Source organism: Bos taurus, chromosome X (genome assembly GCF_002263795.3).
Source record: "Bos taurus isolate L1 Dominette 01449 registration number 42190680 breed Hereford chromosome X, ARS-UCD2.0, whole genome shotgun sequence".
Classification (NCBI taxonomy): Eukaryota; Metazoa; Chordata; class Mammalia; order Artiodactyla; family Bovidae; genus Bos; species Bos taurus.
Window position 1 is genome coordinate 18,247,812 of NC_037357.1, and position 72,089 is coordinate 18,319,900.

At 42.1% G+C, this 72,089-nt stretch overlaps 1 protein-coding gene and 1 non-coding gene across 3 annotated transcripts; both read right to left on the bottom strand.

Annotated features, from left to right (window-relative positions):
* Window positions 1–11,159: 11,159 nt before the first annotated feature.
* On the bottom strand, window positions 11,160–47,824 carry PLAC1 (placenta enriched 1). 2 transcript variants are annotated; one of them, XM_024988285.2, is made up of 3 exons: window positions 47,685–47,824; window positions 45,523–45,594; window positions 11,160–11,897 (listed from the first exon to the last, which is right to left on the bottom strand). In XM_024988285.2, the coding sequence occupies exon 3, from the start codon at window positions 11,837–11,839 to the stop codon at window positions 11,300–11,302; it is 540 nt and encodes a 179-aa protein (XP_024844053.1). In that variant the 5' UTR covers window positions 11,840–11,897; window positions 45,523–45,594; window positions 47,685–47,824; the 3' UTR covers window positions 11,160–11,299. The 2 variants fall into 2 exon arrangements, with proteins under 2 accessions (XP_024844053.1, NP_001070525.1); NM_001077057.2 differs by lacking the exon at window positions 45,523–45,594 and having other exon boundaries at window positions 11,187–11,897; window positions 47,685–47,787.
* TRNAE-UUC (transfer RNA glutamic acid (anticodon UUC)) lies at window positions 26,126–26,199 on the bottom strand. Its single transcript has one exon. It is a non-coding gene; the product is annotated as a tRNA-Glu (tRNA).
* Window positions 47,825–72,089: the final 24,265 nt, after the last annotated feature.

The window sequence follows — 72,089 nt, forward strand, 5'->3', positions numbered from 1 at the left end:
AAGTTTGTCGGGCTGTCAGACGTGACTGAACAAGCTTCTAAATCCTCAGATAGATCATTTATAAAGCTCCAGTGTCCTTGGGGTGAAAGACTTTTCTGGGCTTTTAAGGCTCGGCTTCGTGGGTAAATTTGCTTGGGTTGATCTAACTGCGCGCAAGCGTGCATTCCCCTCCTTGGATTAGCAGAAGGGCAGAAGATTCCAGCACTATTAGATAAAAGTGGAGTTTGTGGCACGTCCTCCAAAGGGGGGGGGAGGGAAGCAAGTTTCCTTTATTAAACTCTTCTTGCTACATCAGCAAATTAGAGAGCCAGTTGAATATTGATGAATGCTTTGAGGGTGAGTAATATGGCTACAGGCCGCAGAAAGTGAGGGCAGGCAAGCTAAGTATTTACTCAAGTGAACAATCTTCGAGTATTTTTCAAATATGATGTCTTAAGGATTTCCTTAGGTTTTCTTAGGGCCTCTGAAACAAACCCTGATTCTGCAAATGGCTTCTCATTTTAGTAGGCCCTTCCCAACCTCACAAAACAGAAGTTGCCCCAAGAGTCGCTTAGAAACGCAGCCTGGCATTAAAACCCAGCCGCAGCCCTCCAAACCCCGGTGTCAAGGAGGGAACTTCTCGCTGGGCAACCCGAGAACCCCCAAATGAAGTGGACACCATTCACTATTTGTTTTTGTTTTTTTGTCGTTTCTGAAATTCAGCTTCAAAGCAGGTATTTTCAGGAAAATAGCACATATTTTTTTCCTCCCTGAAACGTTCAGAAATTACCTTGATAAGAAATAATTCTAGTCAGCCGTGGGAGGAGAGTTTAAAAAAAAGCTTTGAAGGCTCTGAAGGTGCAGCTGAGGAAAATAAATTAGCCCTCGAGTGGAGAAATTCAGCAAGGAAGTAACCCATAACAAGGTATTTAGAAGAATTTTTGGAAAGTGTTTTCTGAGAAGCAATTGCAAATAAATCTTTGGAATTAGATACTAGGAAAAGGAGTTGAATTGAAACTCTTTTTTACACTGTAAACAAAATGTCTAGAACTTAGCATTTTCATTTTAACTAGAAGTGTCTTTTATGATTATGTTTTTCATGAAGGCCTTGAGTTAGGGAAACAAGATTTTCCTTATGTTGTAAATATCCAGAAGTCTTCAGAGAGATAAAATCAGGATAGAGTTACAGATTTAACAGAAAGAAAACAACTGGAATTGTGTTATGAAGCTTCTACTGTGTTATTTGTAAAAGCTTTTTTTTTTTTTCAGGGTTCAAGAAAAGGCTAGCAGTGAGCAGAAATAATAGACTCATGCCTGCCCTACTGTCAGATTTAGCAAAAAATATAGTGCACCTTAGTAATTTTTATTTTATTTTGAGAAATTGGTTATGATAAAAAATAACTGCTTGCAAAACTTAGAACTTTGAGGGGGGGTGGGAAATGTCAAATCTTAACTTCTCCCAACCCCATGATCTCACCAGGAGAAAGAATAAATTAGTAAATTTTTCCTTTCTGTCAAGGAGGAGCTTAGTAAGTCCTTGATGGCTGTTGCTTTTGATTTCGAAGTCTCTTTTCAAAGATGCGGAATCACTGCCTTCAATGCTGCTGGGATTTCTTCTTTAAACAGGGCATGTTTTTCTTGTTGGGTGTGCACTATTATTGTCTTAATTATTCCTGGATTTTGGCCCATGAAATCAAAGACTCTCTCAGATGACAGAAATGATCGGATCTTTGCACAAAGGAAGGCCACAGTGGAGGGGTGGAGGGTGACCTCAGTCTCTACACTGTGCTGGCCCTACAGGGTCCTCATCCTGTAAGCCAGCTGGACTCTCCTTTGCACCAGAGTGAGCTCACAGCACAGTATAATGATAGGGGCATGGAGATGAAAGCCCACCTCCTGGACAAGATTTGGTCACTTGCTTTCACCGTAAACATTATGATCAATTTCTAATCTTACACTTCTAGCACTTTCCTTGAGCCTTATTACCCTATTATACAGAAGAAATAAAAACAAAAACTCAGTATAGAGCAACGTCAACACATCAAATGCTATTGGATTCAGGGAGGCTGAAGTGCATTTGGACAGTTGGTTACTCCTTTTATATCAAAAAAAATTTTTTTAAGCTCCAAATTGGCCAGCACCAAAGAGGTGCTGTCAAAAGCACAGAGCTCCCCAAGTTGGAACGACTTCACTTTTAGGATCGTGCTACTCCTGGGAGAAAATAATATCTCGCTGGGCAGAGATAGGAGGAGGGGACAGGAAAGTGAACAGTGCTAAGGGATGCTATCTGTTTAAAACCAAGATGTGTTTTCCAAACCATGAAATACTTGTTGAAATAGGAAAGGAAGGAAAGTCAGTGTGTATAACTGAAGCATAATATTAAAGCTATTAATGCCAGAATATCCAGAACTTCTTCTTGTGTCCATAACATAGCTGTTTGCATTAAAAAAATATTTAAAAGACTTAATATGTAGAGTTTCTAGGACTGGTGAGACATGTCGTTTCTTTTACCTCCTGTCTTTTAAAATAATTCTTGGGTTTAAAATCAGGTGGGATTCCACAGTAGCTAATGATCAGGGTGAGCTCCATCCATTGGCAGGAAATGGAGCTAGAGATCTGGGTCCAGTTTTCCATTTTAACATGTGCCCTAAACCCAGGGCTTCAGCAGCTTCCTTAGCTCAGAGTCCCCAAGGAATGCTTAGGCCTCAGGCAAGGAAAGAGGAGGGAGGCAGAGAGTAGGGGCAAGGACAAAAATGAGAAAGGAGGAAGGTGAAAGAAGGAAAAGAAAATCAAGTCCTTCCCCTCATTCCTTCTCTGTCTTCTAATGCAAACCCTTAACTTGCCACCCTTAGGTCACCAAGGTAACCTTCTCAGGCTCCCGGCTCATCCCCCAGCTTAGTTTGGCCCCTCTCACCCTAGTTCCCTAAGTTCAACTCTAAAAACACAATTCTGATCATATTGATCCTTAGCACTAAAAAATCATACAGCGAAAAGTATAGTCCTTGAATGTGGCCTTCAAGACCCTCTCCAACCTGGCTCTGATCTGCCCCTCTGGTTGTACCCCTTCACCCTCCAACCACAGCTTCTTTTTTATCCTTCCACGCAGGAGATTTTTGCTCTTCTCATTTCCTCATCCCTCAAGGCTCAGCCCAAATGCCATCTCCTCCCTGAAGACTTCTCAGATGATCTCAGGTTGGGGTTAACTGCCTCTGGCCTGTTCCATCACAGCACATTAATAAAGCTAGTCATTCTAAGTCTCTGCCTAGCAGATAGGAAGCCCCTAGAGAGTAAGGACATGCCCAGCTATGGATCTCTTCTCAGCACTTTGCACAATTACTCGTGTTAGTTGGTGTCCAACGCAGATTTTCAAATAAATGCTACCTGAGAAGGGAAAAGACATGGAGGGAGTGAGGAGAAGTCAGGTCGTGTCGGTGGTGAAGCTTGTGGCCAATATCCTCAAGAGTTGGCTTAGGTGCCCTTTGGTGCCCTTGGTGCCAAGGGTTGTCTAACCCAAAGCCAACATGGTTGCTTAACAAGTTGGTCTGAGATTGGCATTTGAAACTCATCCCCTTTAATACTATGGAATTAGTTTATTTTAAATTAGCTACTCAGTACTAGAAACCCTCTCCTGAAAAACTACCTCCATCATTTGATTTATTTTTATTTTTTATTTTTTTGTCTGTGTGGCACAGTGTATGGGATCTTAGTTCCCTGACTGGGGATCAAACCCGTGTCCCCTGCATTGGAAATATGGAGTCTTAACCCCTGGCCCACCAGGGTAGTCCCCCACCATCATTTCATACTTTTAAGTTTCAAGCCGATTTTTGAAGGGAAGGTGCAATTTAAATGCAATGAGGAAAACAGTATGTTCAGGGACCTGCAGATAGAGAAGAGTTAAAAGGAGAGAGACACAGCAAGACAGAGGCTATCTTTTGTGGAATTAGCTGTTGATTGAACTGGACAAATAAGGTCTGCCCCTCCAGGACAAATAGATTAGAGGGGTGTGGAAGTAGGCAGAGGCGTCTTGATTTAATTATGGGACTGTGAGGAGTCTTTGAAGGGCCTTGAGTGTGATGTAATGAAAATTGTTTGCAATAGATTCACTGGGCTTACCTGGTAACTCTACAAACTAAAACTGTGATAAACCGAGGTTGATCGGAACCATTGGAATATCTTCTTCTTCATGCACACAGGAGTGAGTTTTCTTACTGGAGAAGAGAACAGATGGAAAAATACTGCTTCACATATGCCTACACAGCAGCTTTTCTCCTTCTCTCCCTACCCCTCTTTCTTCCCTTTTCTCTATTTCTCAGACAACTGCATAGGCCCCCACCAAAATATACCCACCCCCCTGCCCCTGACTAGACTTGACTGGCCTTTAAGGATAATCAATTTCTTGTGACATTAGTCATAAAAATATGTTTTAAAATACCAGTAAATATCAGGCAGAAAAATTCACCAAAAGAATACAGAAATTTAACCTCATGTGCTGATTTGATGGAACAGAGGAACGGAAACACACCTTCTGGACTGAGGCTAATCGTTTTGGAGTGATGGCAGAGCTTCAAACTGGAGAATGTTTTTTTTTCATGGGCAGCTTAAAAAATTGTCATTAAATATTTTCAAGAAGTTAAAACAACACTGAAAGCAACTTGGGCAACTTAAATATTCATTGTAGTTGCTGTAACCAAATATCCCAACATATATGAGCTTAGGTGCTTCAATATAATCAGAAAAGTGTGATTTCTCTATAGCTTGGTAGAGCAAAAATTAAGCAGATGAAATATGAAATGAACATGAGAATTAATTTGTAGCTTGGATCATACAAGCCAGATTTTTGAAGAGATAATTTTATTTTGATTGCAGACTGTAAATTATTATAGGGAGTTAGTGTAGGAATGATATTGAGGCTTACTTTTGGGTCAATTTGTTCCCAACTTGACCCTCTGTTGGTAGAGGGGAGGGCTGAGGTTTCTCTAACCCCAAAGAAACCAGTCTCACTGTGGCTTTAGGACTTGGCTTTAGGACTTATTTCTCCTCTCCTCACACTGGCTTTCTTTCAGTATGTTGTCATGTAAATGCAGTTTAGAAAACAGAATAAATATTCTATGGGCATTACTTGGAAAATAAACTTTTAAAGATGTGTATGTATTTAAGTTGTAGTGTTACAACTCAAAAGAATTCTTGCTAGAAAGAAATACGTATTTGGCTAAAAGTCAAAAATTTTGAAGTAACTTTAAAAGGTGAATAATTTACATTAGCCTGGTGTTTATATAATAGGGTGTGTGTGACAAAGTTAAAATAACATTGAAAATAACTTGAGTCATTTAAATATTCCTCCTGGTAACTGTAGAATATAAGTGCTTTTGAAGGGGGGAGTGGTAAGTTTTTAGACAGCTGGCAGGGATTTTTTGTGTGTGTTCCTTTACATTTGAAAACTGGTATTAGCATTTAATTCTCTGACTCAGAGCAATTCCCCCTTGCCTGTCAGAGAACATCTAAAAATGAAGGCTGACAGCCAGGCAGGGAAGGGCAAGCCTGTCGTTTCACTTCCGGGAACTTGTTTATGAAGCCTCCTGCAATCCCCCACCTGCTCAGGCCCTGTGAGCCCCTCTCGGTTCCTGCTGTTTAATAATTCTGGGAGCTCCTCTGATTTCATTGCATTACCCTTCAGATAAGTTACAGAAACTTCATCAATGGCCAAGCCAGATGGTTGTGGATTGGATAGGAACAAAGCAAAAAAAAAGAAAGAAAGTAGTAATGGGAAGAGTGATGGGAAGCATTGTGTTAGTATTTATATACATACATACATACATAAATCAATGAGCAAAGTCCCCTGCCTCTCAATTTTGAAGCTGGCTAATGCCTTATATATATATATATATATATATATATATATATATATATATAGTGTGTGTGTGTGTGTGTGTGTGTGGCTCAGTCGCTCATTGTGTCCCACTTTTTGCGACCCCATGGACTGTAGCTTTCCAGGTTCCTCTGTCCATGGAATTTTCCAGGCAAGAATACTGGAGTGGGTTGACATTTCCTTCTCCAGGGATATATAAAAAATATGTGCATACACATATATATGACTCAGATTCCCCCATCTCCCCACTCCCACTGAGCTGCATTAGGAAATCGTTGGTCTGATCTGAACTAGCATCATCATTTATGTTATTTGATTTACCGTTTACACTTTTCCCCTTTGGCTTTAAATGTCTTCAGCAATGTCGTCTTAGAAAAATAAATAGAAGCTTCCTCTGGAATACTTTTCACCAATCAGTCGGACTTGTAATTTGCAGCTGGTAGGACTTATTTTCCCCAGAGAAGGAAAACAGAACCGACAGAGGCAAGGGTACAGCAGTGACTTATCATGTATTTTTCTACCCAAGCTGTGTCCTGCCATTGATTGTAAATTGATTGTATATACACAGATAAATTGAAGAATGTCTCATTTGTGGAGTTAAGGTCATCACTGGGATGGTCCCCAGTGATCCCGCCTCCTGGTGCTCCCACCTTTGTGTAGTCCCCTCCCCTCATGTAGGGGCTGGACCTCCAGAGTCACTTCCCCAACAAATAGAACATGGCGGAAGTGGCGAGATGTCACTTCTGACACTGGGTTACAAAAAGCCTGTGGCTTCCGATTTGGACTCTGTCCCTCCTCTCCTTCCCTCCCCCTTCTCCCACTTCCTATCTTTGTTGTCATTATCATCTTCCATACCATGAGAACACTCGGGCAGCCTATGGAGAGGCTCACAGAGAGGAAATGAGGCCTCCTGCCAACAGCCTCTTGAGTGAGCTTGGAAGTGGAATCTCCAACCCCAGTGGCATCTTGAAATGACAATTTGATGGCATCTCCTCGGAGATCTTGAGCCAGAGGCACTTGGCTACATTGTGCCCAGGTTCTTGATCCGCAGAAACCATGAGAGAATAACTAGTTGTTGTTCTGGGGTAACTTTTTTTTTTTTTTTTGGGCTGCACCAAATATCCTGTGGGATCTTAGTTCCCTGACCAGGGATTGAGCCCCCTGGGCCACCAGGGAAGTCTTGTTTTGGGGTAATTTGTTATTCAGCAAGGGCTTCCCAAGTGGCACTAGTGGTAAAGAACCCATTTGCCAATGCAGGAGACATAGGAGACACGGGTTTGATCCCTGGATCGGGAAGATCCCCTGGAGGAGGAAATGGCAGCTCACTCCAGTATTCTGGCCTGAAGAATCCCATGGGCAGAGGAGTCTGGTGGTCTTCAGTCTGTAGAGTCGAAAGGAGTCAGACGTGACTGAAGCAACTTGGCATGCATGCACATTATTCAGCAATAGATAACTAATACAGAAAGTTTTATAATTGTATAATCAGTGTGTAAGTTTATAAGCTGAAATCTGATCAAACCATTTGTTTTCTTCTGAAAAAGTTGTAGAAAGTCGCAAGACTGAAAGCCCTCTCCTTATGTCTCTCTCTGTCTCTGTCTCCCTGTCCTCTCTTTCTCTCTTTTTTTGGGAATAAACAACTATAATTACACTTTAAGCAGTATATCATAGAGATCAACCGCAGGGATTGCAATACTAATTAGATTTAAAGAAAACAGAGAAAAAGAATTAAAAGATGTTACTTCATAAATTAGCCTTTCTTTAAACATTTGATCTTTGATGATGTATTTCTTTTTTTTGGATAGTGTATTTCTTATAAACATGGTGCGTGTGTATGTGTGTGTGTGTGTGTGTGTGTGAACATGCTGTGTTTAGTATAATGCTTGGTCAGACTTTCATTCTTGATGGAGGAATGGAGGGATGGGAGTATTGACATGCAGCTCCAAAATGGCCTATTAGTTAAAATTAGGGATAAAAGACTTTTTGCCCTTGACATTTATATATACTTTATACTATTTTTTAAAAATCTGGTTTGCTGTTTTATAATTAGTATTATAATACCCTGTTTTCAGGGTATAGGAATTAAAATTTAAATGTTACTTTGACTCTTCTTCTATCAGTGAAATATTTTTAAATATTTGACAAGCAATTATCATAACACATGGTTTCAAACATTTTTGGCTTTCCCAGAGAGTGAACAAGATGTGAAAATGCTCATTTCTTTTGAGGGCAATAAAGCATTTCTTATTATTATTACAAATATGGTTAAAACTATGTGGTAGATTTTTATAAATCATGTCACCTTAAAAGTGAAATGGACATTACCACAATAAAGGAAGAAAATGCCCTTTCAGAGTGGCATGCCAAAAGGTAAATAAACTAGCCAACTCAAAATGCGTTTTTTTCTTAAAGCATTTTTATCTTCCCACCTTTTGAATGGTTTCTATGCTTATGAACTTCCAGGCCCTTTCTCAGTAACAGTCACCAAACAGGCTTGAGCACCTACTGAATACCTTCACCAAGTACTACATAGGAGAAAAGCAACACAAACAAACAAACAAACAGGACAGGGTCTCCCATGCTCAAGAAGCACATGATCAAGCAGAAAAGATCAAACATGGAACTGAAATGGTTGAAGTTTGCTTTTACTGAGTAAAGACATGTCTGAGTCAACAAGTGCAGATTACTCTTGAATTCTGAAAAAAAATGATGCCTAGTTATACAGAGATTTTTACCCAGGTAAAATATGATTCTTGATACAATATTGCTTTGCATCTTTGTTCTTGCTATTTCCTTTGCCTAGAATGCCTTTGCCCTCCATCTTCATCTGATGAAATCCTCCCTCTCACTTAAGGCCTAGTTCAAATGCCCCCAATCCATGAGGCCTAGGCTTATTCCATCTTGCCTTATCTGTTGCACTGGAAAAACTAACCTACCCAAGTCTCTGGTCTAGAATCCCATGAGTCACACTTCTTTCATCTCTTGATCACTTCCCTTTGGTATCCTTTGTTGTCTTTCTCTCTGTCTTTTGTTTTGCAACTGTGCCTTGAAGATTGAATGTTGGGGAGTTTTCATTTTCTGATCCTAATCACCTAGATTCATGTCATCTTCCCAAGGCTTTATCTCCCAGTAATTACCTCTTATACCCTTTTCTTAAGCTCCAGTTCAAGGAAGCTCAATTTCTTGAACTAATTCCTGGACATGTTCCCTTGGATATCACTATCATCTCCAAGTCAACTTGTGCAACCTGGACTCATCTTCACCCGTATCCTCTACCCTCATTCCAGTTTCCTTACTTAAAGCCAGAACTGACCATGTCTTCTGAGCTTCTAGGGCTCTAAGTGATGACATCTTCTTTGATTCAATCTCCTTTTTCACCTATATCCTGTCAGACAGATCAGGGCTTAGCTCCAATCTCATGGCCTCCATGAAGCCTGTCTTCTCTGCTCCAGGGTCTGGAGTCTGTCACACTCCAAATTTGCCTGCACAGCTCACTTTCTTTCTTGATCAGGAATGGGGCTTCTATAGGCATAGGCTAAAATGAATGAAGTCTTATTGTTCTTCACTTGAAATCATTCTCATTTTCATCTCTTCCTACACTTTTACACCTTCCCCTATTTGTTCTTCTCATGCCCTGTCACCTAACTTACAGCCCTAACCCCCTAGGTGTCTTCCCATCACAGTGCACTTAACTGCCCTGTGCCAGTTCTTACGCTCCCGAAGGATGCCTCTTGTCCTACTTTGTGCTTAGCCAACTCCTCCTTATCTTCTAAGAATGAGATCACTGCCCATCTCAACCAGGAAATCTTCCTGGATCTTTCAACCCAACTGGAAGCCTCTCCTCTCTGGGAGGGAGTGTTAAGTGTAGGAGAGGAAAATGCATTTTGGAGCTAGTCCAACCTGGGTTTGAATCCCAGTGATGTTACGTATTAAGTGTCTAGCTTCAATTTCTCTGAGACTCAGGTTCCTCATCTAGAAAACAGAGAAAATAATTTTTATCTTGCAGAGCAGTTGTGAGGATTAGATAAGGTCATGTGTATAATGTATCAGGCATATGGTAACAGCTGTTATTAGCGAGTAGGTCTTGAGTGTCCTCCAAGGCTGATACATTGCACAGCCCCTGGGGGTGTCTCCACGAATACTGCCCCTTGAGGTGTCAAGTGCACAACTTGCCTGTGTAGTCCAGGTCTCCTATATCTAGTACTGACAGTTTGCTATGTTATTTATAAGTGTTTTAGTGTTTAATAATCCATAAGCTTCTGAAGAGAGGATGGGGAAGGGCAGTCCTCATTTTCTTGTACATAGCCTTGTTTATTGCTACTTTTCTACCCCATTTCTCACCACTGTCAACTGCCCTCTACCCCAACTACATCGGATTAAACTAATTGTAGTTTCTCTGATGGCTGCATCCCTGATCCTCAGGCCTCTGAACAGGCCCATTCTCTGGGCTAGAATAGCTTCTAGCTACCTAGGCTTGTTTACTTGTCTTCTCTTGATTAGACCATGTTAGTCTTATTCACCAATGCATGCTCAGCATCTAACATAATACCTGGAACATAGGATGAGGGTGCTAAATGTTTGTTGAATGAACACATTGTTTTCAGGGGTTGTTACCTAGTTTTCCTCAAGAAGGGACAGGAGATTTTTAAATGAACAGCTGTGTTTCTTTGATGGCCATGACTGCTATATACTGGGTATTTGTTCCCCCTGCCTAATTTGTATGCTGAAATCCTAACCCCCAATGTGATAGTATTAGGAGGTGGGGCCCTTGGAAGATAATTAGGTCATGAGAATTGAGTCTTCATGAATGGGATTAGTGCACTTATGAAAGAGACCCAGAGAACTCACTGTTGAATAAACTGATGTACCTTCCCTTTGCAAGTCTTTGAGAACCGTAATGGATAGCCAGGCTTGGCTGAAAAATTTCTGATCACATAAGCTGGGCAACTTTTCAGAGTACTATGAGTGTATGGCCTCAGGAGTATGCCTTCTAGTTGGTGGGATGTGAGTTGAGTGATTCCTAGAACCACTGGTGGTTTATAAACCACTAGTATGAATTCTGCCTTCCATGGACAAAAAGTGATACAGAAAAGTGATAGATCGAACTAAGAAGGAATGTGGCTAAATGCTGAGTTGGGTGGTGTAGTTTCAGGGACATGCGTAGACAGATGGAGGGATTCACTGGGGGCCCTTAAAGGAGAGAGAAGTCATCTTAGAGAAGGGATCAGGCACTCAGATTTGTAAAGCACTTAGAAGAGTGTCTGGCACATAGTAAAAGCTTTGTATGTGTTTATGAAATAAAAATGCCCAACTGATATTTCTATGCCAGCAGGATTTTATTTTTCCCTAAAAATATACAAAAAGAATTTTTTTTAAAAGCTTATTCATGAAATCACCATGAGTTGTTTTTCCTCAAAAACACACATAGGAGGGTCATAAGAGCTTCTATTTGTCTACTTAGTGACGTGGGGCTCGACTCTGCCCTCTTTCATTGTAGACACAAGACAGACAATAGCAGTTGGGCCTTTGGCTGGACTGTGACAAGGTGAACACTTCATAGCATGTCTCGCCATTCCGGGTTGTGACCCCTCCGTTGGGGGCTAAGTTCCTGGAGCAGGACGTCGTGAGCCATGGGGAACATAGCGGGGCAGTACATGACACTGGAATCACATACTTAGATGAGGTATGCTTGGAAATGTAGTATATCTCGGAGCTGTAGAGAACCATGTCCTGAGAGACAGCCTTGGCCCTGATACCACATTCTGTCACACGGTAGGTGAATTGGTAGGCATGTGGCTGAACATGGTTGGCAGGGCAACCCAGGCCCAAGTATAACTCATGGAAGTGGACATACACTTCGTTGTTCAACATGAAGGGGTGTACCGTGACCATGAACCAGTCTGTGGAGCACAGTACAGTCACTGGATTTTGTCCGGAACAGGCTGAAAACACAGAGGTGAGGATGATCAGCTCTCTTATCAGCTCGAAAACTTTCATTCTGGCAGCTTATCAGGTAACGACTCTCAGGAAACAGGAAGCTATCCCGTGAGGAGTTCTAGAGCACACAAAAACACAAAAGGCAAATCATCATATTTCTTATGGTAAGTTCAAACATGACCATTTGAAAAAAAAAAAAACAAAAGGCCAGGACTTCTTGGTGGTCCAGTGGTTAAGACTCCTTGCATCCACTGCAGGAGACACAGGTTCTATTCCTGGTCCAGGAACTAAGATCCCGTATGCCATGCAGTGCAGCCAAAAAAAAAAAAAGAGGCCATTCCTAAAGCATTGAAAAAAAATGTGAAGAGAGTAGAACTTAAACGTTCTCACTGAAAAGAAAAACAGTTAAACATGTGAGGTGAGGGACGTGTTTAATTAACTCAATAGGGGGAATTCTTTCACAACGTCAATGTATGTCAAATCAGCACATTGTACACTTTAAATCTCTTCCAATTTTATTTGTCTATTATACCTCAATAAAACTGAAAAAAAAAGAAGCAAAGGAAAATATCTTTGTGAAAGAGAACTGAATTTTTATTTCATTGTTGGAACTCATGGGTTTCTAGATAACTACAATGATTTCTTTAAACGACTTTACCATGTTGTTTGGGTATAAAACTCCCTCACATATACAATGAAAGTCTACACTGATTAGCAGTGGCATTCCTTTGTGTGCAACCCCAACAAAAAAGAAAACAAAATTGTTTTCATGCCAAACATTAAATAAGGTGACAGAAAATAACAGTTTAATTCAAGCTGACAGCACTTTCCTCCTGAAGGCCCCAATGTCCTCCCCTATACCGTACTAATGAACTCTTCTCTATTGCCTTCTTTTGGTTAGCAACAAATTTAATTAAATGAAAACCCAGCAAGAAATTGTGGTTTATTTCCGACAAACAAGTGGCTTATGTAAAGTGATCAAATGAATGCTTTGAAAATGCCAGCAGTGGCTATTGATTGTGAAAATTAATAAACATCTTTTACTCTTGTGATTATGTAACTATTACTCAGTTAATACCATTGTATCATGATTGGTCAACAGAAAAATAATATAACTCTATATCACCAAAAGTGGGATCTAATAGAAAAACCTATAGTCACTTTTTAAAGTCTGGATGCATGTCAGAATTATCTTGAAATTTTTTGAAAATACAAATGTTCAGGTATTGCTTTTTTCTTCAGAGCTCCAGATATGTTTCTAATCAGCAGCCATGTTTAAAAACAACTGGGCCATATGATGACCTTTTACTTTTATCTAGTTAGTTTCACTTTTTCTATTTCATATCCAGTACTCTCATTTCATTTAGTTTACATTCTCCAATTTCTGCATCTCTTCTTTTTTTTGATGTTCTTTCTCAAGCCTTTATCAAGTGTAGTAGAAAAAATTTTCTATACATATGTATAAGTATGTACAATATATATATTTTAGAAAACTTATGAATTCTTGCCTAACTAAAAAGATGATGACATCTTGATTCCACTTATTTGACTTAATATGAATAGAAGGCTAGATTTCTAATTAAAAAATAGATATGCAACAAGCAACAAACACTTATTGTAGAGCTTAGGCAACTATAGTCAATATCTTATAATAACCTATGATGGAAAATAATTTCAAAAATAATATATGTGTATTTGTATAACTGAATCACCTTGCTATGCACCTGAAACATTGCAAGTCAACTATACTTCAATAAAATATATATATATATATATATAACGGAGAAGGCAACGGCACCCCACTCCAGTACTCTTGCCTGGAAAATCCCATGGACGGAGGAGCCTGGTAGGCTGCAGTCCATAGGGTCGCTGGGAGTTGGACATGACTGAGCGACTTCACTTTCACTTTTTACTTTCATGCTTTGGAGAAGGAAATGGCAACCCACTCCAGTGTTCTTGCCTGGAGAATCCCAGGGACGGGGGAGTCTTGTGGGCTGCCGTCTCTAGGGTCGCACAGAGTTAGACACGACTGAAGTGACTTAGCAGCATATATATAAATAAAAATGCCAGCAGTAGCATCATAGGCCATTATAACCAACAGATTCCCTAATATATTCCTCAAGACACCTTATAAAATAGTGAAATTGCAGAAATAAAAACATTATGGTTTTTATTTGGACATTTCCCCATCCATATTACACATGAAAACTACCAAAAAGTCCTGTATTGAAAAAGCAAGTCATGGGTTTGCACTTTACACATTGATTGTCAAGGCATCTCTTAAGGTGTTCTTTGTGGCCATGGCTTGCACCTCATGGAGTCATATGCTTTGCTTGATATGCTTTTATTTTCACTGGTCTTTTAAATTTATTTTCTTTTCCAATAGGAAGCTTTGTAGCCATTTCCCAGTCCTATTGCCTTTACCTCCTAAAGAGTGACAGGCAGAGTAATAAAGAGCAAAACGGAGTCATGCTCAGAACAAGTGTCTAAAGCTCTGCTTCAGAAGGGGTACACATGAAGAAAGAAGGAAGGAACAGGAATATCATCACATTTTGTTCAACTCAGCTTTAATTTTAAAAGTGAAAATAGAATAAATCAAATAGAAAAGTGCCTAAAATTTCAAAGGAAATGTCTATGCAGGGTTTTACTTTTGCTCCTTGGTAAGTTAAGTAATCCTTGAGTAAATGAACTCATTTGATCTATTGAGTGTCTACTATGTGCCCAGCACTGTGCTAAATAGAAAGCATACCAAGACAGTTCTTTCTTCCCCTCTTTCTCAGTTGCAAAAATGCAGCTCTTTCTTTTCCTATGATGCTGATGAATTTGCTGTTTTCTTTAATGGCAGAGGAGCCCACTAGCCAGGTGCTGTGGCCTGGATGGGAAGTTTTGTTTTTATGTCAGCACTTGATCTGATTGGTGCCCCTGTCTTTCCCTCCCTTGTTACTGACTCCTCATTCTCTTGAGGATATTGAGGTGTAAAGAGAAGCCTAAGAGGTTTACCCGGCTCCTTCCTTTCCTCTTTGTTCTGAAATGTCTCTCTTAAGACTATTTTTTGGTTTGTTTTCCACAAAGCAAAAAAAGAAAAAAACGAACAAAAAAAAACAGCCGCAACAAACCGAAAACTCAACCCTCTTACCCCTCCAAAAAAGCAACCAAACAAAATACAATGGTGATGACCACAGCAACAACAAAAAGCAAGTAAATTCTGATGCCAGCTGCTCCTGGATAATGACTCAACAGCTAAATAAACAAGCTACTTGCTCCAGAATGATGTGCATTTGCTGAGGTTGCTTCTGGAAGCTGAGGTCATCACGCCATGACTGCTGCACTACTGTCTTGGCCTCAGGAAGACCACCTTGTCCTGAGCTCTTTAGGAGTATCCTTCTCTCTCTCTCTCTCCCTCTTTCCTCCTTCCTTTCCTCCTTCCTATGTCATCTCACAGTCTGGACCTATTTGCCCTGAACAAAAACCTTCCTTTTAAGTACTTTCTGGAATAGGCCAGGGAAACAATCCTTCCACTCCAGTTTTGTTGTTCAAACCCCCAAACTGAGACCAAGTTTAAGGCCATGTTCTCATCCAGAGAGTTAGCCATCCACTTCTTCCCCTTCCCTCGAGCATCTTTTCTATCTTCCCTTCTCCTCCTTCTCATGGTTAATCCAAAGAGAATTATAAAAAGCCCAGATTGTCTGAGAAACATTACAGTTGCCCCCCAACCAATCATTTTAGACTACCTCACTCTCACCCCCAACATTAACTTTTTGAATTACATTCACTGAATCAGTCTTGAAGGAAGGGGTTTAGTAAACATCACTGAGTTTGGGAGCTTATTGAGCATAGGACAGAATTTGTTTCCTCTGATTTTCTTGTAACCACAAGATTGCCACAAGATTGGAGCAATAAATGTGTGTGACAACATAGCTTGGGCTCAGATAAAACTGAAAAATGAAGTTAGTGGACCTGTGTTTAAGACTGCATTTCTAGGGACTTTCCTGGCGGTCCAGAGATTAAGACTCTGTGCCTCCAATGCAGGGGGTGCTGGTTCAATCTCTGGTTGGGGAACTAAGATCCCATAAACTGTGCATGACCAAAGGAAAAAAATGGCTGCCTCTCTAAGGTGAGAGAGAGGAGTTGGGACACCAGGAGAGAGCAGAAGGCACTTGCTAATGAACTTGCTAAGGCTTAGCTTAATGCCACTCTTGGGGAGTTGCTCCGTTTTGCTGAGCACAGGTCATCAGAACTGGGCAGCCTCCCTTCCCTAATGCCTGCAATTCCCAGGGAAGTTAGAGGGTGTGTGTGTGGGAGTGTGGGTGTGAGTTAAGGGAAGGTTATAACTCATTCACAACACAGTGTGAATTCATCAAGTCAGCAGCCTTTTCTAATATCCAGCTGAGATGTGCTGGTAGAATGGGATCTTGGACTTGACTGGGGAGGGAGAGGGTGGGCTTTGATTATAGGGTGAGGGGGAGCAGAGGAAAAAGAGGGCTGAAGGGCTAAAGATGCGAAGGGGGTGCAAGAAGAGAGGGCTGTGTGGAGTTGCCAAATTAGAGCTATTTTTAGCCATAGTTGGGTCTGTGCACAGCATCCCAGGAGCTAAGGGAGTTAAGATTTGGGGAAGAAATAACTGCAGAGGGGGGAACATTCACCCTGGCTTCTTGGAGGAGGTTGGACTGTTAGAAAAACTGCAAGATTATCCCTGTGACATCCCAGAATCTGAGCTTCCATGCATTTGTATAACCAAACAGGGCTCAGCTATTGGTACCTACAGTCCTGAACTGAGCTATAGAGAGGCCAGTAAATCCAGAGCTGCTAATGACACGTGGATGCAAAATGTTTGCTTTCCTTGCAGCTATAGAGTACAGTAGCTTTCTGTTTTTCTAAATGTGGTTTATGCATACACAGTTTCCATCAGTTCTTTTAAAAGAGTTTTCCTCCTTTCCCCTTTTAAAAAAATTCCCTAATAAGCCTAAATCTTAATACATCCTTTACATTATTTAAAAAAAAAACATGAAACGTTTCATTCTGGGAATATGAACTCTATTTCTTAATGTCTTACAAGAAAGAGATTGAATATTGGTCTAAACACAGAGCGTTTTTAATCTCATGGAAAAGAAGATATTTTTTAAGAGAGACAAAAGCTGAAGTCCAACTTAGTCTTGTGATGTTGGTGAGCAAATGGAGATGTGTAACACAAATCTCCTTGAAAGCAGACAGGATTTTTGCCTCCCCATCGCCTCTGATGTCGTTAAAGACACATATGAACTCTTTGCATGGGGAATGGGGAGGGGAATTAGCTAAACATTTCCACATCTGGTTTGAGAACAGTTTGGAAAAAGAATTCACTCCATAGGCTCCTGGAAGCTTTTGGGGTCGACAGTTATTTATTTTTAAAATTCAGTATGCTCATGACAGCAGAGTTATCGCTTGTATATTGTTTTCCCAGAATCTTGTTGTCAAAACAAAAGGAAACAGAGGGGAAAAGGAAACTCCAAAGCAGTATGCAATTATCTCAGGGAAATATAACTGTCAGGGCATTGATTTGCAGCAAAGTTTGTTCACGCTCTTGCAGCTGATTTGAAGAAAAATGAATCTGAGTTGGAATAAAAATCCTTCTAAAAAATAAAAACAGAAGAATCCTAGCACTCTGTGGACCCTTTAGCTTAGAAATTCAAATAGTCACATGTTGTTGACTTTGCCCAGCCAACTATGTCAAAGTTTGGGGGCCTTTTAAAATTGAGGCCTAGTTTTAAAGAATTACTTGGTTTGCTGCTCTCAAAGAAAGTGAGGATTGTTATTATATTAATGATGTTGAAGGCTCATTAAGGTGAGTTAGAAAATTAAATTACTGTTTTTGTAGAATTTACATTCATTCTAAAGAAATCTGGGCCCAGTTTCGTTTTTCAGCCTCATGAAACAAGCTGTTAAAGTAACCACACATTATTCATTGTTTGGTGAGGAATAAGAATTATGAACTGCTAATGCTTAACAATGTCCATTCTCTCAACCAAGGAAAACACCTTGACTCAACCCTAGGAAAGATTTCATTCAAATTAAACTAATCATTAAAAGTGGTTTTTTTCCCCTCTGATTCTAGAGGTGGAAACAGTGGAGGGAAAAAACTGTAGAAAAATTGGGAGATATAGAAAAAACAGAAAGTACTCTTTGATCTCAAAATAATCATTGTTAAATTTTTAGTTTCATACTTTTAGTTTTGAGGGGAGCAGAAAAGTCTATATACATATATATGATCCAAAGTCATTTCTGGAAAAAAAAAAAAAAGGCAAGGCTTTTTGAAAGCTGTTTTTAATTTTTGACATTGAATTTGAAGGCAATCAAAGCATTATTTTTGTTTGGGCCATCTGGTTTTGTTCTTATAATCTGTTAAGCTATCAAGCATAGTTTAAATGTCATGGTTCATCTCATGCACAAATAAAGGTTGCGAAATAAGTAAGAATCCAAGCTCCTTGTAAGAGAGAGAAGTTTTCTCTGGGTCATAAATTTGGTTACTAAAAGGTGAAGAGTCTGATGTGAAATCAAGTCATAATAAGGGTAAACCATACCCTGACTGAACATAAGCATTTCCAAATAAATATAGAAAGCTGTACTTTGGTGGAAATGGCAAATATCAGGTTATGGGAACCCGTTCCCTTTCATGAAGAGAAGCTGAGTTAGTTCAGTTTTTAGAGTTGAACGAAGGGATGTAGTTCATAATTTTCATAAAATGTAAGGAAAATCCCAAATGCGTGCCCTTAATCCAGTTCATGTGTTAATTTAATAATTTATTTGAGTTTGATTTTTCAGAAAATGACACCCTTTGCCACAAAGCCCCAGAGTCCCTTCTCATTTCAAAAGACAAGGTAAGTTTGTGTCTGGGCAGAGGTTGCAAGTCCACAGCAGCATGGCTGCCTTTTTAACCCATTAGTCATCTCTGGAAGGCTGCCCAAACCAGAGAAAGGCTCCTTCGCCCAAGATGACTTCCGGGTGTTACCATCAGAAGGCAGAGGACTGAATCAGATGCTCCTTCAAGGGCTTCACCACCTCTTTGATACACCTGTGTCAATAAACAAGGGCTCTAGGTGGCTTTCAAAAATGGTCAGGCACATTCCTCTCTCCCTTTCAAAATTGGGATTTTTGGGTACAGGTTTTCTTAAAGTGAGGTGCACGTCTACGGCCCCAGCTGAAGGATGGCTTAAGTCCAAATCAAACCACAGTTTACTTTACAGACTGTTTGGCTGATTTTTACCTGACTTGACTAATGTGTGGCTCTCCCAAATCCAAAGCTACCTTGTGTATGCCCCCACCCAGAATGTGGCCACTTGGTCCATAGGTGTACACCCTGACTGAGGCCATTCACCATCCCTTGACTCCCGAGAGGGAGAAAGGTTTTAGAAAAGGTTTCTTTGGTAGGAAAGCTGTTGCCCATTGTTAGGGAGCCTATAGCTTGGGAGGCTTGCCTGCATATTGGAATAGGTAGAGGCATTACCCTGAGGCCAGGACATTGTTGGAAAAGCAAATCCTTCTCTCCCTCTATCTTTCTCTCACACACATATACAGGCACACACAGATGGACAGATGGACGAATACACAGACACACACATTAAGAAGAAAGGAAAATCCAAATCTGTTTCCTGCTGTTGCCATGATCCTTACTATTTTTTCCCATCCCTTAATCCTTGGGCTGTAAATTCCTTAGGGAGCTGAGTCTTGATCTACTATAGTGTTTGGTACATGGTAAGTACTCAGTACATAGTTATTGAATAAAAGAATGAAGGAACCACCAGAAATTACCATTTTCCCCTGTGCCTCCTTATCCAACCCCTAAAGGCCTGAACCTTGTTACTGGCTAAATCTCTCCTCCACTCATTCCCCAAACTCCTCCTTGAAGTCCTGGGGCAACAGTGAAAATTTTCTTGGTAGAAAGTGTAGGGCCCACATCAAGAGTCCTGCCCACTAACCCACCTGCCTGTATACTGAGCTCACTGATGCCAAGGACTGTATGTCGGCCCAGGCCAAATGTACCCACTGCCCTCTCAATTAGCTCCTAAACAGCCACTCGAAACGGAGCCAGCACTCCATGCAGTAACTCCCCAACCCAGGTCACTATCCTCCTTCCTGCTATCAAGCAACCAAGCACAACAAGTGTCAGCATGCCTAGATGCAATGGGAGATTCACAGGCTACCCCCACTCTGATGGTATGAGATAAGTGAATGAAGTCAACCTCTACACAGAAGATAGGTACAACTTTCTCTGGTTTGGCTTTACATGGGAGGAGAGAAGAAATTCTTAAGACCACCCAGACCAAGTCAGGCAACTGAGAGACACAGTATCATCAGAACCGAAAGTCCCAGGTCCACAAGGTACTGAAGAGTGCTGGGTGCCTAGAAGGGGCTTCCTGGAACCACTGGGTTGACTGAAGCCAGTGGACACAGATCTCCTAAGTTGCCCGTGGATGGATTCCCTTAGCTACAAGGAGGAACCAAAACATGGACTGGATGTCTGTTCCTGCTCAGAGCTCATCTACGTGTCCACTGTCAGTTCTGAGCACAGAGGTGGAAATCAAAATGCACCAGAGGTTCCTGAAAAATCAGAGGCAAGATGGATTAAGTCTCCCCTGGTGCAAGCTGACCCTTGGCTCACTCTGGGCCAGACTTGCTCAATCCACTCCACCAACTCCAGACTGAGAGAGATCCAGGCCAACTCCAGGTTTTGTTTCGTGCCCCCAGCCTGAGTGCTCCCCTAGAATGCTTTGAAGTTGACCCCATCTCTGCATATGCTATTGTATTTCCCTGGTAGATATCACTCTCCATCTCTGCCATCTGCAACTTTTCTATAACAAAAATTTGACTTTTGCTATGATAGGTCCTTATCCCCGCAATGTCAAAATACTTAAGGCAGAGTGTTGGCTTGGTACCTTCTCTATGCAATTAGTCTTTTGTTAAAATAGATACATGATACGTTGAACCTGTGTTCATCATCTGTCTATTATAATGTATATATATTTAAAAGTAAATATATAGAATATAAATAATGTTAGGCTAACCTATTACATTATTATATCTGGTAATATATACATATGTGATATATAATACTATTAAAATATATATTAACAACAAAAAGAGGAGGGCCTCTACTCCTGAAAATCTATCTTCCCCTTAACTAAGAACAAAGGCCTCTTTTCTAAAATATTTCTCAAGGGCCAAGCTGTTGAACTTACATCATTTAGCTATAAATGTATATGTGTGTATATATATATACACATATACATGTGGAATTATGTCCCCTCATAAACATATGTTGAAGTCCTCACCCTTGATACCCCAGAATGTAACCTTATTTGGAAATAGGGTCTTTACAGAGATAATGAAATTAAGAGATCATTAGGGCGGGCTTTAATCCAATGACTGATGCTCTTACTAAAAGGGGAAATTTGGACACAGAGGGAAGATGATGTGAAGTCACAGGGAGAAGACAGCCATGTGACTGGAGCGATCATTTACAAGCCAAAGAAGGCTTAGGATTTTCATCAAACATCAGAAACTAGAAGAGGCAATGAAGGATCATCTCCTAGAGCCATCAGAGAGAGAGCATGGCCCTGATGACATTTTGATCTTGGACTTCTAGCTTCCAGAACTGTGAGAGAATATATTTTTATTGTTTTAAGCCTCCCAGTTTGGGCTACTTTGTACAGCAGCCTTCAGTTCAGTTCAGTTCAGTCGCTCAGTCGTATCCAACTCTTTGCGACCCCATGAATCGCAGCACTCCAGGCCTCCCTGTCCATCACCAACTCCCGGAGTTCACTCAGACTCACGTCCATCGAGTCGGTGATGCCATCCAGCCATCTCATTCTCTGTCGTCCCCTTCTCCTCCTGCCCCCAATCCCTCCCAGCATCAGTCTTTTCCAATGAGTCAACTCTTCGCATGAGGTGGCCAAAGTAATGGAGTTTCAGCTTCAGCATCATTCCTTCCAAAGAACACCCAGGACTGATCTCCTTTAGAATGGACTGTTTGGATCTCTTTGCAGTCCAAGGGACTCTCAAGAGTCTTCAGCAGCCTTAGGAAACTAATAAACATATTTTTCCAACAAATTGAACAGACACACATGCCTCCTTCCTGAGATAAGAGTTTGAAAGGATGAACGTTCTGACTCTTTGTCTTGTTACAACATTAAATTCCACTTGGGATTAGGAAGATGATAACTAACCAGGAATGGAGACAGGAAGTTAGAAATAAAGTAGCCTGTCTAAAGGTACTGTCTAAAGCTGCTGATGGTACTGGATGCCTGCAAGAGAGTGGAAGGAGGGAGGGAGATTTTAGTGTAATATCAGGAAGGCTTTTTCTAACTTTAAAAGTTGGCCAAAAATGCACAGAGAAGTCTGTTGTAGAACTAAGCTTCCTTGGTTCTCTGCAGGCCTTCCGGTAGAGTCTGGGTGGTCACTTAGGATGGCTGGAAAGGGAATTCCTGTCCTGTGTGGGAGGCTAGACTACAGTGTCTTGAAGGCTCTATCACCAAATGCCGCGTGTGTGTTCCCATGTGTGTGTTTGTAATATATGATCATAATTCATAATGTGTTCTTAATCATGTATCATAATGTGGTCATAATTAGTGCATATATTATGAAGATAGGCAGGAGAGAACACACACACACACACACACGAGTATGCAGTTATTTATATACATCTTCCTGATATATACAGGACTACACAATACAGCCTCACAGGGACCTGAGTCTTTAGCCAGGTTTTTGTTGTGACTGGCCCTTGCTGATATTGGTGGCAGTGACAAGGATAAGGTGCCAGGAGAGAAGGGAGGGTCAGTCACAATGTAGCCATCAGAATGGGGCTTGCTGTCCAGCTCTAAATGACGGGGGGCTGACTTGGCCCTTTCAAGCAGCATAACCTCTGAAAGTCTCACACTGGGGGTTCTCTTTACAAACTTCTGCACTGAATGGAAGGGTTGGGGCTCTGCTCCTTGGAACCAGCATCATAGCTATAGGACAAGTGCTCAAAAGTCTAAATATTCTCTATTTAACCTAGAAAGGAGTGGGGGGAAACCTCCCCCCACCTTTTGGTGCTTCTTTGCAATGTTCTAAGCAAGTACAGAATCCTAGGATTTTTGGAAGTTTGCTTCAATATATATGAGTCACATATGGCAATAAATCTCTGCTTTTTTCTTTAATTTGGCTATCTTTTCTGTGTATAGAGACACCCCTCCCATAGAGCGTGTTCTCTCGTTATCTCCGTTGATCCTTGCAGCAATCCTGTAAGGTCCTCAAAGGCAAACATCACATGTTAAAACTGTGGAAATGGGGGCCCAGAAGGGTGGAGACTCTAGGCCTTGGGCCTTCCCAGGAGCCTGCCCGGTTTCTCTCCGCCTTTACACCAGATACAAAATTGGAAGATACTACAGTGAGCAAATCATTGTGGCAAGGAAGGGAAAGTCCTGCAGTGACTTGACCTATGGACCACTGCTTCAAGATACGTGGTGAATTCTGCGTCAGTGCTGGCGGCCGCGTTGTTTAGGAGAGGGAGAAGAAATGACTCTCAAACTCAGCCAAGGGAGCAGAGCAAACAAAAGGAACAGAAGGCCTCTGGGAGCAACTTCCCACAGCTGCAAAAAGCTGAGAGAAGCTCTAAGAGGGCAAATGGCAGTGAGGGGCAGAGACCGAACTCTCCAGAACAGCTCGAGGTTTGAAAATGACAAGAGGAACAACAGAGTATTCACAGGCTGAAGATGGCAGACCTGTTAGACAGCGGCTGAAGGTGTCATTTGTGTTTCCACTGTCACTTTTTAAAGTTTTCTTTGTATTCCTTACTTATGGGAACAAAGAAACTGAGTCCACCCAAGGCTGTTCATTAGAGGCAGCTATCTGGTGGAGAAACTGAAATTCCTCTGAAGAAGGAAGGAAGGAAACAAACATTTACTGAGACACTGTGCTAAGGGGCTTTACTTGCAATATCTCACTGAATCCTCACAGCAACCCCGTGTGGGAGGTACTCTTAGTAATAGCCCCATTTTACAGAAGAAGTTGAGCATCAGATACATTAGGGAACTCACTAAAGACACAAAGCTAGTAAGTGGCAAAAACAGGATTGGAAGCATCTGCCATAAGCATGGAGCTCCCGGAGTTTTCTCTCTAGTATTTGCTGGTGCTAGGAAAGTAATACAGGGCACGTGTCTGATAAAGAGGACATCACAAAAAGAGGCATAGATTATTTATGGGGTGATGACAGATGGGAAGGTGAGGAAATTAATAGCTTTTCAAACAGAGGGAATCGAGAAAAAAAGCAATAAATGAGAGACAGAAATTCAGAAGTGCTCAGAGAAGATAATTCAAGGTCACTGATCACTCCTTGTAGTTTTGAATTCTTAAAACCAAGCTGTCATTCCTGATTTCAGTGGAACACATTTATTCCATGAGCTGCATGGTGACCCAGAGTATAATGCACCTTAGGACACGCTGTATATTCAGGCCTTCCCCATCTATTTTTGACAAAGGAAATGGGCAAAGCTTCTGTAAAAAGCCACCAAATATGGCAACCCCAACTCTGAAGAATGGCCTGCTAGATCAACCCTCAAGATCTCTATGACTGGAAAAAAGGTACCGCACTTTCTCAAACTCTTTCATTTGTTACAGAAGTGGGGAATCACATGGTCCTACTTCCACCCCGAGGACAGAGATTGTGTCTCTTTCTGATTTCATCATGTTTTTAAAAGGAATGCTGGGGTATGTTTACCAGGCCTGGATGTTTGTGAAGCTATGCGCAGGGCTTGGATGGGAGGGGGAAGGGAACAGACCGCTGAAAGGGACTTCACGTTGGCTCCATGTTCTAAATAACTTGCTGGGCAACCCTGGTGCCCTCATAAAAGTTGAGCTTCCAGAAACATTTTAGTACTCACTTTAAAAAAAATCCCATGTGGTGAACATTAAGAAAGCAGTGGGGCTGGGATGTTCTTGGTTCCTGGTCAAAGGCACTAGCTTGAGATGTTGGAGAAAGGAACTGACCTGGTTTCCCCTAATACTACCATCTGGCATTCTCTCAGACTCCTCATGAAGAATCCTACATTGTTTGAGCCATGCACTAGCTCACAATAAGAACTGAACAACTGTGGCCCCCAGCTGTTAGAAATCAAGACAGCGCTATTAAAACCAGCAGGGCCAACCCAGCAGAAGAGCCTGGCCATTTTGCATGGAAAGCGACCCTCTCCTAAACCCGGGGATTAGTGTGTTCACGTTGGGACAGTCACTGAAGCAGGTGCTCATTCTCTGGGTGGTTCAGAGTTATTTTTCTGACTGCCTAGAGGTAGAGGCTGAAATAGAGTAAGTCCTCAAAGGGCACGACCCCATCCAGGGGATTGGGAGATAAGGGAGATATTCCTTGTTCTTTGCTCCCTTGGAAAATGGAAAGACAAATTCTCGGCATAAAATGGCAGCTGCCCTGGTGTTTGTGCTACAAAACCAGAGGGAAGGAGCAGATTAAAGAAATAGGAAGGATTGTCCTTCTCAAGGGATATGGTCATTTGGGACACATCACTAAGAATGTATGTTTAAATTCTGAATCTCTAATTAAGCAACACTTTCGAAAGGGCCACCTTATCATTGTTTATAAAATAAACTGATTTTCAGGAAGGGGGATTTTCCCCTTCATTTGAGAGATTTTGCTGGTGAGTGATCATCAAACTAGGAGGCATTTTTTTAAAAAAATCAAGTTTTAAGTAGTATTTGTTATTTCTAAATATAAGAATTTATGGTTTTACTTTGTCTTCTGAAGATTCCATGAGCTTATCTATAAAGGTGACTAAAAATTTGGTGCTAGTAATGTTCTAGTTATGATTCCTCCTATATGGATACATGCTTGGGATGTCTAGGATGATTGGGTATTGGGAATAATAAGTGGTCTTGGGGAGGAGATGATAGAGGAGACAGTGACGTAGCTCACTTACAGGACAGAAATGGGTGAGATTTATATGGACGGGGAAAGGGTGAGAAGAAAGTCTGAGGAAAGACTCTTCAAAATAATATCATAGAGGGCTCAAGGCGAGATGATACTCTAGCAGCTAAGTGGCTTTGATGTGTCAGAGAAACCTGGTAAAAAGCTGTGCTCAGTTTTTACATGCTGAGTAACCCTGGGCTTTCTAAGTGTTGCTTTCCTCATTTGTAAAATAAGGATAGTAACAACAACAACAATACTTCCTAGGGTTGTTGTGAGGAGTGAATGAAACCAAGGAGTGTAAAAGTGCTTAGTACAGTTCCTGATATGTAAGTGCTCAATAAATGGGAGCTATTATTAAAAACCATTCCTTTTTTTTTTTTTTTTTTGGCCATGGCACAAGTTTTGTAGGATTTTAGTCTCCTGACTAGGGATCGAACCCAGGCCCACAGCAGTGAAAGTGCTGAGTCTTAACCACTGGACCACCAGGGAGTCCCATAAAATCATAATTCTTGAATACAAAAACTAAAGTAAACTAGGCAGAGAAACAGGGCTCATAGAACCTTTTAGAAGCTCCTAAACTACTTCCCTGGTGGCTCAGATGGTAAAGAATCTGCCTGTAATGTAGGAGATCTGGGTTCAGTCCCTAGGCCGGGAAGTTCCCCTGGAGAAGGAAATGCCAACCCACTCCAGTATTCCTGCCTGGAGAATTCCATGGACAGAGCAGCCTGGAAAGCTACAGTCCATGGGCTCTCAAAGAGTCGGGTACGACTGAGTGACTAATACTATATTTTCAAACTATTTTAATACTGATGTCTAAGCCACATTCTGAGTTTTTAAAATGCCTGGGCATTGGAAATAGACCTAAGCTTGAAATGGGGCTATGTTGCTTCCTAGCTGGGTGACCTTGGGAAAGTCACTTCCCCCTCCTGGCCTTAGTTTCCTCATAAAGAAACAGGCCCAGGTATAATAACTACCTCTTGGGTTGGAAGGTTGAATGAGGTAGGAGAGACGGCACAACCAGAGCCTGACACAGAGCAAATGCCTGATAAACGAGACCTATAGCCTGGGCTTGGGCAGACAGCCTGACTGCGGGTTTCCTTTCACCCCCACTTCCCTCCACCCCCTTGTGAGTCCCAGCTGGACTCTCATCAATCTGCAACTCTCCCCAGGGGGTTGCTGGAAATTCCTGGCAAGGATGTCTCCAACAGGGATGAATTTTGGATATTCCTCCATCCACCCCTGTTACCACTTGAATTATGGGGAGAGAGAGAAGGAGAGAAGACCCATTGAGAGGGAGAGGAGAAAACAAGCGTCTTCTGTACACTCCTGCCCTGGCGAGCCCAGGCTTATGCCTGAAATAGGTGTTCGGTAAATACTTGAGGAATGTATGTACAAATGAATGAAAAAAAAGAGGCGGTGGGCAGGCATCCGGGAAGGCAGAGACAGAAATTAGATTTGTGGCAACCTTTTCCTGATGATGTACCGCAACATCTCTCAGTTGCAGGGGCCTCCCCAGGCAGGGGACCAAGGCCAACCCTAATCTTCTCCTTCCTCAGGCACAGGTTACCGGCACATACTCATCACACCCCCTCCAAGACACCCAGACAGAAGTGCGGTGGTGGATCGAAGCTCTCCACTTGGGGTTCAGGGTACCTGAATCTCTCTGCTGTGTAAGAAAACAGCTTAATTTCCTTGCTCATCCAGGGATGTGCAGATAGAATCCCATACAGTATTGTGAGATCCCTTCTTGTCCTGAGGCTGAGCAGTTGAGGGGCCAGATGACTGATCTGCCAGCCACTTCGATTTCTCATACACAAGCAGTCTGACTACCAAGTTTTGCTGTGAACGATGTGCAAGTGAGTGAGGACACCTGTACATACAGGTGGGCCATCCGAGCATCGAACGTGCATGACAATCATGTAAGGCACCGAGGTGGAGGATTGTGCTTTTTACCGGCAATGTCTTAAAACCTCTGTGCCATAGTTTCTCAGTGCCTTTCATAAGCTCAACTTCTGTTCTGACATTTGTTTCAAAGAAAGTTTCCTTCCATAAAAATACCACTTAAGGACACACATGCAGGAATGTGCATTTGGCCTTTCCTGGGTGTGAAATATTTTATTTGATGTGCTGATTGTCAAACTACATTGCTGGAAAACTAATATACCCTTAATTGCCTGGGTGACAACCTCTCACTACAGAAGCAACAGTGATTTGATCCTGAATCCTTGATTCTCGACCTCTTGCTGCCCGGGACTCCCAGCCTCAATGTCACACCCAATCTCCTGTTGCCTACAAATTCTGCTAATGACACATAGAAACAGGCTCAACATCTTGAAAAGAAAAAAAACCCACCACCACCAAGGATCTGGAAAAAGAGTGTGAGGATTCCATCCTACGTGATTGAAAATTTTAAAAATATTTTAAAGAGAACCATTAAGCCAGGCCTTTCTAAGCCAGGAAACTTTTGATTGGTTCCACATTCACATCATCTCTGGCTCGATTTGGTTCTTGGGGTTTGACTCAGCAAGCTTTTGTATTATCTCATTCCACATATGCTGAGGGTGAGGGGTATCTCTAAGTTGCCCTTTTATAGTTACAAAAATATATATATATTAGTGAAAATCAGAGCTGACTTTCACTGTGGGCAATTCCAGCTAATGTGTCAGCACATGAGCTCTAGGCAGTGTGTGGAGAGGACCCCGAGGTAGGGGTAATTTTGGCCTGGTGGCAGCTGGCTGGGCAGCTGGGAGTGAGCAGCTGCAGGAGGGGACTGCTTCCACAGAGGGTAGATTTAAAGTTGGACTTCTGTGCAGAACTGTTCAAGTTGACCTGACCCTGGGTCAAATTCTATCCCTTGGTGTACGTTACCAGCTTATGCTTTGACGTGAGATGAACAGCGGTGGGGAAGTGAGCCAGGGCCATAACAAGGACCCTTGCCTACTTCTGGATTCACAGCATTACTGAGGAGATTTCAGGTCCTGAAGGTGGTAATTCTTAGGTGATCTTCTTCTCAACGTGATGTTTGGGTGGAGCTTCGCCAACAGGGTTCTCATTTAAAGTTTAGAATGTCCTTTCATAACTGTTGGAAACGAGGTTTGCATACATGGAGAGTATCTATGATTTGCCCACTTCTGTTTAAAAAAAAAAAAAAACAAAAACACCCTTTTTGACTGTAAATCCTGTGCTCTGTAAATAAGTTTTGGGTCCAAGAAGACCAACGACTCACATTTTCATACCCCACTGCCCACCCTGCTTCTGGAGCCCACAGCCACAGGAGGGGGAGGCATCTGCCTGGGAGGGGCCACAAATGGATCCAAACAGACATATTTAGTTAGTCAACGAGCTCATCATCTTCTGAATTTTAAAATTTACCATGAGCAAATGTAAGTGCAGGCTCCCTTTGAAAAAATGTACAGCATTTCCCTCAGAGCAACTCAGTAAGTGCAGGAAGGTGAGAACCACATTCCATCCAGGTGTGCGGGACTGAACACCTGTGAGTTTGGGAACAAAGTCTCAGCTGTTCAACCTGAGGGGCCACGACTGGAAAGGCAGAGTGCCTGGGCAAAGAGACACTGGCTGTCAGACCCCTTCTTTCCAGTAGAATCCAAGGTCATCTGGCCATTGGTTCCGTATCACTTCTCCTTCCTCCTCCACACCTCTAACATTGACTGTGCGCTCACAATATGCCCAACACCCTACTAAGGGCTCTCTGAGCCTTCCTAAGTTTCCTTTCTCTCTCACTTCATTCGTGTGCTACTTACAATGGCCCCTGCCTGGCACATCAGCTTATTTAGGAGACCTACTAGGTTTCAAGGTAGCAGGTGGGGGTAGGGAAGGGGACAGGTATTAACATCAATGTGGTTGTCCTTTCTGTCCTCCTGCTTAACCTCCAAACTAGAAAAACGAGCAAGTTTCATGCAGAATAAATCAAATGCCAACACATTTCTTGGTTTTCTGAACTGGTAACACTTTCCCCTGCTTAAAAAATGTGGTCAGGCCTAAAAATAAGCCCAATGTATAAAGTTCTGATACTTGTATTCTCAGAGAATGCTCCTAGGAAAGTGTTGTAAAATGCCCTTGAGTAGATTTTCATGGATTATGATTTGATTAGTCATTCCCAGTTCAAGCTATTTTGCTGAAAACCACTCTCATCGGAAAACTTGGTGATATTTGTATCTTGCCTGTTTTTTTTTCTATAGGCATCTGCCCTGTTATGTGTGCACTGGAATTAGATCCTCTTGGCAGGGGACACTGAGGTGATTTCAGGAAACTGTGTGTGTTTGGTGATTGCCAGTTGCTGATGGGTACAGGACCACTCCTGAATCCAAACAAGAGCCTGGGCCAGGTGTGGGGAGGGGCATTATGAGAAAACAGTCGACTTGAGTATGATAGGCAAGGGGAGAATCCTCAAGAAAGCTCAAGCCGGAGGAAGGGAGTAGAAACTCGGGATGAAATCATTCAAGAGCAGTAGAAAGCAGAAGGGCACCTTGCAAAATAGTTGATTTAGTCGGGGGCCCAGGGAACCAAGTTAATTCCAGCCCTGCAGGCACGGGAATGAGGGAGGGTTGAGCAACCGCTCTGGTGTCAGGTGGCCATGAGGAGAGCACTGTTCATTGTAACTTGGGAATTTCATGTGAAATTCAGCCAGCAAGGACCTTGTTTCCCCTAAGGGACTGGGGGTTGGGGGAAGCCTGGGTGGCCTGGGGCTGGATCATGGTATATTGAGAAGAAAAGGCAAGTTTATGAGTTAAAGGCTAAACAGGTTGGACCTGTCCTTGAAATGTACTGACATGGAACATCTGCACCCCCCTTGCAATTCCTCCCACTGGAAAAATCTGGCTTCCTTGCTGACTGGTGGGGAGGGGGCCTCCTATGTGAGTGACAGGGAATGGAAACTTGGAGAAGCATGGGAAACAGTATTTGGGCTCTAGGGTCAAAGTCTAAAGGAAACTCTTCTCAAATCTTTTGTGCTCACTCAACTTAACTCAGTTATTCCCATGGGGGAAATAAATAAAGGTAACGGAAACCATAATTTTTGATCCCTAACAGTCCTTATGTAGCCTGGGTAGGCACCCTAACCTAGCACTGGTTCCTGCTGGGTGATTTGGAAAGATCCTTGGTGGGTGGAAAGAAGCCCCCTAGAGGTGGACACATTGTCATACATAGCATCTCCAGGGCCTAGATTCCATGACAAGAGTGTACAATGGCTTCCCAAACTCAATAGGTAGGAAGCCTGTGCTTTATTACCATTAGCCCATGGACTTGAATAGTGCTTTTCACTCCAGAGTATCTCCGTATCTATTCAGTCTATCCAGTGTGACTTCCCAGGTGGTGCTAGTGATAAAAACCCACCTGCCAGTGCAGGAGACGTAAGAGACACGGGTTCAATCCCTGGGTCGGGAAGGTCCCCTGGAGAAGGAAATGGCAACCCACTCCAGTATTCTTGCCTGGAGAATTCCATGGACAGAGGAGCCTGGCAGGCTACAGTCCATGGGGTCACAAAGTCAGACACGACTGAAGTGACTTAGCACAGCACACAATGTGACATGGGGGATAAGTAATGTTTTTCCTATTTTCATAATAGAGAAAATAAATACAAATCAAAGTTTATTTTTCTTAAAAAGGTTTTCAGTAACTATGTTTAATTCAATGAGAATCTTGCTACCTTCTCCCTCTTCATTCATCTAACAAATACGTACCAAGCACCTTTTAGTAACACTAGTGTGTCAGATGCTTGCATGCATGCATGATAAGTCACTTCATTCGGGTTCAACTCTTTGCAACCCTATGAACCATAGCCAGCAAGGCCCCTCTGTCCATGGGATTCTCCAAACAAGAATACTGGAGTGGTTTGCCATGCTCTGCTCCAGGGGATCTTCCTGACCCAGGGATCGAACTCGCATCTCTTATGTCTCCTGCATTTGGAGGCAGGTTCTTTACTACTAGCGCCACCCGGGAAACCCTGTTAGATGCTTGGGAATATACAAAAATGAACTAAGACAAGGTTCCAACATTCATTCTAGTTACAGTCCCAAATAGGAGACATGTGATAAACTCACACATCATTATCTAACACTTAGTAGCCTGAAAAACATGTAACTAAAATTGTGATAAATGACTCCAAGGTCAGATTCAAGTGCTGTGAGAGTGTGTAACACAAGGATCTAACCTAGTCTTGGGGTCTGGCTTAAGGCCTCCCTGAAGAAGGGCCATTTCCACACCAGTTCTCAGACTTTGAACTGGGGTTGCAGATGGGGACATAGTGAGCACATGTCAACAGAATGACCAAGACCAAAGCTACAGAGCTGCAGCACAGGTCAGCACAAGTCACCCCCTGTAACTCTTATCAGGTTTCTCTTCCTCTCTTTCCGGTTACTCTTTCCCCTACACTGCCACCAGCCATTACTTTCTCCCTTCATCTGAATACAGCTTAGGTGGGTTTCTATCTTTCATCTTTGAAAATGAGGCAACAGAGATAAGAATCCGATAGCATGAAAAGCCCAACATCCGGGTTATGTATATGCGTGCATGAGTGTGTGTCATGTAGATGTGGGAAGATAATGATAATATTTAAGAAACATTGCTTTAGGGATCTCCCTGGCTATCTGGTGATCAAGAATCTGCCTGTGAATGCAGGGGACATGGGTTCGATCCCTGATCCTGGAAGATTCCACATACTGTGGGGCAACTAAACCTGTACACCACAACTACTGAGCCTGTGACCTAGAAAACTGGAGCTGCAGCTACTGAAGCCTGCATGCCCTAAAGCCCATGCTCTGCAACAAGAGAAGCCATCACAATGAGAAGCCCGTGCACTGCCTCTAGAGAGTAGCCCCTGCTCACCAAAACTAGAGAAAGCTCATTGATGTATACCAAAAACCATCACAATATGGTAAAATAATTATCCTTCACTTAAAATAACTTAATTAATTGAAAAAACAGAAAGCACATACACAGCAACAAAGACCCAGCGCAGCCATAAATAAATAAAATATACTACTTTAGAAACTACCATTCCTCATACACTGCCACAAAATTGAAATCACCAGGGTGCTTATTTTTATCAATTTATCTTTTGGATCTTAGGGAACTGAATGTAGAATGTTTACAATTGGAGTGGTGGGGTACTGGGACTACAGAGTGAGGGGTGGAGATCTTGATGCAAAGAGTTTTGCCACTCAGGATAATACCCTTGAGGTCCATCCAAGTTGTTGTACTTTCCTTTTCATCACACCCAGAGTTTGCCTAACTGTTCATCTATCAAAGGACATTTGGGTTGTTTTCAGTTTGAGGCCATTACAGGGAAAGCTATAAGCTGTAAACATTAATGTACAAGACTCTGTAGGGGGCATTAGTTTTCATTTCTCTGGGATAAACGTCCAGGGGTGTGATTTCTGGGTCCTATGATAATTGCATGTTTAGTTTTATAGGAAACTGCCAAACTATTTTCCAGAGTGGCCACAGCATTTCACTTTCCCACCCACAGTATCAGAGAGTTCTGGTTTTTCCACATTCTCGCCAGCATCTGGTATTGTCACTGCTTTTTATTCAATTGTTCTAATAGGTGTGTAGTATTAATAACATTTCATTGTCTAAGTTTGCATTTCCCTAATGGTTAATGATGGTGAACATCTTGTGTATTTATCATCTGTATTTCCTCTTTGGTGAAATGTGTCTTTATGTCCTTTACCCATTTTCTGGTTGGATTGTCTGTTTTATTCACTGTTGAGTTTTTAAAACATTCTTCATATAGTCTAGATATGAGTCATTTGTCAGATGTGTGGTTTACATATGTTTTCTCCCATTTTATAGGTTGTCTTTTCATCCTCTTTAACAGGACCTTTCATGGAGCAAAAGTTTAAAATTTTGATCAGGTTCAATTTACTGGTTTTTCGTTTTCTGTATTGTGCTTTTGATGTCAAGTCTATGCACTTTCCCCCTAGTCCTAGGTCCTGAATATTTGCTGTTTGTTTTTAAAAATTTTAGTTTTACATGTAAGTCTGTGACACTTTTAACTTAATTTTTGTATGTGATGAGACTTAGGATGAGGTTTTTGATGAATAATTTTATGTATTAAGTTGGCTAGGCCATGGTGCCCAGATGTTTGGTAAAACAGCTGAATGTTGCTGTGAAGGTATTTTTTATTTTTAGAAAAGATTAACATTCAATTCAGTAGACTATAAGGCAGATTACCCTCCAAAATATAGGTGGGCTTGATACAATCAGCCAAAGGCCTTAAGAAAAAGATTGACCTCCCCCAAGGAAGAGGCAGTTTTCTAGAAGACTACCTTCAGATTGGAGCTGCAATATCAACTCTTTCCTGGGTCTCCAGCCTGCTGGCCTGACTTGCAGATTTGGACTTGCCAGTATCCACAATTGCATGAGCCAATTTCTTAAAATAAACATCTCTTTCTTTCTTTCTGTATATATTTAAAGTACAAATGGAATTCAAAGAAGGAAAGGTGGATAGTCTTTTCAATAAATGGTGCTGGAAAAATTGGATGTATGTATATACACACATACACATACATACATATATACACACATTCCCACATTCTTTCTATACACACACAGTCTTTACACAGACACACACAGTTTATTGGCTATGTTTCACTAAAGAACTCTAATACAAGGTTCTTTTATTTTGCCCATAGATATCCAACTTCTCCAGCACCATTTATTGAAAATGCCATCTTTCCTTCACTGAATTGTATTTACAGTTAAAAAAAAAATCAGTTAAGCATATTTATGTGGGTGTATTCTGGATTCTATTCAGATCTGTTGGTCTATATATCCTCCTGCCAACACCACAGGCTGAAAAAATATTTATTTGTTTGTGCTGGGCCTTAGTTGTGGCATATGGGAGCTAGTTCCCTGACCAGGAATCGAACCCAGGCCCCCTGCATTGGGAGCTCAGGGTCTTAGCCACTGGACCACCAGGGAAGTTCCCACCATAGTCTTGATTATTAAAGATACGTAGTAGGGCCAACTGATTCTTTCCTCTTTTTTTTTGCTTTTTTCAAAATTGTTTTAGCTATTCTAGTTCCTTTGACTTTTTGAATAAATTTTAGACAAAATTCTACAAGTCTTGCTGAGATTTTTATTAGGAACTACCAACTTGTATATTAGGAGCTACCAACTTGATTAGGAACTACCAACTGAAGAACTATGGACGGATTTTCAAGACATTGTACAGGAGGCAGTGATCAAGACCATCCCCAAGAAAACAAAATGCAAAAGGGCAAAAAGTGGTTGTCTGAGAAGGCCTTACAAATAGCTGAGAAAAGAAGAGAAGCGAAAGGCAAAGGAGAAGGGGGAAGATATACCCATTTGAATGCAGAGTTCCAATGAATAACAAGGAGAGGTAAGAAAGCCTTCCTCAGTGATCAGTGTAAAGAAATAGAGGAAAACAATAGGATGGGAAAGACTAGAGATCTCTTCAAGAAAATTAAAGACACCAAGGGAATGTTTCATGCAAAGATGGGCACAATAAAGGACAGAAACAGTATGGAACTAACAGAAGCAGAAGATATTAAGAAGACGTGGCAAGAATACACAGAAAAACTATACAAAAAAGATCTTAATGACCCAGATAATCATGATGGTGTGATCACTCACCTAGAGCCAGCCATCCTGGGATGCAAAGTCAAGTGGGCCTTATGCAGCATCACTATGAACAAAGCTAGTGGAGGTGATAGAATCCCAGTTGAGCTATTTCAAATCCTAAAAGATGATGCTGTGAAAGTGCTGCACTCAACATGCCAGCAAATTTGGAAAACTCAGCAGTGGCCACAGGACTGGAAAATGTCAGTTTTCATTCCAATCCCAAAGAAGAGCAATGCCAAAGAATACACAGTTGCACTCATCTCACACACTAGCAAAGTAATGCTCAAAATTCTCCAAGCCAGGCTTCAACAGTGCATGGACCATGAACTTCCAGATGTTCAAGCTGGTTTTAGAAAAGACAGAGAAACCAGAGATCAAATTGCCAATATCCGCTGGATCATGGAAAAAGCAAGAGAGTTCCAGAAAAACATCTATTTCTGCTTTGCTGACTATGCCAAAGGCTTTGACTGTGTGGATAACAACAAACTGTGGAAAATTCTGAAAGAGATGGGAATACCAGACCACCTTACCTACCTCCTGAGAAATCTGTATGCAGGTCAAGAAGCAACAGTTAGAACCAGACATGGAACAACGGACTGGTTCAAAATTGGGAAAGGAGTATATCAAGGTCGTGTATCGTCACCCTGCTTATTTAACTTATATGCAGAGTACATCATGTGAAATTTCGGTCTGGATGAAGCACAAGCTGGAATCTATTATTGGGAGAAATATCAGTAATGCAGATGACACTACCCTTATGGCAGAAACCAAAGGAGAACTAAAGAGCCTCTTGATGAAAGTGAAAGAGGAGAGTGAAAAAGTTGGCTTAAAGTTGAACATTCAGAAAACTAAGACCATGGCATCTGGTCCCATCACTTCATGGCAAGTGGATGGGGAAACAGTGGCTGACTATTTTTTTGGGCTCCAAAATCACTGCAGATGGTGATTGCAGCCATGAAATTAGAAGACACTTACTCCTTGGAAGGAAAGTTATGACCGACCTAGACAGCATATTAAAAAGCAGAGACATTACTTTGCCAACAAAGGTCCATCTAGTCAAGCTATGCTTTTCCCAGTAGTCATGTATGGATGTGAGAGTTGGACTATAAAGAAAGCTGAGTGCTGAAGAATTGATGCTTTTGAACTGTGGTGTTGGAGAAGACTCTTGAGAGTCCCTTGGAATGCAAGGAGATCTAACTAGTCCATCCTAAAGGAAATCAGTCCTGAATATTCATTGGAAGGACTGATGCTGAAGTTGAAACTCCAATATTTGGCCACCTGATGAAAAGAACTGAGTCGTTAGAAAAAACCCTGATGCTGGGAAAGACTGAAGGCAGAAGGAGAAGGGGCCAACAGAGGATAAGATGGTTGGATGGCATCATTGACTCAATGGACATGAGTTTGAATAAACTCTGGGAGTTGGTGATGGACAGGGAGGCCTGGCGTGCTGCGGTTCATGGGGTTGCAAAGAGTTGGACACAACTGAGTAACTGAACTGAACTGAACCAACTTGTATATCATTTTGAGGAGAACTGACATCTTTATTGGGGGCCTCCCTGGTGGCTCACATTGTAAAACGTCTGCATGCAATGCAGGAGACCCAGGTTCGATTCCTGGGTCGGGAAGATCCCCTGGAGAAGGAAATGGCATCTTTATTATGTTGAGTCTTCATATCCAGGAACATGGCATTTCTCTCCATTTATTTAAATCTTCTTTAATTTCTTTTCTTCTTTTTTTGCCATGCCATTAGCAGCTTGTGGGATCTTAGTTCCCCCGACAGTGATTGAACCCAGGCCCCTGGCTGTGAAAGCATGGCATCCTAATCACTGGACCGCCAGGGAATTCCCCTCTTCTTTGTTTTCTTTCATTAGCATTTTGTAGTTTTCAGCATACAAGTCTTATGCATATTTGTTAGGTATATGTCAAAGTCTTTTTTTTTTTGAGCAATTTTAAATGGTATTATATTTTTTATTTTGGTGCCCATGTTTCATTGTCAGTATATAGAAACATAATAGATTTTTAATATTTATTCCGTGATCTTGCTGAACTGACTTATTAGTTTTAAGAGTTAAAAAAATAGATTCCTAGCCTTCCCTGGTGGTCCAGTGGTTAAGAATCTGCCTGCCAATGCAGAGGACACAGGTTCAATCCCTGGTCTAGGAAGATCTCATGTGCCTTGGGACAACTAAGTCCATACTTTACAGCTACTGAGCCCACATGCCGCAAATACTAAGCCTGAATGCCCTAGAGTTCATACTCCACAAGAGAAGCCATCACAATGAGAAGCCTATGTACCACAACTAGAGAGGAGCCTCTGCTCACCACAATTAGAGTAAGCCTGTGCATTGCAATGAAGATCCAATGAAGCCAAAAAAAGAGAAGATTCCTAAAATATGACACAATTGAACTTATCTATAAAACAGACTCACAGATATAGAGAACAGACTTGTGGCTGCCAAGGGGGAGTTAGGAGGGGGAGGAAAGGATTGGGAGTTTAGGATTAGCAGATGTAAACTATTATATACAGAATGAATAAACTACAAGGCCTTACTGTATAGCACAGGAAACTATATTCAATATCCTGTGATAAATGGAAAAGAATACAAAATATATATATGTATATATATAACTCACTTTTTTGTATAGCAGAGATTAACACTTTAAGTCAACTATACTTGAATAAAATGAATTAAAAAATAGCTTCCTTGAGATTATCTGTGTAGATTATCATGCCACCTGCAAATAGAAAGTTTCATTTCTTCCTTTCAAATCTATATGTCTTTTCTGTCATTATTGTCCTGACTAGAACTTCTAGCACTATGATAAAAAAGAATAGTAGCAATGGACATCCTTGCCTTCTACCTGATCTTAGGGTGAAAGCATTCAGTTTTCCACCCTTAAATATAATATTAGTTGTAAGGCTTTTTTTTTTTTTTTTGGTAGGTACCCTTTAGCAAGTTAAGGAAGTTTCCTTCTATTCCTTGCTTGCTGAGAGATTTTGTCATGATTGGATGTTGAATTTTGTCAAATGTCTTTTCTGCATCAGTGGATATGCTCATGTGATTTTTCTTCTCTCAGCCTGTTAATATGATGGTATACATTATTGGTTTTTAATATTCAACCAGACTTGGATACTTGTCACTGTCCCACAAGATGGTGGAGTAGAAGGACGTGTGCTCATCTTGTGAGAACTTCAAAATTGCAACTAACTGCTGAATAGCCGTTGACAGGAGAATGATCCCAGCAGAAAAAGATACTCCACATCCAATGGCAAATGAGAAGCCCCAAAAAGATGGTGAAAGGAAGAGTGAAAGTTGCTCAGTCATATCTGACTCTTTGCAACCCCATGAACTATACAGTCCATGGAATTCTCCAGGCCAGAATACTGGAGTGGATAGCCTTTCCCTTTTCCAGGGGATCTTCCCAACTCAGGGATCGAACCCAGGTCTTCTGCATTGCAGACAGATTCTTTACCATCGGAGCCACAAGGGAAGCCCAAGAATACTGGAGTGGGTAGCCTATCCCTTCTCAAGCAGATCTCCCTGAGCCAGGAATCAAACTGGGGTCTCCCATATTGCAGGCGGATTCTTTGCCAACTGACCTATCAGGGAAGTTGATGGTAGGAGGGGCAAAACTGTGCTTAGAATCAAACCCTTTACCCACCAGAGATGCTTGGAGGGCTCAAACAAAACCTTGTGCACACCAGGACCCAGGAGAAAGGAGCAGTGACTCCATAAAAGATTGAGCCAGACTTACCTGTGAGTGTCCAGGAGTACAGCCATGAAATTAAAAGATGCTTGCTCCTTAGAAGAAAAGCTATGACCAACTTAGACACCATATTAAAAAGCCGAGACATTACTTTGCTGACAAAGGTCCATCTAGTCAAAGCTATGGTTTTTCCAGTAGTCATGTATGGATGTGAGAGTTGGACCATAAAGAAAGCTGAGCACTGAAGAAGTGATGCTTTTGAACTGTGGTGTTGGAGAAGACTCTTGACAGTCCCTTGGACTGGAAGGAGAGCCAACCAGTCAATCCTAAAGGAAATCAGTCCTTGATATTCATTGGAAGGACTGATACTGAAGCTCCAATACTTTGGCCACCTGATGCGAGGAACTGACTCATTGGGAAGGACTCTGATGCTGGGAAAGATTGAAGGCAGGAGGAGAAGGGGACAACAGAGGATAAGATGGTTGGATGGCATCACCAACTCGACGGACATGGGTTTGGGCAAGCTCTGGGTGTTAGTGCTGCAGTCCATGGGGTCACAAAGAGTCGGACACAACTAAGTGACTGAACTGAACTGAACTGGATACTTATAATGAACCCTACTTGGTCATGGCATATAATTCCTTTATATTGCTGAATTCTACTTGCTAATATTTTGCTAAAGATTTTTGCATCTATATTCATGAGGGATATTGGTCTGTAGTTTTCTTGTACTGTCTCTAGGTGGTTTTGGTTTCAAGGTAATGCTAACTTCATAAAATTAATAGGGAAATGTTCCCATTACTTCTATTTTCTGGAAGAGATAATGTAGAATTGCTGATACTTTAAATATTTGGTAAAATTATCCAGTGAAATCTTTTGGAACTAGAGAGTTCTTTGTTGGGAGTTTTAAAATTATGCAGTTAATTTCCTTAATAGTTATAGGGCTATGAACTCTATTTATATTGGGTGACTTGTGGTAGTTTGTGTTTTTCAAGGAATTGGTCCATTGCATTTAAGTTTTTAAATACAAGTGTGTAGAGTTCATGGTACTACTTTATTGTACCCCACCCTTATCTGTAGGATCTGTAGTGATATCTCCTGTTTTGTTCCTGATATTGGTAATTTGCTTCTTCTCTTTTTCCTTTGTCTGTCTTGCTAGAGATTGTCAAGTCTATTGATCTTTACAAAGGAACAGCTTTTGTTTCATTTATTTTCTTCATTGTTTTCCTTTATTCAATTCCATTGATTTCTGCTCCTTATAATTTCCTTCCTTCTTGCTTTGTGCTTATTTTGCTCTTCTTTGATAGACACATACTTTCTTTTTATTAATGTTTGCATGATATATCTCTTTACATCCTTTTACTTTCAGTTTCTCTGTATCATTATATTTGAAGTAAGTTTCTAGTAGAATGCATATAATTGGGTCATATTTTTCTTATCCACTCCACCAATCTTTGTCTTCTAATTGATATACTTAGACCATTTATACTTAATGCAATTTTTTTATAAATTAGAATCTAAATCTGCCATTTTATTTTTTGTTTTCTGCCTTTTATTTCTCAGATTTCTTTTTTCTGCCTTCCTGTGGGTTACTTGAATATTTTTTGGAATATCATTTTGATTTATCTGTCATGGTTTTGAGTGTATATCTTTGTATAGATTTTTAGTGGTTCCTTTAGGTATTTATATATATATATATATATATATATATATATATATATATATATATATATAAATAACTTACCACACTCTAGTGATGGATTTTTTTACCATTTCAGGTGAAGTGGAAACCTTACCTCCATTTATATTCATTTACTTTCCTCATAGACTCAAGAGGGGAAGGAAAGTCTACTGGATTTCTTCATATTTTTGTTTATTGTGTTCTTTCTTCCTTATATTCCAAGAGTCCTTCTTTTATTATTTTCTTTCTGTTTGGAGAAGTTCTTCTAGCTATTCTTTTAGGGTAGGTGTGATGGTGACAAATTCTCTTAAGTTTTCTTCATCTGAGAATGTCTCCATTTCCCTTTCATTCATGATGGACATTTTTGAGGGATGTAGGATTCTGGGTTAGCAGTCCTTTTCTTTTAGTGCTTGAAAAATGTGCCAATTCCTTATTAGAACATTGTCTCCTTGTTCTATTTTCTTTTTGCCTTTAAGACTTTCTTTGTTTTTAGTTTTCAGAAGTTTGACTATGATGGGTCTTAGCGTGAATTTCTTTGCATCTATCCTGCTTAGGGTTCTTTCAGCTCTTTGAATATGTAGGTTTATCTTTTTTTCCCAAACTTGGAAACTTTGAGATTTTATTTTTTCAAATGGTCTTCAGCCCCTTTCTCTTTCTTCCCTCTTCCTGAGACTTCAGTGATATCAATGTTATTATGTTTTGTTATAGTCCCATAAGTTCCTGAGGCTCTTTTCATTTTTTTCCAGTTCTCACTATGTAATTTCTATTGTTATACCTTCAAGTTCATTAATTCTTTCGTCTGCTCTATTCTGTTGAGCTCATCCACTGAGTTTTTCATTTCTAAATTTTTCATTTAGTTCTTATTTGTATCTTCGTATTTGTTTGCTGAGATATTATATTTCTTTGCTGAGACTTTCTAGTCTTTTCATTTGTTTCAAGCATGTTTGTAATTGTTCACTGAAGCATTTTTATGGTAGATGCTTCAAAATCTTTGTCAGATAACTGTAACATCTCTTATTTTGATTTGGGCATCTGTTGATTCTTTTTTTCATTCAATTTGAGATCTTCCTTGGTCTTGGTATAATGAATGATTTTCAGTTGAATACTGTTCATTTTGGGTATCATGTAATGAGGCTCTTATTTAAGCCTTTTGTTTTTCCTATTTGGACAAGTTTCCCCTACTCTGGCATGGAAAAGAGAGTTGCTGCCTTGTTAGTGGCACATTGGGGTAGAAGTTCAGGCTCTCCACTCATCATTCATTGGCATGGGTGTGTGTGGAAGTCATAGTTTTTCCTGTGATGTTTGGCTACAGTAGAGTAGTACTTGTCTAAAAGTTGCCTACTTTGCTAGGCTGCCCCTTTCTTGGTCCTTCGGCTAAAGAGAGCAGGCCTTTCTTGTTTGTTTGCTCCCACTTGGTTTTTTCTTAACTGCTGGTGTCTCCAGCATCCAGTCTGGAATCAATGAGGCAAAAAGAAAATCCAGGGAACTCACCATCACGTCATTCATTGGTTACTGAGGTCTTTAGCCACTCTGCCTTCTTCTTTCCACCTTTCTTGGTCCTCTTATATTTGTTTTATATATAACACCCAGGGTTTTTAGCTTTATTTAGTGACAAAAATAGGGACGAGTACATCTATTCCAGCTTCTTTTCTTGGAGGCAGAAATCCCCATTTGATGCTTTGGACTCCACACCTCTTATTAGCTAAACCTCTTCACTTATCCCTGAAGGTGTGGTGTTAAAAAGTCAGTTTGATATGCGGTCTTCATTGAGTGAGTGGATCATGCTCATGTAGCCTGTGAGATATTGAGGCAGATCCATAGATTAAGGCATCCCCAGAGTTCTCCAGCTGCTGAGCTGGTGACAGATTCCTTAAATCTGTTCTGCTCTTGAATAAACAAGTCTTCAGTATGTGCCCAGAGCTGCAACGGGTGTTTAAGAGGTTATGGAGAAAGCTGTAGCCTTCACTCTCAGGATGTTTAATGTCTAGTTGAGGAGAAAAGACAAATGAATTCTCCATGTCAGCACTTGGCATATAGTAGACAATCAATACTTGCTTGATGCTAGGATGAGTGCTGCTGAACAAATGTTAACTGTCCCTGAATGACAGGTGCTAAAATAATTGTGTGATACAGACTAGAATTGTTGTCTGAGCCAGAAGACAGGCAGTGGTGTGGTTTGGGAGTAGTCAAGAAGGAGGTAGAGGTTGGGTTGTTTTGTAGGTTGGGTTGGACATAGAAGTATTTTTTTTTATTGAGGTATAATTGACATATAACATGATATTAGTTTCAGGTATACTGCATAGTGATTCAATATTTGTATATACTGTGAAGTGATCACTACAATAAGTCTAGTTAACATCTGTCACCATACATAGTTACAAATGTTTCTTTCTTGTGATGAGCATTTTTAAGATCTACTTTTTAGCAACTTGCAAATATAATAATATGGCTTTATTAATTATAGTGTCCATGCTGTACGTCACATCCTCATGACTTATTTATTTTGTAACTGGAAGGTTGTGCCTTTTTGAAGGTATTTTTTTGAAGGAAAAATGGACAGGACTTGTTAACAGACTGTTTATGTGGGGGCTGGGGCATGAAAGAGAGTAAAAAGCCAGACTAGTTCAGATCCTGGGTCACTGGGAGCCAAGCAGAAGACTATATGTTTGATCTTGGACCTGATTAGCTTAAGTTGTTAGCAAAAGATGCAAGCACAACTGCACAGTTTTTGGACTATCTGGAACTGAGGGACAAGACAATATCAGAAAAACTCATTTTTTCACCTGAGAGTCTCCAGAAGATGTAGGCCCTAGCTCCAGCTTTGCAGCCAAAAAAAACTATGTAATCCAAGGCAATTTACAATGCCTCCCTGGATTTTGATTTCCTTATCTGTAAAATGGAGTGCATTGCTATGTGGTTTTTAATGAGATAACATTTGATCAGCAACCAGCACAGTATCTGGGATTTGGAAAGAACTCTGGACTTGTTGGAATATTTTCCTTTTAGCTGTAAAGTTCTAGGATTCTGAGATTTCTTTGAAATGTGAAGAATACTTACTGTATCTGCCTTCTACGACTGAGTTTTCACTTAGTAGCTTTTCCCCCCAGCAGAGCCCACCAGTTTTTATTATGTAAAGGTCAGAATGTGAGGGAGGGAAGGTTGTACATGTTGTGTCTCAGTCTTCTCAGACTTCCTAAATTTTGAGCATTTGCAGCTTTCATGCTTGAATCAGAAAAGCCTCCATTTCGCTGACTCCAGCCCTCCACTCTGGGGAGTACAATGGGCTGGTAGCCATTAATACACAGGAAGGGAGGGCTTTGTGATATCTTAAAGCTATTGGATTTTATTTATTTCCAGTTTGTTCAACATTTGTTCCACAGATCTGGACAGTTTTAAAATGGGTGGGGATGGGGAGAGAGAAGGATGAAACCTAACTAGGCCTAGAGAAAAGGATGAACAGTTTTGCCTTTCAATATCAAACTGAGGCTCTTAATAAACCTCGAAAAGACTTGTAGGCATAATTTTGCTTTTCTGAAAACAACGCTGCCTTGACTTTCCACGTGGCATCTGAAGAGTAGACTCTGGTTTGAGAAATTGTTTCATATTTTGTGACTAGGATAGTATTTCTTTCTTTCCTTAATTGGAAAAATTAATTAAAGAAATTTTAATTTAATTTAATTAATTAAAATCTTTTTAATTAAAGATATTTTTCAGGTTTGTAAAGTAATACAAGCTCAGTGTAAAGAATTTAGAATTTACAAATATTAGAATATGAAAATAATTCATAATTCTACTATTAGAATCATTGTTAATATTTTGTTTATTTCCTTTCTGTCTTCTTTCTTTTTGCACGTGTGCACACACACACACACACGCAGGAGATCATATTGTATGTTCATCTGTATCCTCCCTTTCTCCACTTAGTTTAGGCTGCAAGCATTTTCTCATGATGTTATAGACTCTCTTAAACACGATTTTAAATAACTACAAAACATTTATAGTATAAATGTTACTACATAAGATTTTATAATTTAGACATTGAAGTTGATTTCACTTTTTATCTAATTTAAATGATACTACAATGAGTTTCTTAGTATTTATATCTTTTGTGCATTTCTGGTTTTTTTTTTTTAGGGTAGTCCTTGGAGAGTTTCTGGGTGAAAAGATAAGAACACCATTAAGGCTTTGGCACATTTTGGCAAATGACCCTGTGAGAAAGTTGTATCAATTTGCATGCCCAGTAGTATTTGAGAATGCCTGACTCACTACATTGATGCAGAATACTTCACCATATTTGTGCAAGACAATATTATGGATCATTTCCATTCAAAAGGCATTTACTGAGCACCTACTATGTGTAGCATGCCGGGCTAGGTATGAGACTCACCCCCCATTATGCAGTGTAAGTGCTAGGCAGATAACACACATACAAAGATGGTTAAAAATACAAGTAAGTGCAATCATATATCACTCTCTATGGCGAGGGTTGGTATCATTCAGCCTTCAAATAGCTACTTTTTGAGGAAAGACACTGTGCTAGCAAATTTTCAAACAGAATTGCAATCTCATACGTGCTTTTTAAAAAAATGCACTAATGTGAACCTTGCAAACAACAGGGGTTCAGTTGTAATAATTTACACTGTATTTCCTGATGTAAATTAAGGTCACAATGGAGAGGAATATGACAAATCCACAACTTTTCAAAAAGCAAAAACCCTATTTGGGTGAAAGGACAATTTCTGCTTTTGTCAATTCCCTTTAGAAAGTTAACCTGTTAGTTATCAGAGAAGGGGGACACAGAACACACAGAAAGCTAACCTCCTTCTGGCAGCTGGGGATAATTTGTCAGTCTCCTTTGAAATGTGGCTTTGTGCTCACTGGTGAAGGCAGCTGGAACAGCAAAAGCATGACAGACAAAAGCTGAAATCCACATGAAGAAAGGTCTTTTTCCCCCAAATTACTGCCTGAGTTAGCAACGGTCAGAACAGAAAGTACATGTATATGTTCCCAGCAACAAGCATGTCCCGAGCTAGAGAAGGCCCCTGTGCTACAGGAGCCACTGAGAATAGTAGTAGCCCTGAATGGGGCTGCTGGATAGCATTTAAACAAGCCCTCTACCCACATGAAAAATTATACCCTCAAATGTAATCCATTTAAAGCAGACATGAAATGAATGAAAGTATCATGTTTTAAAATCTAGTCAAAAGCATTTACTATTCTGAAAAGGAAGACCTACTTAATATATAGTGGACATTGTCCACTATATATTGTCTAGACATATAGAAATAGAGGTTTTAGTATATGATTTCAAGTTAAAAGGTAACCAGTGGAATTCACTAAAAATAATACTATCCAACTGGAAACAATGCAAATGTCTTTCAACTGGTGAGTGAGTACACTGGTACATTCAAGCGATGGAATACTACTCAGCAATAAAAACAATGAACTACTGAGACATAAATCTCAAAATAATTAAAATGAGTGAAAGAAGCAGTATAAAAAGTTCTCATATTTGCTGGTTCCATTTCTATGACATTCTGGAAAAGGCAAAAGTATAGGAACATAAAACAGATCAGTGGTTACCAGGGGTTGGGAGTGAAGGATGGGGTTGATTACAAAGGGCAGCATAAGGAAGTTTTGGGGGGTGATATATATTGATTGTGGTGGTAGTTATATGACTTTTTGTATTTGTCTAAACTCATTAAACTGTATAACCCAAATAGGAAATTATACTGAATACTATTTTAAAAGGTGAATTTAAAAACCTCATAAAGATAATACTATCAAACGTGGGGAGGTGGAGAAAGAAAGGAGGTTGAGAGTAATGCTAAGTGACCTAAATCCATAGTTTTTACAGCAAGGAGTCAATAGATAAGGCTTCAAATGGATAAATTAAGAAGTAGGAGTAGAGACATATTTAGAAATATTGAAATAACCACCAGATGAATTGAAAACAGAATCTCTTAACAATGGCTGCTTCTGAGGAGTGACACTAAGGGTAGGGCAGAAAACTTTTTTTTTTTTTTAATTACAAGCGTTCCTATATTACTTGATTTTAAAAAATCATTCTCATGTATTACTTTGATTTAAAAATAAAGGCAGTGGAAAATGCACTGGACTGGGAATCATGGAACCTGATCTTTAACCTTCAGTCTGCACTAATTGAATGACTCCCTTCTCTCTGAGTCTTGGTTTCTATTGATATATCCATAATATAAAGGGGTTGAACTAGATGACCTTTAAGATCCCTTTCAGACCTAAAAGAATTTATAACACCAGATGACTGGCATACCTACAACAATTCTTTATTGAACCCAAAGCTAAGAAACAGACATTCTTATTTTTAAACCTGGAAGGGACTCAATCATCAAATTAAAGACTTTTTTTAACCACTGAAGAAACCAAGACACAGAATTGTTAAAAGACCCACCTGAAATGACAGTTAATTGGCACAGAGCTAGGACTGGAGCTTAGGTCTCCGCCTGAACTCTTGCCATCGCACCACCCAACTTCTACTGGGTCTAATGGAGTTATTCCCAGGCACCAAGGCTGACAGAAATTCCTGGAGATGACACCAGACGTGAAACTCATATGCCTACATGGTTCCACTGGCCTGGGAAATGAGTCAGAATTTTGGAAGTGGTCCCTGACATAAGAATGGATGATGCAGTACCATAGGCATCCCCAAGTTGATTAAGGCTATGTTAGAGCCCCATCTGAGGACTTCACTTGACTAATGACTGGAGAATCGACCACCTTAGACAGCTCTTGCCAGCCCACTCACTTTCTTCTTTGTGCGATAGGAATCCCACCACTCAGAAATACTACCCTTTTCATTCTGCTTTAAAACAATATTTTTCTCATCGGTCTTTTATCTCTACAGCCTCTAAGCGCATGATATATTTCACCGAAATCTATGAAGTATGATAGATACGTCTACTTGGAAACATTTATCAACCATCATCAAATTAAAACAATACCTGGGTATGGCTTAGCAATCCTCCTAGAAAGCGAGTTGAAACAGGCCCCAGACTTTGACCACACTATCTTCTTAGGAAAGATCTTCCATGTTGGCTAGCAAGCAAGCTGTGAGCATGTGCGTTGTGCCAAGTGTCTTGCCCATGCCCCCCCCCTTCGCCTGAGCCTGAAGGCTCACTGGCCCCTCATCGCACAAGGTCTGAGATTTAGAGAATAAGGACACCATTATGTGGGGCTATCATTCTTCCCTGGTGGAAACAACGCTGCCCTTTGTAAGCTCCCAGCGAACTTCAAAGGGTGTGGCTATCTCTCTGTGCTCCCAGGGAAGCCTCCTTGGGAAACATCGCTCACAGTGTCCTTCTAGTACTAGAATCTTCTTCAGCTGATAAGTGAGTTAAAGAAGGAATTTTTAGGCTGCTCCCCCACAGCCCGTTGGTACTCTGTCTACCTTAGAAACAAGATTGTATTTTTTTTAGTCTTCCTCCCTTGGAAAACACTTGTTTGCCAACTTTTGTGCCCCCCTCCACTCCTGAATCAGGGCTCCCACTCAAGCCTGGCTGTCTGCCCAGTTCTGAATCTTGCCTTACCTACTGCCTGGCGTTTACTTCACAACAGCTGGCCCAGGGATATCGAGTACTTAGCCTCAGCTGCCAGCTTAGGGAAGGAGAGGCCCCTGGAGTTGAGCCTGTGACAAAGACAGCACTTGTTCCCACACCAGTATTCTCAATGTCAACAGCAGTGACAGGCTTGGTGAGAACTCCACAAGCCCAGGGATGTTTAGACATCCAGCTTCCAGACTGGCTTCGACTCTCCCCACAATGCTCTGAGGTGACTAGAAACCAGTAATAAGATTCTCCTTTTACAGTGTGGAAAGGCAAACACCGGGACACTAGGGATTTACCCAAGGGAACGATGATCGTAGTGTTCAAAACAAAAATCAGGATACCTGGTAATGACAAACACTGGTCTCTGTGACTTGCCAATTTGTTGATGTGAAAAGTGCTGTAACCTGGTTTGCTTGTCACTGAGTGATTGTGCTGGTGCCACCCAAAGTGATGGATGATGGCAAGGAGGTTGATGTGAGAGGAGGGGTGGTTCATGCCCTGTGGCGGGATGGCAAAGAGACGCTCTATCCAAGACCATCTCTCCTGGGGGGCTGCATGGCATTCCTCTCTTCCTTCCACCAACAAATGTTGACTGTAGTGGAAACACTGAATCTTAACCACCTGAGCACCAGGGAAGTCCCAATATGTAGATGTATATATATACATACTGTGTGTATATATTTATATACACATACATACATATATACACATATATCTTCTGGTGGCACAAATGATAAAGAATTTGCCTGCAATGCAAAAGACCTGGGTTCAATCCTGGGGTCAGGAAGATCCCCTGGGAAAGGAAATGGCAACCCACTCCAGTATTCTTGCCTGGAGAAATCCCATAGACAGAGGAGCCTGGTGGGTTACAGTCCTTGGGGTCTCAAAGAGTTGGACACAACTGAGTGACTAACTTTTTTCTTTCTCTCTCTCTATTTTTGTAATGATATCCTTGCATATCTAAAAAACTGATATGCAAGGATATCACTACATCATTCACTCACTGAGATGTGAGTGAATTATAATTTTACATCAAAAGTTAACGAGCGTTCAGGAGGGTAGTTAAATGTACAGTGAACATGCAGAAATAAAAACTTTCTTATATACCAGCAATAACCAGTTAGAAAATATGCAAAAAAGACACAAGTCATAACAGAGGTGTACATGGGAATATTACCCAGTACAAAGAGCTGGGCATCTCCTCTATATGATTCTAGGACACCCGGGGCTAGAAGCAGTGCCATGGTGCCAGTTTCCCAGGCCTATTGGCCTCTGGCCTTGGCCTTGGCCTTGGCCTTCTCCCTCTTGAGGCTCAAGCCCAGTTTAGGGACTGGCTGTCCAGCTCCAGGTGGTCCCATCAACTTCCTTGTTCTCTCCCCAGTCAAGATACAATTGCTCCCATAGCAGACTAGCTTGCACAAATGGTTCCCAGCCTCACTCATAGACAACTATGTATCTTTCTCCTCCCAAAGCCACTTCTTCTTGAACCACATATTAGTTCCCTTAAAGAGTACCTGCTTGAAATTTGCAAGAAGAAGAATTCTGAGCAATTTTCTCAGGGAAGATTTGTGTGGTCATTAAGATTGTGGGTTCAAGTATGGAGATTCCTTTAAAAAAAAAAAACTAGGAAAAGTACTATATGATTCAACAATCTCACTACTAGGCAAAAACCCCAAGGAAACCATAATTGAAAAGGACACACGTACCTCATTGTTCATCGCAGCACTATTTACAATAGCTAGGACACGAAAACAACCTAGATGTCCATCAACAGATGAACGGATAAACAAATTGTGCTACATATACACAATGGAATATTACTCAGCCATAAAAAGGAACACATTTGAGTCAGTTGTAATGAGGTCGATGAACTTAGAGCCTATTATACAGAGTGAAGTAAGTCAGAAAGAGAAAAACAAATATCATATATTAACACACATATATGAAATCTAGAAAGATGGTACTGAGGATCCTATTTGCAAGGCAGCAAAGGAGATGAAGACATAAAGAACAGACTTTTGGACACAGTGGAGGAAGGAGAGGGTGGGATGAATTGAGACACTAGCATTGAAACATGTATATTATCGTATGTAAAATAGATAGTCAGTAGGAATTTGCTATACAACACAGGGAACCCAAATCTGGTGCTCTGTGACAACTTAGAGGGGTGGGATGGGATGGGAGGTGGAAGGGAGTTTCATGAGGGAGAGGACATATGTATACATATGGCTGATTCGTATTAATGTATGGCAGATGGCAGAAGCCAGCACAATATTGTAAAGCTGCTGCTGCTGCTGCTAAGTCGCATCAGTTGTGTCCGACTCTGTGGGACGCCATAGACGGCAGCCCACCAGGCTCCACCATCCCTGGGATTCTTTAGGCAAGAACACTGGAGTGGGTTGCCATTTCCTTCTCCAATGCATGACAGTGAAAAGTGAAAGTGAAATTGCTCAGTCGTGTCTGACTCTTTGTGACCCAATAGACTGTAGCCCACCAGGCTCCTCCGTTCATGGGATTTTCCAGGCAAGAGTACTGGAGTGGGGTGCCATTGCCTTCTCCGATTGTAAAGCTATTACTCAATTTAAAATAAAATAAATAAAGCCAATTAGATCTTCAAAAAAAAAAAAAAAGATTACAGGTTCAAATCCCACCTCTCCACTCACTAGGAGCCTTACTTTAGTCAAATCCCTTCAGTTCTCTACCACTTTCCTTATCTGCAAAATGGGGGATAAGTGATCCTAAAAGTGATCTTCACTTTTAGGGAGATGGTGAAGCTTAAATGAGTTTATGTATGTAAAGGGTTTAGTAGAGTCAGGCACATGGGAAGATCTCAATATATAGGAGCTGCTGTCACCACTAAAACAAGAATAGTTTGTCAACAATCAAAATCAAAGGTTTCATCTCTTGTAAGCTACAGACTGCTAGCAGCAATTAAATAGGGTTTCCAGACCCCTAGAGAAGGAAATGGCAACCCACACCAATATTCTTGCCTGGGAAATCCCATGGACAGAGAAGTGTGGTGGGCTACAGTCCAAGAGGTCGCAATAAGAGTCAGACGCAAGTTAGTGACTAACCAATGACAAACAAGACCCTTGTCTTCCATCCAAGAAAGTTTCAAAAATATCAGTCTTAGTTTCAGCCTGGGACCCCAAACACAACTGCCTAGGACCCCTCAGAGTACACAGGCTCAGATATTGAACTAAGGACTTACCGCCTAGATGGACAGACAGAAGTCACCCACAGGAAACAACCAGTTTCAGTGAGAACCAGTGACAAGCTCTCAGGCACATGCATATAAGGAAACATGTATATAGAAATGTGCATAATGAAATATGTGATCTCCCCACAATGCTCCCTAAGCCCTTGGGCCGCAGGGCTCTATTTATCCAGCAAAGGTAATTCAAACACCACAAAGTCATTTTTATATTCCTTTAAAGTTTGTAAAAACAAGATTCTCTTCTTCCCTTGAGCATGAATGTATGGCACCTTCACCTACCCCGCTGAGGAGCTGAACCCGGAATGAATCCAGTCACTGTCGGCAGCCTTGATCAAGTGCACGGCCCCTGCCCTCTGGGGGTTTCTGGGGCTGATCCAGGCTTGGCCTCTCAGGCACGCGAGGCAGGTAGAAGCAGTGCTTCAGAGCTCCAGCCAACGTGATGCTTGGAGGGGTCAACTCTCACCACTCCTCACCCAGTGTCCAGAGCGGGAGTGAAGAACTGCTTCACAGCCCTGGGTTTTCTCAACCGAGGGAAGTGCTCAAATCTGAGGAAGAAAATCTCAGGACAACCCAGGGAACTGAATCCCGAACCCCCTTTGCAGACCTTGCTTCTGTGCCTTTCACGCTGAAATGTCAACAAAATTGTTTCACCGCTGGACTAGGGCCTTGACCAATCTCTGCAGGCTGACAGACGTGTCTTTCCATCAGAGAAGTTTCACAAGACCTGTTACATTAAGTATTAATAGAAACCTGGGCAAAGGCTGAGGAGGGGGACTGCCTAGGGGTTTTGTCACCCTACCCTCCAAAGCCTCTCAGGACACAGGGTGCTACCCTGCACATAACCTAAGGGAGTTACATTCCTTCCCTTTTTCCCTTTCCTTTGCTTTTCTTTCCCCCTTCCTTCCTTCCTCTTTCCCTCCATCCCTCTCTTTCTTTCTTTTGATAGCATACAATTTAGCTGACTCCTCTTAAAGTTTCATTTCCCTCATCTCTGAAATGCGGAGAATACCTCAAAAGACTGTTGTGAAGATAAAACTGGACAACGACTTTAAATTGTTTAGTAATATGTCATACTTAGCAAGCCTTCAATACACGTTGACTACTATTATTATTACTGGTTAATCCTCATATATTTCATCTCAGTAAATTACCATAGCTTAGTATTAATTTCAGAAAGTGTAAGTTTTATACAGTTCCCATATATCACAAGAAAAGACAACTGGAAACATTTGGCTCCCCACCCCCAGCTTTTTTTTTTTTTTTACTTTTTAAAGCTATTTAAACAAACATTTTCGATAGAATTTCTGAATTGGTTCATTCTACATTCAAAAAGGCACTTCAGGGAGGGTTTAAGTCAAGGCGCTCTTTGTATATCCTTTGGTAAAGAATCGTTTCGCAACATGAAGAATCACCTCTTGGTTTCTCTCTTTCGCAAGTGATTTTGCTGATTGTCTTAAAGCCAGGCAGCCACGTGCTCCTGAAGGAGGCATGCTGAAGAAATAGAAATTTCTCATGCCAGAGAAATAGAAAGACCCCCAAGTCAGTTTGCTCCATACAGAGAGGAAAGTCTTTGCGCTCCTCCAGGTAAAGGCTCCAGGGACCCGCACACCATCCCTTGCATCGTTCACCTTCCTGGGTTTCTGTGGTTTTATCCCAGCCCAGACTCTAACCATTTAAGTTTGGATTCTCATTCCCGGCTCCCAGCTGGACACTTTGGCTCCATTCCCTCATTTTGCCCCTCTGCTGCCACACTTAGCTGCTCCAGATGCCTTCTGTTTTCATTTGGGCAACTGGGTGTGGTCTCCAGAACCTCTTTACCCAAAACTCTTCCCAAGGCAGCACCCTGGCTCATCACCCTGTTTGAGCTCCTCCCTTCTCCTGCAGGCTCTTCCCAGCTTCTCAGCTCTTGCTTATCTGCCTCCCAGCCTTTACTTCTTCCCTCTGCCTCTCTGAACAGCCCCAAACCTGCCTCCTTGAGGAAGGCTTTCTGGTGTCCTGCAACTGACTTAGGACTTCCTGTCTCTAAAGACTTACTGCCCTTAATTGGATGAGAGCATCCAGTGTTCAGTTAGACTCTCCTGTGTTTTTTTCTTTTATGGAATTCTAGACACCCCAATGTAGGTAAGCCTTTCCACATGCCCAGCTCTGTGCTATACTCATTTATAGACTCAATACTCACAAACTAATACTCAATTACCATTTCTTGCTAACACACTCATTTTTGTTTGTTTGTTTTGTGCAAAACACTGCATTTTCACCAAGTCCTCAAAACTCCCAGACTTGTTTATATTATTGCTGTAATAAATGGCTTCTCCAACATCTGTCCTTCTGATCTCATCCAGATGTTTTGAGGCTCAGATAGGAAGAGGGGTGGGAAAACCCTGTGGACACTATGATTGCTGCTGGGCCAAAGCACTGAATGAAGGTTTTGAGCTGATTTGACTGCACCAGTTGCTCCAGCCTCCTATACTCACTGCCTGAATCTCTACATAGAACTCCATTCAATAATCAAATGTGGTATCAGGGTTCCTTCGCAGCTTTTAGCAAAGGACAAGTGCTGAACAGGCCAAAGCCTATATTTTGACAAGATAACAATGGTCCAATGGGTTTTGTTTCTATGCCCATGAATGGGTCACTAAGCATGGCCCCAGAGAGCAAGGTGGGCCCTAGAGTGATCCATGTCCTCATGTCCTACAAAAAGAGCTTTGGCTTTTCATAAAGACTTGAAGATCCAAACAACAGCACCCAGTTGTGGGTGTGAGTGGTGATGAAAGTAAAGTCCGAAGCTGTAAAGACAAATACTGCGTAGGAACCTGGAATGTTAGGTCCATGAATCAAGGCAGATTGGAAGTGGTCAAACAGGAGATGGCAAGAGTGAACACTGACATTTCAGTAATCAGTAAACTAAGATGGACTGGAATGGGTGAATTTAACTCAGATGACCATTATATCTACTACTACAGGCAAGAATCCCTTAGAAGAAATGGAGTAGCCATCATCGTCAACAAGAGTCCAAAATGCAGTACTTGGATGCAATCTAAAAAAAACGACAGAATGATCTCTGTTTCCAAGGCAAACCATTCGGTATCACAGTGATCCAAGACTATGCCCCGACCAGTAATGCGGAAGAAGCTGAAGCTGAACAGTTCTATGAAGACCTACAAGACCTTCTAGAACTAACACCCCCCCAAAACTGTCCTTTTCATTATAGGGGACGGTTGCAAAAGTGGGAAGTCAAGAAACACCTGGAGTAATAGGCAAATTTGGCCTTGGAATACAGAATGAAGCAGGGCAAAGGCTAATAGAGTTCCACCAAGAGAACGCACTGGTCATAGCAAACACCCTCTTCCAACAACACAAGAGAAGACTCTACACATGGACATCACCAGATGGTCAACACCGAAATCAGATTGATTATATTCTTTGCAGCCAAAGATGGAGAAGCTCTATACAGTCAGCAAAAACAAGACCAGGAGCTGACTGTGGCTCAGATCATGAACTCCTTATTGCCAAATTCAGACTGAAATTGAAGAAAGTGGGGAAAATCACTAGACCATTCAGGTATGACCTATATCAAATATCTTATGATTATACAGTGGAAGTGAGAAATAGATTTAAGGGACTAGATCTGATAGAGTGCCTGGTGAACTATGGACTGAGGTTCATGACATTGTACAGGAGACAGGGATCAAGACCATACCCATGGAAAAGAAATGCAAAAAAGCAAAATGGCTGTCTGAGGAGGTCTTACAAATAGCTGTGAAGAGAAGAGAAGCCAAAAGCAAAGGAAAAAAGGAAAGATATACCCATTTGAAGGCAGAGTTCCAAAGAATAGCAAGGAGAGATCAGAAAGCCTTCCTCAGTGATCAATGCAAAGAAATAGAGGAAAACAATAGAATGGGAAAGACTAGAGATCTCTTCAAGAAAATTAGAGATACCAAAGGAACATTTCATGCAAAGATGGGCTCAATAAAGGACAGAAATGGTATGGACCTAACAGAAGCAGAAGATATTAAGAAGAGGTGGCAAGAATACACAGAACTATACAAAAAAGATCTTCATGACCCAGATAATCATGATGGTGTGATCATGCACCTAGAGCCAGACATCCTGGAATGTGAAGTCAAGTGGGCCTTAGAAAGCATCACTACGAACAAAGCTAGTGGAGGTGATGGAATTCCAGTTCAGCTATTTCAAATCCTAAGAGGTTATGCTGTAAAAGTGCTGCCCTCAATATGCCAGCAAATTTGGAAAACTCAGCAGTGGCTACAGGACTGGAAAAGGTCAGTTTTCATTCCAATCCCAAAGAAAGGCAATGCCAAAGAACGCTTGAACTACCGCACAATTGCACTCATCTCACATGCTAGCAAAATAATGCTCAAAATTCTCCAAGCCAGGCTTAAATAGTACATGAACCATGAATTTCCAGATGTTCAAGCTGGATTTAGAAAAGGCTGAGGAACCAGAGATCAAATTGCCAACATCCATTGGATCATCGAAAAAGCAAGAGAGTTCCAGAAAAACATCTATTTCTGCTTTATTGACTATGCCAAAGCCTTTAACTGTGTGGATCACAACAAACTGTGGAAAATTCTTCAAGAGATGGGAATACCAGATCACCTTACCTGCCTTGTGAGAAATCTGTATGCAGATCAGAAAGCAATAGTTAGAACTGGACATGGAACAACAGACTGGTTCCAAATTGGAAAGTACGTCAAGGCTGTACATTGTCACCCTGCTTATTTAACTTATATGCAGAGTACATTATGAGAAATGCTGGGCTGGAAGAAGCACAAGCTGGAATCAAGATTGCTGGGAGAAATATCAATAACCTCAGATATGCAGATGACACCACCCTTATGGAAGAAAGTGAAGAGGAACTAAAAAGCCTCTTGATCAAAGTGAAAGAGGAGAGTGAAAAAACTGGCTTAAAACTCAATATTCATAAAACTAGATCATGGCATCCTGTCCCATCACTTCATGGCAAATAGATGGGGAAGCAATGTAAACAGTGAGAGACTTTATTTTTCTGGGCTCCAAAATCACTGCAGATGGTGACTGCAGCCATGAAATTAGAAGATGCTTGCTCCTTGGAAGAAAAGCTATGACCAACCTAGACAGCATATTAAAAAGCAGAGACATTACTTGGCCAACAAAGGTCCATCTAATCAAAGCTATGGTTTTCCCAGTAGTCGTGTATGGATGTGAGAGTTGGACCATAAAGAAAGCTGAGCACTGAAGAATTGATGCTTTTGAGCTGTGGTGTTGGAGAAGACTCTTGAGAGTCCCCTGGACTGCAAGGAGATCCAACCAGTCCATCATAAAGGAAATCAGTCCTGGGTGTTCATTGGAAGGACTGATGCTGAAGCTGAAACTCCAATACTTTGGCCACCTCATGTGAAGAGTTGACTCATTGGAAAAGACCCTGATGCTGGGAGGGATTGAAGGTGGGAGGAGAAGGGGTCGACAGAGGATGAGATGGTTGGATGGCATCACCGACTCAATGCACATGAGATTGAGTGAACTCCGGGAGTTGGTGATGAACAGGGAGGCCTGGTGTGCTGCAGTCCATTGGGTCGCAAAGAGTCAGACACGACTGAGCAACTGAACTGAACTGAACTAGACTGAAAGACTTGGTCATCTGGCATAGATACTGTTGGCATTGTTATTTATTGAGCACTTACTATATGTTAAGTACAATACATCCACCATCTCACTTAACAGTCCTCAGGCAACCATGATACTACCCCCGTCTATTGGTTGAGGAACTGAGGCTCAGATAGATTAAGTGACTTGCTCACAATCAGAACTATCAGCCTCCAAATCTCAAAATGTGAAGCACACGTGTCTGCCTTATAGGCTGCACTCTGGGACTGATGAGTGAACACAAGTACTGAGTGGGCCAAAAAGTTCATTCGGGTATTTTGTACTATCTTATGGAGAAACTCAAATGAAATTTTTGGCCCACTCAATGACGGGAAGTGTTATCAGGTATCTTATTCCAGTCTACAGCAAGCACCACTCACATCCTATTAGTGTGGCCATTACCCTGCAAATAGGTCAGGGAGAAGATCAAAGCATGGCAGCATGTCCCATGGGAGATCATCCTTCAGAGGTCGCACAAGGGAAGAGAATCTGACCGCGGACATTGACATAGATGAAGTCACTTTCCTAATAAATTGCAGTTGAAGTTGCATGATTCATAACACAATTACATTTCCACCTTCCTCTAAGCCCATCATTCTTAACCTTTTTGAGGGTAGAGCTCTTTGAGAATATGAGAAAAACTTCTCTTCTCAGAAATATGTATAACCGCAAATACACAATTTTGCAGATAGTTTCAGAAAAATCCATGCAAATTTCTGTATCTCCTTTGAGAACTACAGAGCCCAAGTTAAAAACTCCTGCTTTAAGCAAACCTAATTCTATATTTTAAAAAGTGATAAATTCAGATACAATGATTCTTTTAAATCACAAACCAACCTAGGGCACAAAAACCAGGATGTGCTTTGTGAAAATTTTGTTTTCATATAACATTTTAGGAACATGACTGATGGCCTCCATGAGGTGCATTTGCAATCAACATCTCTGTATTCCCATAGAAATGCAGTCAGAAATATCAGTGGCACAGACAGCCATCAGTAGAGCTGGCCAGAACCCAGAGCTAGAAACTACATAGAGTGGTAGTAAGATTTTTTGTCACTGGAAGCTGGGCAGCCACTCAGCAGAGAGAAGTGTCTTCATCAGATGGGGATTGGACTCATAACTTCAATAGCCCCATTCAGGATATGTCAAAGGTTCTAAGACCCACATAAACCTGGAGAAGTTTCAGACCACAAGCCCGCTCCCGCTCAGCTGCAAATGGCTTCATGAGCGATACCTGATGGGGGTGAACTAAGTATATATTGGCTCGCTCACCTGAAGCCACAGTCAATCTCCTTACACTGGCCCAAGCTGTTGCAAATAGCAACCATTAGTTCCCTGCCAACCAGAGGCCCCATTGTTCTTTTACAAAAATATCAGATAATCCCAGCCCAAGTCATTCCAAGGCCATTTCCCCCTGGCTTCTTGTGTTTTGAGTGGACAGGTCTTAACTGTGATCTTGAATATCATTGCTCGTCATGGACTGATATTTCTTCTTCTGCACTCAAATCCAGTGTTTGAACCCTCATACAAAGTGTGCTTAGTTACAAGGCATTGATCCAGTAGCACTTTCTCCTTTAAAAACCCTTTCTTTGAAAATAAGAGGGTGTGTAGTTATTGGGTTGGCCAGAAACTTTGTTTGGGTTTTCCATATGTGCCTATGGAAAAAAAATCCGAATGAACTTTTTGGCCAGCCCAATGTTTGAAGGTGCACTAGATCTGGAGCCTAGTTCCTTCATGTATTCCTTCCCACCTCTCTGAGCCTCACCTCCCTCTATCAGACACATAATCTTTACTCTGCTTCTCTCACAGGCGTCTTGTGAGATTCAAATAAGATAGTGGGTGTATACTTCATTAACTGTAAAGTGTTAGATAAGCAGAAGAATTCATAACTATTTCATTTAAGTTTCAAACCAAATCTGTGGGCTGTACAGATCCTTATTGTCCTGTCTTACATTCTTGACTCTTTTGCCCTCTCCCTCCCTTTCATTCACTGAATATTTAGAGGCTGGATTATTATCAGGCACAATGTGTAGCTCAAGTAAGTGCTTACAGAATCAGAAACAGGCTGAGAAAAGTGGAATTACACTTCCAAGCTCACACTGCTAGGTGTATAAGGAACTGGGACACCCTCCTTCTACCCCATCCCCTCTGCCAAGACCACATTGGCTGACCCAAAACGCTCCCCTTCATTGGAATAAGAAATTGTTACTCACTTCTGAAAAATAAATCCTTGACACTCTTAGAGACCCGTAAGGCAGTTGGTCCTGTTTCCTCCTTGCGACTAAGTGGGTGGGGATAGGGGGCATGGGGAGGGGCTGAAGCAGGCCCCTCGGACTTGACTCCTCTGTGTGGGAACCTTTGCCGTGGTCGATGGCTTTCGGAAGATGGCTGTGTGTTCCCTCTCCCTCTCTCCTGGCCCCCCTTTTCTAATTTGCGAGTTATAAAAATGTGTCGACCCCAAACGCACCAGGTGTCTCCAACTTTCTAATTGAGCAAGGCAGACTCCTTTCCAGCCAAGAGCCTTGAAATATTTATCCGCATTTTAGTTTCACTGAATTAATGCCTTAAGCTGGTGAGCAATCCAGCTGAAGTCAATGTTCGTTTCCTAAAGTTGTCCAAGGTCTGTGTGGTATTCAGACCTGAAAATGATGACTCGACTCCAGATTGCAAACTCCCCCGAGTGCACCCTGGAGATGGAAGGCAGCCCACATTGCTTTCTGATCAGTCAGCAAAAATGATCCTCTCGAGTTCAAGGTGGGCTCAGGATTGAAGCTGCCTTGAGAGAAAGCAGACCAGGCTCATTCACCCCTGGGGGAAGGCCTCTATGCAGGGGGATGTGAAAGGGCCCTCTGGTCAGGGGAGACATCTGCTCCCCTTGGCTTTGGGCTGTACCAGTTGGCAGATGAAACTCTGTGCAAATGCTGGCCAGACCAAAATGGTGCCGAGACAGCCACAGTGTTGTTTAGCAGAAAAGAAAGGAAACATCTGTAAACCCTGCCTTGGTGCTGAGCGGGGACAGCCTGCGGCTTTTCCTCATGGGCCCATGGTGGGCCAGCTCCTGACTGATCAGAATGGTTCCCTGAAACAAATGCATTCGAAAGATATTTTCCATCCCCCTTACCCCCCCACAGGAAATTCTTGTGTTTAGTCATCCTTACTACATGGGCTGAGTCAGCAAGCTCTGCTTTAACCACAGCTGCTTTCAAATAGTAAGCTAAGAAGACCAGTTAGCCGGGTGAGGAGGCTTGGCTGAAACACTTGGACAGCCGGAGCTTCAAAATCAGATGGATACATGGGTGGACTGGCAAGTTGGGCCCTGCTCATTACCTTTGAGTCCTTCTGGGTGGGCCTCAATTACTTTTTAGTATGTTGGTACTACAGAACCAGAGAGTCTCTTGGATTGCCAGGAGATCAAACCAGTCCATCCTAAAGGAAATCAACCGTGAATATTCTTTGGAAGGACTGATGCTGAAGCTGAAGCTCTAATACTTTGGCCACCTGATGTGGAGAGCTGACTCATTAGAAAAGACCCTGATGCTGGGAAAGATTGAGGGCAGGAGGAGAAGGGGACGGCAGAGGACGAGACGGTTGGATGGCATCACTGACTCAATGGACATGGGTTTGAACAAGCTCCAGGAGATGGTGAAGGACAGGGAAGCCTGGTGCCCTGCAGTCCATGGGGTGGCAAAGAGTTGGGCACCACTTAGCAGTTGAACAACAACAACGTGGTGTAATGGCCTAAGCTTCTGGCCTAGGATTTAAATCCTGGGTCTGCTAGTAAGTAGCTCTCTGGCTATAGGGCAATTGTCCCCTCTCTCTGGATCTTAGCATTCTCATTCTTATAATCAAGCCTTGGATAAAATGGCCTCTAAGGGCTTTTCCTGCTTGGATGGTCTATAACACAATCTAGGACAGATGGCCAGCTACTCTTTGCACAATTTACCAGGGAAAGACACTATATAACCTGTTTTGGGAATCTAGCCCAGTATTTTATCCATCTGTGGTAAAAATATCTTCCCTGGGTCTAACCACAATCTGTTTTCTCTTGTTTGGACCTCTGTGGACATGGAGTACCCCCAGGGAACATTCTTTTCTAAAGATGCTTTGTCAACTCCAAGAGCCTTCAAGTCAGAGTTCTGTTAAGTCCTCTACAAACTGGGGAGACAATTGCTTGGTTTAAATGACCACAGTTTCCCTCTCATGGAATAGATTCTCACCCTTTTTTGGGGTCACTATCACTGGCTTGTGAATCTAGAGAGACTAAGACTGGGGTAGATGAACTATCCAGTGAGCAGGTAGCTCTGCGGATGGAAGAAATTCACCTCATCCAGAGCAGACACCTCACAAAAGGTGACCTAGACCCCAGAGACACATGACACATGAGAAAGGGTAGCTCTGTGTAGTGTGACCCTTGCCACTCCTGGCTCCATACCTGGACATGGATGCCGGATGATGAAAATGGTTGGCATTTACTGAACTTAATAATGTTCAATGAACAATGTGTTGTACATTGTTCTAAGCACTTTAACATGCTCCTCTGATCTCATTTAATCCTCACAACAGTATGATTATTAATATTTTACAGACTAGGAAACTGAACCACAAAGAGGTTCATCAGCCAGCTCAAGGTTAAGTAGCTGCTATTCTAACCCATGGTGCTTCCTGGGTGGCTCAGTGGTAAAGAACCTGCCTGTGATGCAGAAGATGCAGGAGATGCCATGGGTTCGATCCTTGGGTCGGGAAGATCCCCTGGAGGAGGGCATGGCAACCCACTCCAGTATTCTTGCCTTGGAGAATCCCATGGACAGAGGAGCCTGGCAGGCTACAGTCCATAGGGTCGCACAGAGTCAGACACGACTAAAGCAGCTGAGCACGCAGACACACATTCTAACCCAGGACTGCTAGCCTGGGGGTCTGCCCCGAGCCATCGTACTTCTGAGTGCGACAAGCACCATGAGAGGACTAAGCTGGTAACTATGTTTCTGGCTTTTGTGAGGGCTGCCCGCCCCACCTTCCTTATATGCCTGCATCCCTTGTCAGTCACAGGGGCTTGCCCTGGCTTCTATAGCATTCTGTGTCCCTTCTACAGAGAATAAAGCTTTCTCAGGCAGTGATGCCAAATGTTGACTTTATGACACTGGATATGGGTTGTGTTTCCCTCTTAAAAGGGTCACAGAGGGAAAGAACACTATAGAAAATGGATATTCCCAAACTACAGAAAGTGCTGGAAAATGGCCACATTGCTCTGTGCTGGTAAGTCCATTAGATTTGTCAAGTGTCAGAGTTTGGGAAGACCTGACGTCTTGTCTGGTCAAAGTCCTTCATGTTATAGGTAAGGAAGCCAAAGCTGAGAGAGTGGGATTAGACTCACGGGGACTGAGGGTTAGAGGGTTCTTCAAAGGTTGGGAAAGTGACAGAAATGACAGAGTTGGCCTAGTTTATAATTCCTCTTTGAATCAACCCTCCAAGGGAATCAGGAGGAGGGATTCACCCACAACAGAGCCACTTCTTCCTGTGTGCTGCCCCAACCCCTGGCATAACGGGGATTCCATGCAGTGTGGGCTTCAAATGCAGCGAGACATCATGCCACTGCCACATTCAGTTGGCCATGGGCCACAGCTAAATTGTAATGTCTCTGTTACCTGTCTTAACACCAGACCTGCTTACAAAATGGATCTCATAGTGACAGTCACAAACAACTTTGGGGAAAACCACCCCTGTTGAAAAAAACAGGTGATCAAAGAGTTTAGAGTGATGATTGTGATCCAAGGATCCCTCTCAAAGCTTATCATGAGAGCTCAAGAGAACTAGCTTACTTTTCCGTATTGAATGTGCAGACATTATTGAAATATTTTTCAGGCCAAAAGGCTTGTAAAGTATTATTTTAAAATGAATTTTATGGCCATATAAAATTTCACTGATCCTAACTGGGAGTCAATGTGGAAAAACAGAAAGGACCTGAGGCTTTGTCTTTGGTTAAGCCGCCCAGGAATTGGCCAGAGGGAATGGTATCTTAATAGCTGTTTTCAAAGAAATAGTAGATCTTCTTCCATTCCCCAGTGTTAACCCACAATGTACTTTCCAGTTTCTTCCTCGTAAACTCAAAAAAGAAAAAAAAAGTACCAGAGTTTAAAAATAAAAGGCACAGAATTGGAGATTTGGCCTAATTTGCCTGCTACTGAATCTTACGTCTGGTAAAACCTTCTGAAGTGTCTTGTCTCCCAGGTGCGACTACAGCCGCACTGGAACAGATCTTTCAAAGACCCACGTCATGCTTTGGGGTATAGTCTAGTACTACCTACTGACTTTCCCACGTGGTAAAGTTGGCCACACACCATCTTATAAATAACCAAATGAACTCCCCTTCATTTTATAGGGTAGCTAAAGCCTGATTACCTTTCACAATCAGCCAACTTCTTAATTCATCCCAGGTTGCAGTTGGGCTTCAGAAGCATGGAGGAGCTTTGGTTCAGGAGGGAAGGCAGAGGGTGGGAGAGGGAGGGATAGGGCACATGTGGACGTGTACATGGCACACAGAGTCACTTTTGAAGATTTCTTATAGGTATTCAGTACTTCTAAGATGGGGGAAAAAAAAAACCCGGCCTTTGTAGTGTTAGGGGATGACATTTCATTGCAAAAATAAATGATTTGGTCATTACCATTTCATGGTTGCTGGCAACCACTCTCCTCTGCTTTCTAACAATTTCCATTTTAGGCACTGACAGGCCCTTCAAAGTGATTCAGCCAAATATCCACCCAAAGTTGCGTATTTGGCAGTTTCATACTTGAGAAATCTGGGGCCTCTGGGCAAAAATGTCAGAAAGGGCTCCCTCCTTCTTTGTCAGTTGCAAAACAAACAGATCACCATACACAGTCACCGGGGCTCCTTGGGCAGCCATGCCGGAGGGAAGGGAAGGAGTGGAAGTTGTTGGCAGGGGCTGCCTCCTTGGCTCCGGCTGTTGCTCTCACTCCCCATTGCTGCTTGCGCTTTTCCTGAAGGCCAGAGCTGCCTCAATCCATCGTTAACCCTAACCAAGGTGAGGCTCAGTGTTTTGGCAAGCAGCCATTTCCCGCCCATGGCAAGCAATGAGCAGAGATGGAAATCACTGGGACGTGATTCTCTGAGGTCGGGGAGACTAGGAATCCTTTGGAAGCTCACCATATCGAATTGGCTGAACCTCCAAGCAGCCTGTCACTATGGATCCTCACTGGGTAACTTCCAGGTTGGTCTCTGGAACTCACTTGGGTCCTGGAGCCACCGTAAGGCCTAGAGCACTTTGGTTTGTCCAGAGAGGGAGCAGCTCCCAGGTAGCCTCCTGCCTGCTCAGCAACTCTACGGGTCTGATTGCACAAAATCCTTTCACACGTTTCCCTCAGCCTTAAAGGCTCTCTGCCTGGCTCTTTAAGCCATTCAGGACTCGTTCTAAACGCTAGGCTACCTTGGCAAGACCATCCTGACTCCTCAGGCTGGGCCCCATTTGAATGTTCTCTTTCCGAGGATCTATTTTTTTTACCTGCTCACAGCACTTATGACTGTTTATAACTATGGATTTATTTGTGTGTTTGCTTGCTTAATGCTTATCTATCCTCTGACACAGTAAGCTCCATGAAGGCAGGGGCCACCTTCATTTTGTTCAATGCTGTACTTCCCAAATGCCTCCCACAGTGCCTGGCACATAGTAGATGCTCAATAAATACTTGTTGCGTGAATGAAAAGAACGCTGGGATTCTGCTCACTAGTCCATTCGGTGGAAATTTAAAAAAACACACCTACTGTCTTCATGCACAGGTCTCTTGCTAAAATTTCTTACATTTGACCACTTGTCTCTCTGGGGAGAGACAGCTAGCTATCTCTCAGCTACCTCCTTTCCCTGTCCGCTTCCTCCATTTTTGTTGACTGATTGATGCCCACGATCAGGTAGTTTTTTGGTCAGAGGCTGGGGATTTGCAGGTGGAACTGACTCTAATAGCAGTGTAACAAAATGTCACCTGGGGACCAGACTATGATGCTTAATAATAATACTTGAGTTTACCCTCCCTTCCCTTTGGGTGCTACTTTTAAGAAGTCTGAAAACAATGGCCAATGTTCTCGAAGCTACAAATAAAGTCAAATTCCTATGATGTCTGAAGACTTCCCTCATTTCAGTTTGCCAGCCTTCCTTCTGGGAGCCAATGTATCCTTTATTAAATAATGGCCACAGCCGTCCTGTTGTTACACACTCCAGCTTAGTTCCTCCTCCTTTGAAATTAAGTACTGAAGAGAGATGAGTTACCAGTTTTCCAACATTTGAAAATGATTCCCAAAGGGTTTCCAGGCCTTCAGTTCCCTTTCTACCTGTCACTAGATGTGACAATATGGGTGTTCATTTGTTTTAGAAAGGAATGGAAGGCCCTGTGCTTTTTGATTATATGATTGAATGGTGACCAATCCATTTATTTCTGCTGTAATATACCATTCCCTAATGGTACCAAGAAAGGTTTTCCCTTATCCCTAGTTTAAAATATTAATCATCTCAACGCTGAAAGTCTTTTCAAAAAAGTCTATCACAATTTCAAATGTGTTTCTTTTAGCCTGGAAATTCTATTGCTTGGAATTGATCCCACATATATGCCAGGATCGGAGAAGGCAATGGCACCCCACTCCAGTACTCTTGCCTGGAAAATCCCATGGATGGAGGAGCCTGGTAGGCTGCAGTCCATGGGGTCGCTAAGAGTCAGACATGATTGAGCAACTTCACTTTCACTTCTCACTTTCATGCATTGGAGAAGGAAATGGCAACCCACTCCAGTGTTCTTGCCTGGAGAATCCCAGGGATGGGGGAGCCTGGTGGGCTGCTGTCTATGGAGTCGCACAGAGTCAGACACGACTGAAGCGACTTAGCAGCAGCAGCAGCATATACCAGGATGCAAAGATGTATGCACATCCAGAGTGTTCACTGAAACTGTTTGTAATAGTGGTGCTCCAATAGAATAGAACCCTGAGCAGTCACCAAAAGGGTAAGACAGATCTACATGTATGGTCACAGAGAGACCTCCAGGATGTCCTAAAGGAAACCAGCAAAGTTCAGTGCAGTAGGATCCATATGTCTGTCTTTAGAGTCTGTCAGTCCCTCCTCCCAGTTATTTCACCAAGTCTTTGCTTTTCATCTCCTCTTACTGGTTTAGGCTCCTAATTGGATCCCTAATCCCAGGGTTTCTCTTTCCAGTTCATCTTTCCCACCAACTGGAATGAGTGTTCTAGAACATCACTTTTGTCAGCTCTCTACTGCCAGAGGGAGAGTCCCAAGAAACCAAACCCTTATGATGTCAGAGGCAGGATGGTGGAGTGTTTCCACACTCTGGAATGAAGGGAGACCTGGATTTGAGGGTAGGTTTCACTGCTGACTAGCTGTGTGACTTAGAGTAAATGAATCAACCTCTCTGAGCCTCAGTTTTCTCATCTGAAAAGTAGTGACAGGGTAGTTGTGAGGATGAAATGAGAAAATCATGTGAAGAGCTCAGCATGGTGCCTGGCACATAGTAAGCACTCAATAGATGGTAGCTGTTATTATTGTTACACCAAAAATTGGGTTATTTGAAGTTCTCTGAGAAATGCTTTGTAACTGTGTAACACCTTTCAGGTGGAGAAGGTTTGTGCATTTCCTTCATGTTTACTGGGCATCTAGTACTCAAGGAGCCTGGTGGGCTACATCCATGGGGTCACAAGGAGTTGAACACAGCTAACACTAGTACTCACTGTGTACAGTAAGGCTGCCTTTCATCCATTTTTCCTGATATGCACTAAAAAGGCTGCCCATCTCGTATTCTAGAATCTGGAGGACATGTTTAAGTCCTTTGGATCCATGGCCTTCTGGAGTTTCTCTATAAACTTTGATCATATGACATCCCTTCTATTCCTTCATCTTCCCTAGCTATTTTGCTCTAATATTTCCTGCTTGGCCTCATAGGGCAGCCTCTCAGTGCCTTTGGCCCTTTCTCGGCTTCTTTAAGACTTTCTTAATGGTTGCCTGTTTTGTTTCTCTTCCTTGGGATCAGGTGACTATTTTACACCATGCAAATTCTTTAAAACCAAAAGGTCTGTTAGCTGTTGCTATGGAATGAAAGAGCATGCCAGTTCTGTTTTTTTTTTTTTTTTCCTTGTAGAATGCTAGTTTTATGCTGTTATTGTGAAAGGGCAGTCATGCTTTTATATTCCATTTTGACTTCTGCCTCTTTCAGCTGGGTTCCCAGAGCAGAGTCATGTCTCAGCTCTGCCTGGGTTTCATTTCACTGCTGACCTTGGGCATATCAAAAACACTCCTGTACCTGTCTCGTCAGTGAGCTGAGAGTGTTGGATCATGGTTCCTAGTGTGTCTGCCAGCTCAGATATGAAGTTCTTCTACGGTGTGGATGGGGTCCTGAAGGCAGTGAACAAGGCTGAAGTTCTCTCATTAATTCCCATGCCAGTGACTGGGCTGAGACGGTTCAAGTTGAAGTTAGCTCTTCTAAGAACCCAGCTTTTGAAAATTTTTCTATTGTATATTAAATGTCAAAAGAATTGGGTTTTCCTTTCCTCCAGGCCTCACCTTGGAACAGCAAGCTCTAACCCACACTTATGCTGAGAAGAACTGAACACACTGACCTCTGATTAGATCTGATTACAAAGGACATTTCTCTCATCAACACCTCTGTTCCCAGGATTGCCATCCTCCTATGCTTACATCCCTTGATATTTTCCAGGCGAATGCCGAATGGTTGATTATTTGCCCAGATGATTTTAGTATGCCCTCACTCAGATTTTGCCTCCAAAGTCTTTTTATTGAGAATTTTTATATTAAACATACACTAAGTCTCAAGCTTGATTTTAACTGATCCCACATGAAGGAATGATTTTCAACTCATAACACATGAGGAACATCTGTTCTGCTTATTTGCATTCAGGCGGCACCGTTATTATTATTATAGAAGCTGACTGTCGAGTATCAATATTTATCTCTTTCAGTTCCATTGAACTTTCTGGAGTGCCACTCCCATTGGTGGAGCTTTGAAACATACATCCTGAAGTCTAGAAAACAGTGGGACAATACCCATTTTCCTTTCCCTTTCCCCCAACTTTGGCTAGTGAACTTGAGTCAGGCCCTGACTATCTCTTACATATGTGATTGGGCATGGGAGTCTGTGTCAAATGCAGCCAGAGTCATGTTCAAAAGTCCAGACATCAGGTGCACAGCCTTCGAGGCTGCCTCATGAAGGCCACCCAAGACCTTTGTTTACAGTAATCTGATCTTCAGTCCCAGGGGAAGCTTGATTGAGCCGAGTTATACCTCTCTGACACCTCCAGATGGGTCATGAAGGAGAAAGTCTTTGGACCACAGGTTCGCATCTTTGATGTCAGGGCACTCTGGTGTCTGATAATCAGTTAGTATTTGTTTCTAATAATCAAATACCAAAGCTTGTATCTGATTTACTTAAGAAAATAAACTCAAGTGGATTCAAGAGTTTCCTTATAAATAACTGTCACTAACATTCCCATATGCTGTCATGAGTAGGAGAGAAAGGGGTGGGGTCATATTCTGAGAAAACTCTGGGTATGCCCAAGGGCATGTGAACATAAGGGGCGCTCATGCCAAGCTCCTATCCCTGGCAGCACAAGGGTATTTTAACAAGGGCCTCATGAGATTATTCCCTTGCCTATGGGGTCTTAAAGGCAAGCAAGATGGGGCAGGCAGCACATACCACAAAGGCAGTAGGCTGGCTCTAACTAAGCAGATTGGCTCAAAGTCGGGCTAAATTCATGATGAATAATGGGAGGACTTAAGTTGGAATCTTAACTTTAATCTACTAGTATGACCTTGCCTAAGTCACTTAATTTCTCTGTGCTCCAGACTACTCACCTTTAAAATGGGACATAACTATTATCTACTTCAGGAAGTTGTGAGGATTACACAGGGTGGTGCAAATAAATCACCCAGTGTGTGACTTGAGTGAGCTAAGTACTGTATTCCAAAAAATATAGCAGCTGCTGCTACCTGGCATGCATCTGAGGTTGGAGGCTCATGCCTATTATAGCAACTAGCACATGGAGGTACTAAAAAAATGATGGCTTGACACAAAGGGCCACGTATTGTATGAGTCCACTTCTATGAAATAGCCAGAATAGGTAAATCCATAGAGACAGAATGCAGATTAGTGGTTTCCAGGAGCTGGGGGTGGGGGGATGGGGAGTGACTACTTACTTAGTGGGTATGGGGTCACCTTTGGGGGTCATGAAAATGTTCCAGAACTAGACAGAGGTGATGATTGCACAACATCGTGAATGCACTCAATGCCACTGAATCGTGCACATTAAAATGGTTACATTTTCTGTTATTTGGATTTTACCACAAAAAATTCACTGGCTTGGATTTAGCACTTTCCTCTCTTTTGTGGGTCTCTAATTCGCAGACAGCTCTGAGCCAGTACACACACGGAGGCTGATCATCAGTACCTGCTTCTACCCCACGGCAGGCTGGAGGCACGGCTCTGGTGTGCACACACTCTAGGCAGACACCCCACAAGGTGCTGGGCCCTTGCACTCATCTCATGCCAGCTGGTTGGTCTGGTGGCTCTGTTGGCCTTGCCTGCCCCTGACCTGAGCCCATGTAAGAGGAGTAAGAACAGTAGGGAAGGTGCCAGCAAGAACCAGAGGATTAGGCTGAGGCCCAGCAGAAATAGTGGTGTCCAACTCAAAGCCAACTGTTTCTCAGGCCACTCAAAGCTGAGCAGCCCCAGTGGGAGCCATTGGCAACTCTGCTCTCGGAAAAGACCACTGTCCACACGGCTGTGGGGAGCCCAAGGGGGTCATGGGATTATTAAGCCTGCACTGTACCCTCCTTGAGCAGTCATCCAATGCTCTGAATGCCAAGATCCTTGAGCTACTACCAGGAATGTCCCTGGAGTGAGTTCATCTGGGGGGGGATTGAGGGACCAGTTCCAATTCAGGGTCTAGAGGGTGACCGGTTGCATTTGAGATTTGTTACCCAATAAAAATCTCTGCTAAAGCCCAGGACTGAAATAACTCAGCTGGGCTCTGGACTCAGCAGGGACCATTCATTAGCTAACACTTCTCATCTGTGATAGTTACAGACAGGTTTTTTCATGCCCCCCAAAATGGGCTTCAACGTTGCAGCTGGCAGACAGCTGTGGCCTCACAGTGTTTACATTACCCAGACGAATGCAGTCTGTGTAGGAGACACAGAATGAATCTGATTTAGCTTTTGGAAAATGGGATTTTAAAAAGTTCCGTGGTTTTCTCTTGCCCCTCCCTTCCTGGACTGCAGAAAGACCGAGGTGGAACGAAACAGGCACAGCTAGGAAAAGAGGACTCTTGTTTCTCAGGCTAACGCTTTTCTTTGTTTGGGACTTCTTTGTTTGACACCTCCAGGTGGTGGGGGCTGAGTTGAGACTGTAGGATTAAGATGACCAAAAGTCAGGCCATCACTCTGCAGCATAGTCTTATTGGGTCAGCACGAGCTCCCTAGGGACTCAGCACAGCTGGCATGGAGACAGCTGGGCAAAGTCCCCTCAGCAATGGTCTAGTCCTCTTCATTCTAACTATGAAAAGAGCAGAAGACCAGGGTCTCTATAAACAGCTGGATCCATGACCAATTGCCCACAGAATGGGAGCAGGGGCTGGTTAATACTACGGGGGTCTATAGGACCTACCACACCACCTCGTGAGGAAACTACTCCAATTGAACTCAATAGCCATTTTGTTTTATTTCCTCCATCATTGTTAAGATTTCCAAGTCCTGTGCATTCTTCCTTTGAAATACATCTGACATCCTCCCTTTTCAGTCACCATTGCTACTGTTTGGGGTCAGGGCCATATTTCCTCATGTCTGCACCAGGGCAACCTCTTTCTAAACAAATCTCTCCCCAGCCTTCTCCTGATGGCTCTTCCAAATATCTAGCCTTGTATCCCAGCCTATCTTGTCCAGTTCCCATCTCATTCCATCAAGAAACATTTCCTGAGTGCCGACCATGGGTTAAACTCTTTGCTGGGCCTTAGGGAAAAACACATCAACCAGACATAAGCTCTTCCCACAAGAAAATCAGTTTGAAGGGGAGAACTCTAAGGAAGCAGGGAATCACAGGAAAGTGTGAAAAGTGTTAGGATAGGGCCCAGGGGATTATGGGAGCCTAGAGGAGCACACTTCAACCAGCATTGAGGGGAGGGTGAAGAGAAGACATCCCTGACCTGGTTTTCATTTGGCCACTCACCTCCTCAAAACCCTGCACTGCTGTCACAATCTGTCTCCAACTTCCTTTGTCAATCAAATATGCCATGACTCCCTTAAAAGAAATCTCTATTCCAGAAAGGCTGGTTCCCTGACTGTTATTCAACATATATAAACTCTGATACCTCCTTAGCTTTGCCCCTGCCCTTGGCTATGATTTGTCTTATTTGGGGCTGGATGGCTCCTGTTGAACTGGCATTGTGTCTTCGTCTTCCCTCCAGCAATAGCACGGTGCCTGGCCCACAGTGTCTGATGACTGGTGACTTACTAAGCACACTTTCTTTTCACCAGGGTACTAATCTGATTCTCACAAGCAGGATACATGATTTGACCTCTATTAAACAGGGCTATCAGAAAAATCTGTGAATGCAGATGAAGGGGTTTAGAAAACTGCTGATAAGTTTCGGTCACACTGTCCCCAGCTTTGTCTTGACCTCCTAGAAAAGAGAATGTTATCGATAATCAAGTGGAGATTAGCAGTTTGAAAAGCTTCAGTAGGCGTAGAGTTGGATGTATTTTCTATTCTGATTTAAATATTTAGCCTGATTTGTTTTGAGCTTCATTTTTTTTTTTTTTTTTTTGTTTTGGTCCCGGGCCTGTTGGTCAGGGCTAATTTGTACAGCTGCTTTTTCGTTTGGTTTCTTCCAAGAAAGCGAGAGGAAATAAGGTTGCCAGAAAATT

Bases quoted from the DNA above. Each gene is read 5' to 3' on its own strand.
- PLAC1 (XM_024988285.2), bottom strand. From the start codon at position 11,839: ATGAAAGTTTTCGAGCTGATAAGAGAGCTGATCATCCTCACCTCTGTG.